Source organism: Salvelinus namaycush, chromosome 41, assembly GCF_016432855.1.
Source record: "Salvelinus namaycush isolate Seneca chromosome 41, SaNama_1.0, whole genome shotgun sequence".
Lineage (NCBI taxonomy): Eukaryota > Metazoa > Chordata > Actinopteri > Salmoniformes > Salmonidae > Salvelinus > Salvelinus namaycush.
In genome coordinates, this window is record NC_052347.1 from 5,608,664 (window position 1) to 5,680,752 (window position 72,089).

Consider the following 72,089-nt stretch of genomic DNA (forward strand, 5'->3'; position numbering starts at 1 on the left):
GTTCATCTTATTTAATAAATCCAAAACTGAACACTTCAAATACAAAACAACAAAGTGAAAACCGAAACAGTTCTGTCTGGTGCAGACACACAAAGACTGAAAATAACCACCCACCAAAACCCAACAGAAAACAGGCTACCTAAATATGGTTCCCAATCAGGGACAACGATTGACAGCTGCCTCTGATTGAGAACCATATCAGGCCAAACACAGAAATAGAAAATCATAGAAAAACTAACATAGACAACCCACCCAACTCACGCCCTGACCATACTAAAACAAAAGACAAAACAAAGGAACTAAGGTCAGAACGTGACAGGTATGAATACTTTCTGAAAGCACTGTATATATACAGTGCATTCGGAAAGTATTCATACATTGCCTTCGGAAAGTATTCAGACCCCTTGACTTTCTCCAAATTTTGTTACGTTACAGACGCATTCCGCAAAATGGATTTTTAAAAATTGTCCTCATTAATCTACACACAATACCCCATAATGACAAAGTGAAAACAGGTTTTTAGACAATTTTGCAAATGTATTACAAATAAAAAACAGAAATAACTTATTTACATGAAAATGAACCACATACTAAATTAAACCAAATTGATATTGACTGCTTGTTGATTCCCCACTGAGCCAGGTGTGAATGCTCTGGGGGCATAAAGGCGTCTTGCAGGCTTTCCATCCTAAATAGTTACAAATCATGCATGTATTATGATTATGATTATTATGATGGCATTTTGAGACGTTTTTTGTTCACTTTGGTCTTCAGCAAGGGTTTTGCTGGCTGTTCGTGCACACATTTTTTCTTGAGGCAAGCCGAAGTTGGTAGCCGAAGTCGGTAACCGAAGACTACGCCCCTTCACCGGTGATTGGACAACAATAGGGATTCTTCAATTAAATGTTTGTTGTCATTCAACGAGAGGCTAATCGTTGAGAAATGCTTAGATGTACAATAAGATATTCTATGCAAAATTGTCCAAATGAATGACAGATTTCTTGAGTTATCTTAGATTAATTCAGACATTTTTTTTTACGTGACTTGTTAACTGTGTCTCAAGATGGACAAAACAGTACTATTGCTGCTTTTTTTCTCATTTTTCAAGTGGTCTTTGAAGGGAGTATGCGAGCTCACCAAGTTCGGTTAGGTGCCAGCCGAACCGAATCATGCAGAAGGCTTAAGCCTCCCCTTAACCAGCTTGAATACAATAAGGACGCTATCAGCCATCAGCAGTCTCTCTCTCTCTCGTATGCTGTGCTTACTTCTTAAGGATAAAACTCCTATGAGGCCAATTGACTTTTATGGACTCATCAATCAGAATGAATTGTTTTCAGTATGCTTCAGTCAAGGAGCGTGCATTGCATTATTCATGTCTTTGCAAAGCACCACTAAGGCCCAAAGTCGCAGAACAAAATGTTAAAAAGTGTTGTCACTGCTGCAGCACTGTCTGTGCTCCTGAACAACTAGGTGCCCTGAGAGTTCAAATCAAATCAAATTTGATTAGTCACATGCACCAAATACAACAGGTATTTACCTTATAGTAAAAGGCTTACTTACGAGCCCCTAACCAGCAGTGCAGTTAAAAAAAATACAGATAAGAATAAGAGATAAAAGTAACATGTTATTAAAGAGCAGCAATTAAAAATATATATATATTCAGGGGGGTGCCGGTACAGAGTCAATGTGCTGGGGCACCAGTTAGTTGAGGTAGTATGTACATGTAGGTAGAGTTAATTAAAGTGACTATGCATAGATGACATCAGAGAGTGGCAGTGGTGTGGAGAGGGGAGGGGGCAATGTAAATAGTCTGGGTAGCCATTTTAGTAGATGTTCAGGAGTCTTATGGCTTGGGGGTAGAAGCTGTTTAGAAGCCTCTTGGACCTAGACTTGGTGCTCCCGTTCCTTGAAAGCGGCAGCTCTAGCCTTTAGCTCAGTGTGGATGCTGCCTGTAATCCATGGCTTCTGGTTGGAGTATGTACGTACGTACGGTCACTGTGGGGACGACGTCATCGATGTATTTATTGATGAAGCAAATGACAGATGTGGTGTACTCCTTAATGCTATGTTTTGTAGTAGGTTATTACTGAATGCGTTACGCTGTAAAGCAGAACTGGTATGTGGCTTGGATAAGGCAGGGAGCTCAGGGTTCAGACGTCTGGAAGTAGAAGCCTCATGTCCGTAGGGGGCACAAGGGCACGAGCCCCATCAGATTTGTCCTGTTTTTAGGCACTGGGTCACATAGTTGTGTTATTTTCTTTTGGTGCTGATGTAACGGATGTGAAATGGCTAGCTAGTTAGCGGTGGTGCGCGCTAATAGCGTTTCAATCGGTTACGTCACTCGCTTTGAGACCTTGACGTAGTGGTTCCCCTTCCTCTGCAAGGGCCGCGGCTTTTGTGGAGCGATGGGTAACGATGCTTTGTGGGTGACTGTTGTTGATGTGTGCAGAGGGTCCCTGGTTCGCGCCCGTGTCGGGGCGAGGGGACGGACGTGAAGTTATACTGTTACATTGATGCTGTTGACCCGGATCACTGGTTGCTGCGGAAAAGGAGGAGGTCGAAAGGGGGGTGAGTGTAACGGATGTGAAATGGTTAGCGGTGGTGCGCGCTAATAGCGTTTCAATCGGTTACGTCACTCGCTTTGAGACCTTGAAGTGGTGGTTCCCCTTGCTCTGCAAGGGCCGCGGCTTTTGTGGAGCGATGGGTAACGATGCTTCGTGGGTGACTGTTGTTGATGTGTGCAGAGGGTCCCTGGTTTGCGCCCGGGTCGGGGCGAGGGGACGGAAGTAAAGTTATACTGTTACACTGAGTTACTGAGATATGACCCAGTGGGTCAGATCAGAAGACTGGAGGTGTAGTTTTGTAGTTATTTTTAGCCATTCCTGTTAGTTTGTTTTGTTGTATAGTTATCACATGTTAAGGTTGAACATTTGCATTTTTGTATGTTAAATGAGACTTAATAAATAAAATAATCTTAATGTAATAATCTTAATGTAATGTAATAATCTTAATCTTAATGTAATAAATAATCTTAATATTCTCGAAGAATGTGTAAAATGCAAAACCTTTTAACGAACACTTTTATTTGCAGTATGTTAACTTTACACAATTAACAGGAATTACATTTGCTCTCAAGGGTGGCCAATAAGATCGATCTGAAGGCCACGCCTGCAATCAGCCATGCTTACTGAAAAACATATTTTTTTTACATTACCAGATGCTCTTATCCAGATCAATTTACAGAAGTGAGTGCATACATTTTTTGTACTGATCCCCCGTGGGAATCGAACCCACAACCCTGGCGTTGCAAGTGACATGCTCTACCAACTGAGCCACACAGGAGGATTAGCCATAAATTATAATCTACATAATAATTAACATTTCCTGTTGCTGCAGGATTATTTTCCTGCTGTAGCAAACTGGCTCAAATTAAGATCCCTGTATGATCTTCTGTTCTCTATCCAAGCAAATATTCCACTGTGCCACCAGGATAGAGCTAGCTATGTTTTTTTAAATTTAGGGATAGGGGGGAGTATTCGGAAGTTTGGATGACTGAGGTGCCCAAAGTAAACTGCCTGTTACTCAGGCCCAGAAGCTAGGATATGCATATGCATGATAGTATTGGATAGAAAACACGCTACAGTTTCTAAAACTGTTAAAATAATGTATGTGAGTATAACAGAACTGATTTGGCAGGCGAAACCCCGAGGACAATCCATCCAGGAATTTTTGTTGTTGTTGAGGTCATGGGGAAGCTGAATTGTTAGGACCCAGATTGCAGTTCCTATGGCTTCCACTAGATGTTAACAGTCTTTAGAGATTGTTTGATGTTTTTTTTTAATTAAGAAATAGTCGTATTCTTTCTAAGTGTCACTCAGGTGGACTCTAGTCTTTTGGTGTGCGTGAATGAGAGCGCACTCCGTGTTGTTTTTCTCCGGTATTGGAAACAGTTTATTCGTCTTAAATTTCATCGATTATTTACATTTTAGGGTACCTTAGGTTGGATTAGAAACATTGTTTGAAATGTTTGGACCAAGTTTACAGGTAACTTATTAGATGCTTTGTAGGCATGTTGGGCGATTTGGAACCTGTGTATTTCTGAATCAAACGCGCCAAATAAATGGACATTTTTGGGATATAAAGAAGCACTTTATCGAACAAAACAACCATTCATTGTGTAACTGAGACCTTTGGGATTGCAAAAAGATGAAGATCTTCAAAGGTAAGCAATTTATTTAATCGCTATTTCTGACTTTCGTGATGCATCTGTTTGGTTGGAAAATGTTTTTCATGCTTTTGTTTGCGGGGCGCTGTCCTTAGATAATCACATGGTATGCTTTTGCTGTAAAGCCTTTTTGAAATCTGACAAAGCGGCTGGATTAACAAGAAGTTAATCTTTAAGCCGATGTATAACACTTGTATTTTTTATGAATGTTTATTATGACTATTTCTGTATTTTGAATTTGGCGCTCTGCAATTTCACTGGATGTTGTCGAGATGGGTCGCTAGCGGAACGCCTGCGCCAGAAAGGTTAAAAAAAGCTTTTTGTCTTAGCACTCATTCAGATCAGGTGTGGCCAATTAGTGGGTGTGGCCAACACACCTGAGGCGAGTTCAACAATGCTTCTGTTTGCGGCGAACATGTTGCCGAAGTAACAATTTCAGTTGAACGATTTGAATGAACATTTCAAAATGTTAAGGTGAAACATCAAACAGCTACTTTTTGTAAGGATTACAGATGGCTTTTTAGCAAAGTATTCAAACTGAAAACGATTGAGCTATTTCTACTAAATATAGTAGAAAGTCTACATGGCCACATTATTATTTTTAGTGGCAGTTTAGACCCAAAACAGATACTTACGTTCGCCGCACATTATCTTCTCAGACTGTTCGCTAACATTAGCGAACGGTCGCGGCTAACATAAAACAAATGGAATATGTTAGGTAACGTTAGCCAATGTTCGCTAATTATTTCCCTTGTTGAATGCACCTCTGAACACACTTAACAAGATAGAGGATAGAGAGAATTTTGTTGACGATGAGAACAGGGTGTATATGTTTTTAAATAACAATAATAATCATTCTTAGAATGTTCTAATGTTTTTTAGTTTTTTAAGGAAAGTTTCCTTAATGTTCTAAGAACATGACTTCAAATAGAGCCATGATGAAACCTGTAGGAAAATCATGCTAAAGTATTGAAATTCCCACAGAAGAACATTGTTTGAGAACATTTCCAAATGTCAAACTAGATGGAGAACGTTCCTAGAACATTACCAACAATGTAATTAAATGTAACCATGGTTGAACTTTTAGGAAATGTTATGTTAAAGTAATGAAATACCAAGAAAATAACGTTATTTTGTCAAGTTCCTTAAATGTGCTGAGAATGTTCCAAAGCCAAGCAGCAATCCTGCACCATTCCCAGAGTGTTGTGGGAAGGTTGTATGCAAAATAGCCATATGACAACCATCCTCTCACCAAGCGCTAAGAAACATGGTTCTCAGAACATTATGTGCTAGCTGGGTAGCTTGTCTAACTATCCTAGCTGGCATGCAAAAATTGCTTTAATTATTGGGTTATGATACTACAGTATAGCTATACCAATGTGGCAGTTATACTAATCTCCTAAGGCATAAAAGTTCAATGGGCATAATGAATTAAAATGACAACTGAACATAGAATTGAAGGAAAAAGCTGTTTCGGGTGTTTGAAAATGTCTAAATTCTCAGACTTGCAAGCCAGCCTCTGGACCACCCCCCTCCATCATCACACACTTCGTGGCCCCTCTAAAATAAATGGGTGCATGAAGCCCCTTTCTGGAAGGCACATTGATGGAGTCTGTAGAGCGCTCAAAATTAACCAGGCCTTAAATATTTTCCCTGTGCAAGAACAAGCAATTACCGGTAAGTTTGCAAACATTTCTTGATATGGAAATAGAGACCTAATTATCAAAACGTGCAAAAGTCATGACTAGAAAGAATAGGCCTAAATAACAGAGCCACAAACAAAAGGTTTGCGCTCCAAACATACTGTAATTGAATTGCCTGCATCTGACTAGCTCTTGAGAACCCAAGACCATACCTGCCGGGTCGTTCAAGGTTAAAGTCGAAATTGGACATCTATCCATGTCCTGAGGACGTGGGAAATGTCCTTAAAAACCGGCCACTAAGCATAACAGTGAGCGCTATTTTTTTTTTTACCCTATCCCAAACTTTAATCCTTACCATAACCATTTGGAATGAGTGCCTAAACTTAACCCCTAACTTCTAAGTTTGATGTTTGGAGAAATGGAATGATACAAAGCAGTAGGAACAACAAAAACACTTTGAAATTTAACGTTTGGAGCAACTTCGAAATGAGAAATTGCAAGTTTGGAGAACGTGGATAAACGTCTAATTCTGCAGTGAAACTGTGAGAGCTTGTTGGCCATACAGCCATAGGGTTCTCATTTGAACAATTGACCAAGCCTAGGCCAATGTGTAGGCCTACAGCTGTCCTGACACTTGTCTATTTTTAGTAATCACTGCATGCAATACGGATTTGGAAACGTCAGAAACTCTATTTTCATATCTACCCCAAATCATTTTACAAATAGAAAAGATATACTTATTGTGCGCTGTTTTTAACACAGATTCTCACAGAGGCCTTTATGTTGCACTTCCTGAGATAATGGAAACTCAGGAAGGAACCCAAAAAAGAAAATGTAGGCTCGAAGCTGTGTTATACAAAAAACATCTGTGGAAATCTGAAGTAAAACAGCCTACAGTACCTGTATCTTTTTTTATTTGTAAAGTTATTTTTGTATGATAATTAAATGGATAGTGTAAGATTTTGGCAATTAAGCCCTTTTTCTACTTACCCAGAGTCAGATGAACTCACGGATAAAAAATAATAATAATCTGACTCTGGGTAGGTAGAAAAAAAGGACATAATTGCCAAAATCTCGCACAATCTTTTTAAGTTGAATCTTCAAGGTTTCCAAAACCATACATCAATCAATGATCATTCTGTTTCCAGATAGAGCGACCCACGCTTGACCAAACCACCTCAGCTAATCAAAAGGGACATGGAATGACCCCAATGTAGCACTGAGTCATGAGAAGGGCTATCATCCGACCAAACACCGACATGTGTTTCTCTGTCGTTTAGGCTACATGGGACCTAACTGTCCCCCCCGAAAAAGCGAATATTCTGTCAACTCAAAGGCCCACCCAGATAATGTTGTTGACTCGTCCTTTACTTGTATTTGTGGTCAAATCATAAAATAGAGAAAAAACATTGGGTAATAGGCCTCTCCCTCCATAAACTTGTCTGAAACAGACGTCTTCAAAAATGCTTTCCATTTCCTATGAGGTGACCTCACATGCTTGGCCGAGACGTCTCATTGGCTCAGTGACTGAGCTGGAAAATAAACTGTTTACTTGTCATGGATATTTATAATGATTGGTAGGCTGCAGTGCCTTCAGAAAGTATTCATACACCTTGACTTATTCCACATTTTGTTGTGTTACAGCCTGAATTCAAAATGTATTAAATATATTTTTTCCATCACCCATCTACACACAATACCCCATAATGAAAAAGTGAAAATATGTTTAGATTTTTCCCAAATGTATTGAAAATTAAATACAGAAATATCTAATTTACATAAGTATTCACACCCCTGAATCAATACATGTTAGAATAACCTTTGGCAGTGATTACAGCTGTAAGTCTTTCTGGGTTAGTCTCTAAGAGCTTTGCATACCTAGATTGTACATTCTTTGCCCATTATTATTTTTTAAATTCTTCAAACTGTCAAGTTGACTGTTGATCATTGCTAGACAGACATTTTCAAGCCTTGCCATAGACTTTCAAGCCGATTTAAGTGAAAACTGTAACTAGGCCACTCAGAAACATTCAATGTCATCTTGGTTAGCAACTCCAGGTTATTTTTGGCCTTGTGTTTTAGGTTATTGTCCTGTTGAAAGGTGAATTTGTCTCCCAGTGTCTGTTGGAAAGCAGACTGAAAAACCAGGTTTTTCTTCAGGATTTTGCCTGTGCTTAGCGCTATTCTGTTTCTTTTTATATATAAAAAAAACGTGTTGCCTAGTTGTTGCCGATGACAAGCATACTCATAACATTATCAGAACTCAGGATAAGATCCAGATGCAGACAGCTAGAGTCACAGATGACCCAAACAGGGGGCAGGCAAAAGATAGGTCAAAAGCGAACAGGAGACAAAGGGTCTTGAGACATAGGTTTAATCCTAGACACATGAAAAGTGGGATGAATATGGAGGGTACGGGGCAACAGAAGACGAGCAGCAGACGAGCTAATGATCTTGCAGATGTGGAAAGGGCCGATAAAGTGGGGGGAAAGTTTGCTGTACTCCACCCGGGGTGGCAGGTAAAGAGTGGACAGCCATACCCTCTGCCCGAGACGATGCCGGGGAGCCGGGGTACGGTGGTGGTCCGCTTGTCGTCGATACCTGAAGGGGGTCTTGAGAAGAGCCGACCGGGCTCTCTTTCAGGTACGGTGACAGCGGAGGACAAACATCTTCGCCGAGGGTATGCCGACCTCTTCCTCTTGCTCCGGGAAGAGCGTGGGCTGATAACCCAGGGAACACTCGAAAGGCGAGAGCCCAGTGGTAGAGCAGGGGAGGGTGTTGCGGGCGTATTCAACCCACACAAGTTGCTGGCTCCAGGTGGTGGGGTTGGCGGAGAAAAGGCAGCGAAGAGTCGTCTCCAGGTCTTGATTGGCTCACTCCAACTGACCATTGGACTAAGGGTGGAACCCGGAGGACAGGCTGGCCGACGACCCAATGAGTGCGTAGAATGCCTTCCAGAACCGGGACAAGAACTGAGGGCCCCGGTCGGAGACCATGTCCACCGGGAGTCCATGGATCCAGAAGACGTGCTGCACCATGAGCTGGGCCTTCTCTTTGGCAGAGGGTAGCTGAGGAATGAAATGTGCGGCTTTGGAAAACCGATCCACTACTGTCAGGATGGCGGTGTTGCCATCAGACGGGGGAAGACCCGTGACGAAGTCCAGGGATATGTGAGACCAGGACGGTGAGGGACAGGCAGTAGTTGAAGAAGACCAGCCAGAGCTTGCTAAGGAGTCTTGTTCTGAGCACAGACATGCAGGCGGCGACAAACAAGGAGATGTCCGGGACTATGGTAGGCCACCAAAAGCATTGTCGCACAAAGGCCAGGGTCCGATAGGAGCCTGGGTGGCAGGCAAGCCTGGAGGAGTGGGCCCACTCCAGGACCAAGGAGCGGACAGTGTCAGGTACAAATATCCGGTTATCTGGGCTACCCCCGGGGTTCGGCTGAGAATGCCGCGCCTCACAGACATGCTCCCCTATTCCCAAGCTGAGTGCCATCGTCAGACACGAGGTGGGAAGGATGGTCTCGGGGTCCGAGGGTGTAGCCGTGGGGCTATAGCGCCATGACAGCATATCCGGCTTGATGTTCTTGGATCCTGGTCGGTATGAGAGGGAGAAGTTAAACCGGGTGAAAAGCAGGGCCCACCTAGCTTGCCTGGAATTGAGATTGTTGGCAGTGCGGAGATATTCCAGGTTCTTGTGGTTCGTCCACACAATGAACAGATGTTCCGCCCCCTCCAACCAGTGTCTCCACTCCTCCAACGCCATCTTCACGTGAGAAGCTCACGATTCCCCACATCGTAGTTCCTCTCCGTGGCGTTGAGGCAATGGGAGAAGAAGTCGCATGGATGTAACTTGAGGTCCAGGGCAGAACGCTGGAACAGGACAGCCCCCACTCTGACATCCGAAGCATCAGCCTCCACCGTGAACTGACGAGACAGTCAGGATGAACCAATATGGGAGCAGTGGTGGAGCGGTGCTTGAGGTCCGGGAACGACCGGTCAGCAGCTAGGGACCATGTGAACGGAACCTTGGGAGAGGTGAGTGCAGACAGGGGGGAAGCCAGGGTGCTGTAAAGCCAGGGTGGCAGGGTGCCGGATAAAACGGCAATAGAAGTTGGCAAATCCCAGGAAACGTTGCTGCTGCACTCTGGACGTAGGCTGGGACCAATCCACCACTGCTCTCACGGTCGATGCACGGGCACAGGGTTTGTCCTTCTTCTCCACAAAGAAGAACCCTGCACCGGTCGGGGGAGGCAGAAGGACGGATATACCCTGCAGCTAGGGAGTCCTCAATGTAGGTCTCCATACCCTTGGTCTCCAGACCCGACAGAGAGTACAGTCGTCCCCAGGGTGGTGTGGTGCCTGGGAGAAGGTCGATCCCGCAGTCATAGGGTCGGTGAAGTGGCCCGGGACTTACTGAAACCAGAGGTCCTCGTACTCCGCGGGAATGGCGGAAAGGACCGGGGCAACTTCCGAGCCCACAGGAAGATGTCCCGGGGAAAGCTGCGCTGACTTCAGACAATGTGGGTGGCAGAACGGGCTCCAGCCCATAATGGCACCAGCAATCCAGTCTATGATGGGATTGTGTCGCTGGAGCCAAAATAAGCCCAATACCAAGGGAACCTGAGGAAATTTAATCAGCATAAATTGTATTGCCTCGCTCTGGTTCCCTGTCACTCGTAGGTTAATGGGAGTGGTATTGTAAGTGACCCGGCCTATAGAGCGCCCGTCCATAGCTCTAAGGTCCATGGAAATGGAGAGGGGCTGAGTGGGGATGCCCAGCTCGGACGCCAGGGTAGAGTCCAAAAAACTCTCATCGGCCCCAGAGTTGATGAGTACCCGAGATTTCGACTGGTTCCCCCACAGCTGGATGGCAATGGAAAGGGGTGTGAGTAAGGGGAGAGGAAAAGTTCTCCGTATGGCCCACCAGAGTACTCGCCCCTTCTTGATGAGCCTGGGTTTTTAATGGGCAGGTAGCTACGAAATGTCCCGTAGCTCCACAATAGAGTCAGCTCTGTGTGTGGAGTGGGTGTAAGCGCTCAGCTGGAGTCAATCTAGCCCTGCCCAGGCGCATGGACTCCGACAAAGGCGAGTTGGCAGCCCTAGGTGATTCCTGAGAGAACTAGGGTGACGTCGGGTTCACTCGGACATGTAGACTTCGGGGGTCCCCGGGATTCTTCGGAGGCGAGGTGGGAATCGAGGGCGAACGAGAGCGACAGGGCACAGATTCCCATCGATCCTGATGGTCAAGGCTATGAGGGAGTCAAGATTTATGGGAAGCTCCCAGGCTGCGAGCTCATCTTTGATCACTTCCGATAATCCGTGAGGGAACATGTCGGACAATGCTTCCGGGTTCCAGGCACTCTCAGCCGACAATGTGCAAAAATCCACTGCGTAGTCTGCCACACTATGGGAGTCTTGACGTAGCTGGAGCAGCTTACGAGCATCCTCTCTCCCGGACAATGGAGAGTCAAACACCTTACGAACTTCCTCCACGAACTCCTCCAGACTGAGGCAGACGGGGGACTGTTGCTCCCACACCCCCGTGGCCCAGGCGAGTGGCCTCCCGGACATCAGCGTTATGATGTACTCTATCCAGAATCTCCAGCGTAGGAGGTAAGCGGGGTTCTCGGGACACTGAGGTAGGCTGGGAGATTACGGGTGTGACCCGCTGCCCAGTGGGGAATCTGCGGAATTGCTTCAGCAATGTATCGAATGCCTGGTCATGGTTTCCTGCCAGGGTTTGGAGTCCCTCCATAAGACATTGCAGTAACTCCTTGTGTCTTCCAATGGTGGCTCCTTGCAGGGAGACAGCATTATGGCACTGGTCTGAGTCTGCTGGGTCAGTCATGACCAGTTTGTACTATCAGAACTCAGGATAAGACCCAGATGCAGACAGCTAGAGTCACAGATGTTTATTGACCCAAATAGGGGGCAGGCAAAAGACAGGTCAAAGGCAGGCAGAGGTCCGTAATCCAGGGCAGAGTCAATAAGGTACAGAACAGCAGGCTCGGGGTCAGGACAGGCAGAGGTTCGAAAACGGGTCAGAGTCAGGCAAGTACAGAACGGCAGGCAGGCTCGGGGTCAGGGCAGGCAGAATGGTCAGGAACCGGGAAAACTAGGAAACAGAACTTGAGAAAGCAGGGAGACGGGAAAATACCCTGGTAAGACCTAACAAGACAAGACGACACCGGCAACAGACAAACAGAGAACATAGGTATAAATACACAGAGGATAATGAGGAAGATGGGTGACACCTGGAGGGGGGTGGAGACAAGCACAAAGACAGGTGAAACAGATCAGGGTGTGAAAAACATGATGCAGCCATCACCATGTTAGAAAACTTAAAGAGTGTTACTCAGTGTTGTGTTGTGTTGTGTTGTGCTGTGTTGTGTTGAATTTTCCCCAAACATAACGCTTTGTATTCAGGAAATAAAGTTAATTTATTTGCCACGTTTTTTGCAGTTTTACTTTAGTGCCTTATTGCAAACAGGATGCATGTTTTGTAATAGTTTTATTGTGTACCAGGCTTCCTTCTTTTCACCCTGTCATTTAGGATAGTATTGTGGAGTAACTACAATGTTGTTGATCAATCCTCAGTTTTCTCCTATCATAGCCATTAAACTCTGTACGTCCTTTAAAGTAACCATTGGCCTCATGGCAAAATCGCTGAGCTGTTTCCTTCAGTATCAGTATCTTTGTAGCAGTGGTGTAAAGAACTTACAGTTGAAGTCGGAAGTTTACATACACCTTAGCCAAATACATTGAAACTCAGTTTTTCACAATTCTTGACATTTAATCCTAGTAAAAATTGCCTGTCTTAGGTCAGTTAGGATCACCACTTTATTTTAAGAATGTTAAATGTCAGAATAATAGCAGAGAGAATTATTTATTTCAGCTTTCATTTCTTTCATCACATTCCCAGTGGGTCAGAAGTTTACATACACTCAATTAGTATTTGGTAGCATTGCCTTTAAATTGTTTAACTTCGGTCAAACGTTTCGGGTAGCCTTCCACAGGTTTCCCACAATAAGTTGGGTGAATTTTGGCACATTCCTCCTGACAGAGCTGGTGTAACTGAGTCAGGTTTGTAGGCCTCCTTGCTAGCACATGCACAAATTTTATATAGGATGGGGGCAGGGCTTTGTGATGGCCACTCCAATACCTTGACTTTGTTGTCCTTAAGCCATTTTGCCACAATTTTGGAAGTATGCTTGGGGTCATTGTCCCTTTGGAAGACCCATTTGAGACCAAGTTTTAACATCTTGAGATGTTGCTTCAATATATCCACATAATGTTCCATCCTCATGATGCCATCTATTTTGTGAAGTGCACCAGTCCCTCCTGCAGCAAAGCACCCCCACAACATGATGCTGCCACCCCCGTGCTTCACGGTTGGGATGGTGTTCTTCGGCTTGCAAGTCTCCCCCTTTTTCCTCCAAACATAACGATGGCCATTATGGCCAAACAGTTCTATTTTTGTTTCATCAGACCAGAGGACATTTCTCCAAAAAAGTACAATCTTTGTCCCCATATGCAGTTGCAAACCTTAGTCTGGCTTTTTTATGGCGGTTTTGGAGCCGCGGCTTCTTCCTTGCTGAGCGGCCTTTCAGGTTATGTCGATATAGGACTCGTTTTACTGTGGATATAGATACTTTTGTACCTGTTTCCTCCAGCATCTTCACAAGGTCCTTTGCTGTTGTTCTGGGCTTGATTTGCACTTTTCGCACCAAAGTACGTTAATCTCTAGGAGACAGAACACGTCTTTTCCTTCCTGAGCGGTATGACGGCTGCGTGGTCCCATGGTGTTTATGCTTGCGCACTATTGTTTGTACAGATGAACGTGGTACCTTCAGGCGTTAGGAAATTGCTCCCAATGATGAACCAGACTTGTGGAGGTCTACAATTCTTTTTCTGAGGTCTTGGCTGATTTCTTTTGATTTTCCCATGATGTCAAGCAAAGAGGCACTGAGTTTGAAGGTAGGCCTTGAAATACATCCACAGGTACACCTCCAATTGACTCAAATGATGTCAATTAGCCTATCAGAAACTTCTAAAGCCATGACATAATTTTCTGGAATTTTCCAAGCTGTTTAAAGGCAAAGCCAGCTTAGTGTATGTAAACTTCTGACCCACTGGAATTGTCTTACAGTGAAATATAAGTGAAATAATCTGTCTGTAAACAATTGTTACTTGTGTCATGCAGAAAGTAGATGTTCTAACCGACTTGCCAAAACTAGTTTGTGGAGTGGTTGAAAAACGAGTTTTAATGACTCCAACCTAAGTATATGTAAACTTCCGACTTCAAGTGTAAGTAAAAATACTCGAAATTACTACTTAAGTTAGTTTTTTAAGTATCTGTACTTAAATATTTATATTAACTTTATTATTTATATTTTGGACAACTTTTACTTTTACTTCACTACATTCCTAAAGAAAATTATGTTCTTCTTACTCCATACATTTTCCCTGACACCCAAAAGTACTTATCAAAAGAACGTCCCACTGCTTTGTAGTGACTGGTTTTAAGTGTAATTAATAACTTCGCCATGCTCAAAGGGATATGCAATGTCTGCTTTTATAAAAGTTTACCCATCTACCAATAGGTAGCCTTCTTTGCGAGGCATTGGAAAACCTCTCTGGTCTTTGTGGTTGAATCTGTGTTTGAAATTCACTGCTCGACTGAGGGACCTTACAGATAATTGTAAGTGTGGGCTACAGATATAAGGTAGTCATTCAAAAATCATGTTAAACACTATTACTGCACACAGAATTAGTCCATTCAACTTATTATGTGACTTGTTAAGCATATTTTTACTCCTGAACTTATTTAGACTCGCCCTGACAAAAGGGTTGAAGACTTATTGACTCAAGACATTTCACATTTTAATTTTTAATTAATGTGTAAAAATGTCTAAAATCACAATTTCACTTTGACATGATGGGGTGTGTAGGCCAGTGATACAAAATCTAAATGTAATAAATTTTAAATTCAGGCTGTAACACAACAAAATGTGGAAAAAGTCAAGAAGGTGAATACTTTCTGAAGGCACTGGATATTCCCACACCATTCTGTTGTTGTGACCAGTCCAAGCAAGGGTAGAAAAGCTGTTTTTAACATACTTAATTACAATTTTGGGGAAGGAAAGCTATTTCACTCATATTGTTTTTAATTTTTCGTCATATTTCATACAACTATGGAACACTGGAAAAGTTACTTTCATACATTGCCACAACTGGACCAGAGAGAGACTGTGCTCTGTGTCCACCTCCTGCTCAGAAGAAGCACTGCACAGCTCATTGCGTTTAACTCTGGTTAAAATATACGACTGTATCAGAGAGTGGAGTTAGTCATAGACAGAAGGGGAGGGGAGCTCACACAGCCATGTCATGGTGCTCTCTGTACCTCATGTCTGACAGACTGTTAAATGTAGTCTGTATCATACAAAGTGAAACACTATTACTGCAATTATATTATATATTACTTATGAATAATTTAGGCCCATTGAAACCCCCCAAAACAGTATATTCTTGGTTCAGTAATCTTTCGGGAAGATTCACACGCTGGTGGTACAGTGGGCTACTGCTGGTGGCTCAGCGTGAGTTTCTTTTCCTATAATTAAAATACCACTCCTCACCAAAGGGAGGCAGTAAAAGCCTGTAGAAAAAAAGTAAGTAACAACCAGTATGTGACCTCACTGAATTGTAAGCGGGTCTGCCTAAGGGAGCATTTATATCTCACTTGAAACAACAAAGTTACCAGAAATATGGACGTTTCAGTCGAAGAGCTTCCTAATGAGGCAATTCGAGTTTTGGATAGGGAAGTGATCCATTGATATGCATACAGGCAGGGTTGGGCTGAGTGGGTTAAGACTTTCAACTTCTCCAACATGATGCTTCAAGATACAGTTATAACCTTATCCTTTTACTTATTACCAGTGGCTTTGTTCGCTGTCCTTTAGCTATCTACTTAAACCCCGGTCCCCACCCTGACATGATCCATCACACCATACACGCTTCATCCCCCATAGTTGTAGCCTACCTACTTGATTTATTTCACCTTTATTTAACCAGGTAGGCCAGTTGAGAACAAGTTCTCATTTACAACTGCGACCTGGCCAAGATAAAGCAAAGCAGTGTGACAAAAACAACAACACAAAGTTACACGTGGGATAAACAAACGTACAGTCAATAACACAATAGAAAAAGATATGTACAGTGTGTGCAAATCTAGAAGAGTAGGGAGGTAGGGCAATAAATAGGCCATAGAGGCGGAATAATTACAATTTAGCATTAACACTGGAGTGATACAGTTGAAGTCGAGTCATTAAAACTCGTTTTTCAACCACTCCACAAATTTCTTGTTAACAAACTACTGTTTTGGCAAGTTGGTTAGGACATCTACTTTGTGCATGACACAAGTCATTTGTTTACAGACAGATTACAGACAGACAGTTTACAGACAGATTATTTCACTGTATCACAATTCCAGTGGGTCAGAAGTTTACATACACTAAGTTGACTGTGCCTTTAAACAGCTTGGAAAATTCCATAAAATGATGTCATGGCTTTAAAAGCTTCTGATAGGCTAATTGACATCATTTGAGTCAATTAGAGGTGTACTGTGGATGTATTTCAAGGCCTACCTTCAAACTCAGTGCCTCTGCTTGACATCATGGGAAAATCAAAAGAAATCAGCCAAGACCTCAGAAAAAAAATTGTAGACCTCCACAAGTCTGGTTCATCATTGGGAGCAATTTCCTCACGCCTGAAGGTACCACGTTCATCTGGACAAACAATAGTGCGCAAGCATAAACACCATGGGACCACGCAGCCGTCATTCCGCTCAGGAAGGAGAAGACGCGTTCTGTCTCCTAGAGATGAAAGTACTTTGGTGTGAAAAGTGCAAATCAATCCCAGAACAACAGCAAATGATCTTGTGAAGATGCTGGAGGAAACGGGTACAAAAGTATCTATATCCACAGTAAAACGAGTCCTATATCGACATAACCTGAAAGGCCGCTCAGCAAGGAAGAAGCCACTGCTCCAAAACCGCCATAAAAAAGCCAGACTAAGGTTTGCAACTGCACATGGGGACGAAGATAGCACTTTTTGGAGAAATGTCCTCTGGTCTGATTAAACAAAAATAGAACTGTTTGGCCATAATGGCCATTGTTATGTTTGGAGGAAAAAGGGGGAGGCTTGCAAGCCGAAGAACACCATCCCAACCGGTGGCAGAATCATGTTGTGGGGGTGCTTTGCTGCAGGAGGGACTGGTGCACTTCACAAAATAGATGGCATCATGAGGACGGAAAATTATTATGTGGATATATTGAAGCAACATCTCACAACATCCGTCAGGAAGTTAAAGCTGTGTCGCAAATGGGTCTTCCAAATGGACAATGACCCCAAGCATACTTCCAAAGTTGTGTCAAAATGGCTTAAGGACAACAAAGTCAAGGTATTGGAGTGGCCATCACAAAGCCCTGACCTAAATCCTATATAAAATTTGTGGGCAGAACTGAAAAAGCGTGTGTGAGCAAGGAGGCCTACAAACCTGACTCAGTTACACCAGCTCTGTCAGGAGGAATGGGCCAAAATTCACCCACCTTATTGTGGAAAGCTTGTTGAAGGCTACCCGAAACGTTTGACCCAATTTAAACAATTTAAAGGCAATGCTACCAAATACTAATTGAGTGTATGTAAACTTCTGACCCACTGGGAATGTGATGAAAGAAATAAAATCTGAAATAAATCATTTTCTCAACTATTATTCTGACATTTCACATTCTTAAAATAAAGTGGTGATCCTAACTGACCTAAAACAGGGAATTTTTACTAGGATTAAATGTCAAGAATTGTGAGAAACGGAGTTTAAATGTATTTGGCTAAAGTGTATGTAAACTTCCGACTTCAATTATAGATGTGCAGATGATGATGTGGAAGTAGAGATACTGGGGCGCAAAATAGCAACAAAAAAAACAATATAGGGATGAGGTAGTTGGGTGTGCTATTTACAGATGGGCTGTATACAGGTACAGTGATCTGTAAGCTGCTCTGACAGCTGATGCTTAAAGTTAGAGGGGGAGATATAAGTCTCCAGCTTCAGTGATTTTTGCAATTCGTTCCAGTCATTGGCAGCAGAGAACTGGAAGGAAAGGCGCCCGTGCTACGGGTAGGTGTTGCTATGGTGACCAGTGAGCTGAGATAAGGCGGGGCTTTACCTAGCAAGGACTTATAGATGACCTGGAGCCAGTTGGTTTGGCGACAAATATGTAGCGAGGGCCAGCCAACGAGAGCATACAGGTCGCAGTGGTGGGTAGTATATGGGGCTTTGGTGACAAAACGGATGGCACTGTGATATACTGCATCCAATTTGCTGAGTAGAGTGTTGGAGGCTATTCTATAAATGACATCGCCGAAGTCGAGGATCGGTAGGATGGTCCGTTTTTCGAGGGTATGTTTGGCAGCATGAGTGAAGGAGGCTTTGTTGCAAAATAGGAAGCCGATTCTAGATTTCATTTTGGATTGGAGATGCTTAATGTGAGTCCGGAAGGAGAGTTTACAGTCTAACCAGACACCTAGGTATTTGTAGTTGTCCACATATTCTAAGTCAGAACGGTCCAGGGTGGTGATGCCAGTCGGGTGGGCAGCAATCGGTTAAAGAGCATGCACTTAGTTTTACTAGCTTTTAAAAGCAGTTGGTGCCACGGAAGGAGTGATGTATGGCAATGCATAATACAAAAATACTTTCCTTTTAATTTGTTTTTTGAGAATATATAAGACACTCCCAGTTAACATTAAGATATACTTTAGACCTATACATCATTTATAAAGAGTTTACAAGCCGTTTAGCAACTGTTAGGCTAATTATTCATATCGTTTTACAGTTTATAACTATGTAATAAACAGTCAGTACATTCGTTGAAAAATGTATCTCAACACAATCCTCAAAGCTAGAAATAAAGGTCATAATATGAATCATTTTCCGACAACAAATAATGAAGACGTGTGTCACTGAAAGACAAGTAAAGAGACAAGCTACCAAACAAGTAAATGAACACAGAGGCACGAGGACCAACTCGCTCTTGTCCGGGCGCGTGTACGGGCAAGGCGTGGCCAATTAAAAAGTCGAGTTTGAAGGGAGGGACCCGCGTGCAGCTGCTGAGTGCGGAGGCGAGCAAGGCGGGTGTAAACAGGCACAGAGAGGATAGCTAGTGTAACCGTGGGAACCGAGGGCTGCACGGGGTGGACAGGGGAGGACAACCGGGGAGGACACATAGTAGGGCGCGCCACAACCGGGGCATGTACCTGCTGGTTTTTCCTTGAGTTCCTTATATCCACATCGGTTGGTGAATGAAACCGATCCGCGTCCAGAACAGACACACTGACAGACAAAGATGGAAAGTCAAGGCAGCCGCTGTAAGATCGTGGTGGTCGGAGATACGCAATGTGGTAAAACTGCGCTCCTACATGTTTTTGCGAAGGACTGCTATCCGGAGGTAAGTGTCCTGATATATATAGGCTTGTTTAGTCTTGCGTTATGAACACGACTGTCAACACTTGAAAACAGGCACCTGGATCATTTAAGAGTGGTAGGTGTACTGTAGGTCATCGCAGTTTGTGAATGAAGCAAAAATGAATGTCAAGACAGACACCAAACCAAATAGAACGACAGGAGCTTTTTTATTCTAATCATTTAACCCCAAATGTCTTGATTTAAATTATGAGCCAGAGGTGTGCACGCACCTGCGTTAGGCATTTCTCTAGAGAGAGAGAGAGACGGAAACTGAAAGACAGGGAAATAATGAGTACCTTTAAATAAAAAATGGCCATTATTATTAGTGATTAAACAATATAGACTCATATAATGTATTTCGGAGTGTATTCAATTTCCTCTTTTGATTAATATTGTATCTTGGTGTTATTGGCAACTAGACCTATATATACTGTTTTAATATAGTCTATATATTTGTATGATTCACTACATGTACGTAGTTGAACGTCTAACCTACGTTACGGCTAGGCTATTAGTGCTTTACTAATCAAGATGCACCTCTTTTTTCAGAACTATGTCCCCACCGTTTTTGAAAACTACACGGCCAGTTTTGAAATCGACAAACAGAGGATTGAGTTGAACATGTGGGACACGTCAGGTAGGACTATTTCTGCTCTCTGCATCTATCTCCTAAAGGCTGATGACAAATCATTCCCGCTGGCTGCTCAGCTTGGCAGTGACGACAGTCCATGTCTGCAACCGGTGGGAGGGCTGCTTCAATCATTTCTGGGGGGTTTTCAAGCAGCCATCTCTCTGACGAATTGCTTTGACCATGCCAACTTACGACTGACTGACTGGCGTACTTTTGCTTGAGGCATCTGCTATTTAGGATTGTTGTCTCTGCTGAAAATCTCCCGTGCCCGTCTTTTCTCTCAGCGCTGCACTCTGTTTGCATTCCTCTCTCTGCGGAGCGCAGCGTGTGGCTGGGCTGTTCCCATGCCCTGTCCAGGGGCCAGAAGACTGCTAGGGGGGTCGGGGAGGGGCGGGGGCTCAAGCAGAATGGCCGACTGACTGACTGGTCCACAGAAATGATCTCAACCCATCTACACTGTTTCTGTTGTTCTGTTGTTTGACTGTGGTTACAGTTGCGCTGGCTCTCAATTCGCTCCTATCAGTGCCAAATGGCTGCAGATAGTGTTTCTCTGGACGTTAACTGACTTATTTATGCCTCCTTTGTCTATAATGGGTCAGTCAGTGTTTGGTTCCAGGTATGGACCCTCTATCTGAGGGGTTTAGAATACGGATGCCCTCCATGGTGGGAAAGCAATTTGGGGTTGCCCCCTTGAAACCACATCTCCAGACTCGAGAGGAGATGATTGTGGCCCGTCTGTGTGGAATGCCATTCTCTAGTTTCAGCTCACAGCCCAGGCTGAAGCTGTAAGTGCAGCTCAGAGATCCACTGACCGGTCAAAACAGTATCTGAAACATCTCTGACTGAGTGACTGAGAAGCCTGGGTATGTAATTGAACCCCCACGGGAATCCCTGTCTATTGCCATAAACATTCCTAAACCTAAAAACATCCTCACCGCGGATGATGATGATGATGGAGGTATGGCCGTTTTACACGGTCATATAGCTGAGAGTGTTTTCTTTTGAGGGGATTTTCTATGTGTGGGAGGGACCTGGTGTTGACCCTGAGAGTAAATCTACTTGAGTCTGTCAGTGAGGGCTGAAGAGGTCTCTGTGGCTGAGAGGCAGGACTGAGTGGGTCAGAAGTCCTCCTTATCTCCTCAATAGCTTTGGACGGACGGACGGACGGACGGACGGACGGGGGGGGGGGGTGTCTTCTGTAATGATAGCAGGGTTGTGCTTCTGTCTGTCCATATCCAACCCCTTTGATGATCACTGACGATGGTTGATTCGCCTTTTATCTCCTTTAAAGAGACCATAACCCCCCTCCCTTTACTACCAACATGATATCACCCACCCAGCCTACCAGCCTCAAGCAAGTTACACTCAAGAGTGTGTGCTCACATGCATGCCTATTTACTCTTTGGTTCGTACCAAACACAGATGCTCATGTTTTCACTCCAGATGTAAATTAGTTAATGGATGTTCTCCCATGGTAAAAACACTCAAACATTTAAATAAAGAGAGAAAGGTCAGGTTTCTGCCTCGGACTTCCTGCCCTTCTTTTTTCCCCATACTTTTAATTCCACCTTTCTCGTAACCCCCTCTTCTGCCCTCTCACTCTGCGTTCCCCCTCTCATGTGCGCTGGCAGCAGCATTGTATTGCCAGGGACCATGTGTCTTTTCCACTCCATTTGTCTGGCTGCATGGCCACTATCTGGACCCACTATGTAATTACTGCGAAGAAGCATTTACATATGTAGTAGACCCCCTGCTGGCCTTCATAAACTACAGTCAGTATGGCCACTATACCACTTACTATACCACTTACTATACCACTTACCCATGTGTAGCACAGGACCAGGGTCTATAGAAAGCCTATTGTGATCTATAACCAGTGGTAGAAAAAGTACCCAATTGTCATTCTTCAGTAAATGTAAAGATACCTTCATAGAAAATGACTCAAGTAAAAGTGAAAGTCACCCAGTAAAATACTACTTGTGTAAAAGTCTACAAGTATTTCTTTTTAAATATACCTAAGTATCAAAAGTAAATGTAATTGCTAAAATATACTTCAGTTCAATAGTAAAAGTATAAATAATATTCTGAACATTAAGCAAAGCAGACAGCATGGTGTTCTTGTTTTTTAAATGTACGGATAGCCATGGGCACACTCAGACATCATTTACAAATGAAGCATGTGTGTTTAGTGAGTCCGTCCGATCAGAGGCAGTAGGGATGTCCAGGGTTGTTCTCGTAATATATGTGTGAATCGGACCATTTTCCTGTCCTGCTAAGCAGTCAAAATGTAACGAGTACTTTTGGGTGTCAGGGAAAATGTATGGAGTAAAAAGTACATTCTTTTCTTTAGGAATGTAGTGGAGTAAAAGTTGTCCCAAAAAATATAAATAGTAAAGCAAAGTACAGATACTCCAAAAAAATACTTAAGTAGTACTTTCAAGTATTTTTACTTAAGTACTTTACACCACTGGTATATAGCCAAGTTATCATTGTCTATAACCACCTAGCTCTGTATAACAGGATCAGCTCAGTTGGTTTCACGCCATCTGCCATCCGCCTAGTTAGTGGTGGGTAATAAGATGGAGAGGGCATATTAGTAATAACATATCAGTTGAACAGAAGAGACTCCCCGTGGTCTCTGAATATCACCGATTCAATCATTATTGATGAGTCCTTGAGGTGTGTTCTGTTTTAGGAGCTGGAGTCTAGCCTCCTCATTTACACGTTTACAGCCTCTGTGGTCTGATAGGTCTCAGGGGGTTTGGTAGGACGTGTATTGCCATTAACAAGGTCAAGGTGCCTATTGTTTTAGTGTGGCAGTAGACCATTGATTAGTTTAGCCTCGGTGATCTGTTGTTCTCCAGGCCGGCAGGGTTTCCAGTATTCACAGGATGGAAGAAAACAAAGGTGAGGTGTTGATGTAATTAGGGCCATGACTGTGTCTAGGTACTGTGTGTGTGTGTGTGTGCGTGTGTGCGTGCGTGCGTGCATGCGTGCGTGCGTGCGTGTGTGTGTGTGTACCGGTGTCTTAGTGAATAGGATGTTTATTTTAAATTGGCATCAACAGAAACAGGGCCATTATGGCTGTCCAGAATCAGAGGGAAACTGGCAGCTGCTATGTATTCCCCCTGCATTACGCCACGGACCATCTGGTGGATTAAGTCAATTAGAAACTGATTGAGTGGAATGCAAATTATAATGTTTGTCTGTGTGTGTGTGTGTGTGTGTGTGTGTGTGTGTGTGTGTGTGTGTGTGTGTGTGCGTGTGTATATTGTGGGAGAGGGCATAGAATGTGTATGCATGTCTGTTTATCTGTGTTTGGCATCTGTGTATTTGTGTATTTGTGTATCTAAATAGCAGTAGCGAGGACCGGTATATAAAAAGCCAGCGATGACTGACAAGCCGTTGCTCCTTGAGTTCAAATGTCACCATTCCTAACCCCATTCCAAGCTGTGATTGGCCAAGCTAACTGACACTGGGTCACAATAGGTCTGTGCACCAATCAGTGACCAGTACTGGGTGCTCACTGTCACGGGTTCTAATGCTCGTCAGCCAAACTGTCATGCCCCCTGTACTGTGTCTCGTCCCAGTGTGGTGGTGCTGCACCATGGGATCTCATCCAAGTCAGGCCTGGAACATTCTCCCACTCACAGCACAGCAAGGACTGTCCCAGGGAATATCTTAAGTAACTCATGACAGTCAGTCAGGCTTCTCCCACAGTCCCACACCGCAGTCACGTCTCTGTTTATGCTCTCTGATTGACTACGTATGATTCCTATCTTAAAACAGTTGAAAGACTTGTCTGTTGCGGGTCAGAGAATGTTCTTAGTCATTCTCTAGCTTCACACATATTTTGAATGATTCCTAATTTCGTTAGAGGTGTTAGGCAATGCCAAAGGCATTAGGCAATGTCAAATACCTCTCAATGTCAAATACCTCTCAATGTCAAATACCTCTCAATGTCAAATACCTCTCAATGTCAAATATCTCTCTACTTGACCCGCCACGTGTTTTATAATGATTATTTTATAACACTTTTACTCACAACAGGTGTTTCTGTAATTAGTGGTGTGATATATTTTTATATATTTTGGATTTGAGAGATAATGCCAAATAGCTTCAAACACCCACACAACCACTACACACACGCACACAACCACTATGCACACGCACACAACCACTACACACACGCACACAACCACTACACACACGCACACAACCACTACACACACGCACACAACCACTACACACACGCACACAACCACTACACACACGCACACAACCACTACACACACGCACACAACCACTACACACACGCACACAACCACTACACACACGCACACAACCACTACACACACGCACACAACCACTACACACACGCACACAACCACTACACACACGCACACAACCACTACGCACACGCACACAACCACTACACACACGCACACAACCACTACACACACGCACACAACCACTACACACACGCACACAACCACTACACACACGCACACAACCACTACACACACGCACACAACCACTACACACACGCACACAACCACTACACACACGCACACAACCACTACGCACACGCACACGCACACGCACACACACACACACACACACACACACACACACACACACACACACACACACACACACACACACACACGCACACACACCCACACAACCACTACGCACACGCACACGCACAAACACGCACACACACACACACACACACGCACGCAGTGACTTTTCAACATTTCTGGTGAGTATGTTTTGAACTACAAGCCACATTCTCAGTGCAGAGGACCATTAGGGCATCAAGAGCCCTGTATAAACAAGCTTAGCTCGCAGGGCCTTCCTGTCCCTAGCCTTTTCCACTTGATTCATCTTTAATAGCATCTGCAAGAGCCACAAACCGAAACAGAGATGAAATAAAACCAACACCCCCCCCTCTACTCTATTGTGGCTGGCTGTAGCTGGAGGTCCTTCAGGAAGCAGAAACATGACACGAGCAGCTCGGCCCGGATTGCCATGTTGATTTACAGTTCTAGACAGAGATGACTGGGGAAGATGCCCTCAGTGAGGTGCTGCATCAGTCGGCCTTCGGTTTGCCCTTCCTCGTCGTGCTGTGATGCTCCTCATCCTCATACGTTTTCATCTTCTGCTACCTGCACTTGTCTTTTAGGGGTTTGCGAGTACACACTTATTGTGCAAAGCTTTTGTTCGTTTTGCGTGACGTTTAAATCGATCACAACCCTTGGATCGTGGTAAAAATGTCCCCCCCCCCCCAAAGTTAAATCTTTATTGTCCGTATCCTGAAAATAGATGAGCGTATGTTCCTCTTAGCTGCTGTTGACTAACCCACACAGCTGCACTAGCCTGACCTGCCTGGGGTTAGAACTGCCAAAACGCAAACCTGTTTGTATGATGATTAGCACATAGCAGGCACACCCGCCGGTTAGGTACAGCCGGTGAGTGTACTGTGCACCTGTGTGTCTGTGTGTGTGTTTGTGTATGGAAATGAGTGGTAATGAAGGGTTGTTGTGCCTTCAAAATGACCCTTGTTGACCCCCCCCCAGAGGAATTATTTTATGAGAAAAGTGTTAGGATCACGCATGGAATCACATTTCAGATGAACTACCCACCCCTCCTCTCGCCCAATTTATCTGTTTGAAAAGGCTCTATGATCATTTCCTCTGCCATTATTTTGCCATTGGAATGTCAAACGCTGCATTTTGTCAGTTTTAGAATGATTGTTTCAGTGAAGCACCATTATGGAGAATAGCTGTATTCCTAATATCATAGGGAAGGTGTTGCCCGATACCCAGACTATATTTAGGACATGAAATGGTACGTCAGGACTACTTAACCCAAACATGTCATCAGAGCACTTAAACGGAAGTAGTTAGGAGAACCCGTTGTAAAAGATTCACCCTATCCACCTACGCTTAGTTCCGCTGCCTGAAGAACAGTGCCGATACTCTTATACATATCCAATTCAACACATCGTAAAAGGGTATGTTTCTTTATGTTTCCACGTTCATAAAACAACCCCTAAACACCAAAGACCATCACTAATAGTGTTGTATAACGCAAACTACCAAATGAACATGGACGGGGCATTTGAGCAGGAGCCGGACGTAAACGCGTGCTACTGCCAGGTTTGCGCTTACAGACAGACAGACAGACAGACAGACAGACAGACAGACAGACAGACAGACAGACAGACAGACAGACAGACAGACAGACAGACAGACAGCGTTGGAATGCATGTGGAACTATTTTTGGACAGGGGGTGGGGATCTGGCTCTCTGTTGAGCCTCTGGCGGGCGTCGGCCCTGTGGGGGGGAGGGGGGTTTAATCCGGCACCTCCCTGGCCTCCCTTGCGGCTCCCCGTCCCTGGCCTCCCGTTTTGGGGCACCTCATACCCACTGGAGAAGAGCCTCCACAGTTGCTGCGTCTCTCTTTTACATGTAGATCACAAGTAATAGCTGTATATGTGGTACCGCTGCAAAAATTCTGGAAACCAAAATACAGATTTTTCAGATATCCCGGTTGGAGGATTGATAGATTTCCTGCTTATTCCGTACTGATTCCAGGAATAATCCAACCGGGATTTCGGGAACACCTGTGCATTTTGGGAACGTTACTGAAATCTTGCACTCTAACATGTGGTGACTGTGGATGTACAGCATGTGGACATGTACAGTAGATATCTTATTCATAGATACTGTAGCCACCTCACCGCACACTGTTCCACTGAGTGTCTGTGACAGTGTAGCCACCCAGAGGTCCAGGCTGCAGGGCTTGATGTTTACCCAGTCAGAGTGGCCCCTGGCTGGGTACACGTCTCTGACTCTCCCCCTGGGAGTTCTCTTGGTCTGAGTCACTAACACTAACTGTTATGCTACCGTCACGGTGTTGGAGGAGACCTGGGTGCCTGTATGCTTAAGCCAGAGAGACAACAGGACCCTGGACAATTGAAAGAGGGAAAAGAGAAGAAAACGTGAAGGAACGAAGAGAAAGACAATAGTCTGACATGGCTAGTTTCACGGCCAAATGAGGGTGTTTTAAAATGAACCGTGTCCCTTCTCTCTCTGTTTCAGCTTTTTCTCCACCACCATCATTCTCTCTCTCTCTCTCTCTCTCTCTCTCTCTCTCTCTCTCTCTCTCTCTCTCTCTCTCTCTCTCTCTCTTCTCTCTGTCTCTCTCTCTCTCTCTGTCTCTCTCTCTCTCTCATCCTCTTTCTCCTTCCCATGTTCTCCCTCTCTGTGATGGCTCATTAGTTTGCATAACTCTGTTCTGACCTGGCGTCAGCGACAGTGTGTAGGAGAGGAGGAGAGGAAAGGAGGAGAGGAGCAAAGGGAGGGTAGGAGTTGTGAGAGGGCCAGTCAGCCTCACTGACAGGAACACACAGCCTATAATTAAACACACAGAATATCCCATTTAAGTCTAACACACTCGCTCAGACAAACGCACAGATGCGACTATGCAGGCACGCATGCAAACACACACACACGCCCGCGTACATACTTTTTTTGAATAACCTAACAACTCAAAGGAAACATGCATACGGTACACCCAAGGTCATGATCCTCGCTGGGCTTATTATGTGCTGTGCTCTTTCGAGTGGTATACTACACAGCCCCATGGTGAGCCCACTGCCCACCTGCCCCGGTTCCTCTCCCTGTTCCTCTGCCCTCTCACTGCCTCCCAGCTCCTAATCTAGTCACATGGCGGCTTTTGGGGGATTCCATCTCTCATGACATCCTCCCCTCTGATCCCTCTGCTATCTGATGATCTCTGTGATCTCCGTATGACCGGCTGACCTTGGTCACAGACAGACAAAGGCCCTATGATACGTCTCTGTCTGTACCGCCTCTCTTAAATATAACTGTAGACTCACTGGGAGGTGCTCGACACTGGGGCTTAACATACAATCTGCTTAACATATTCACATCAGGACACATAGTGATGATTGGTGCACATATGGCTCTTATATACTTAGGTGAATACTACTTATTGTTGTATTTTTTGATTGAACTTTTATTTTGACAGGGACTCATGCTGAGACCAAGGTATTTTTTACAGCCTTGCATTGATAAATCAATACACCATCAAAAGCACATCAATATACACTATACACATCAATATCCTGTACACATTAATATACACTATACACATCAATATCCTGTACCCATCAATATACACTATACACATCAATATCCTGTACACATTAATATACACTATACACATCAATATCCTGTACACATTAATATACACTATACACATCAATATCCTGTACACATCAATATACACTATACACATCAATATCCTGTACACATTAATATACACTATACACATCAATATCCTGTACACATTAATATACACTATACACATCAATATCCTGTACACATCAATATACACTATACACATCAATATCCTGTACCCATCAATATACACTATACACATCAATATCCTGTACACATCAATATACACTATACACATCAATATCCTGTACACATTAATATACACTATACACATCAATATCCTGTACACATCAATATACACTATACACATCAATATCCTGTACACATTAATATACACTATACACATCAATATCCTGTACACATCAATATACACTATACACATCAATATCCTGTACACATTAATATACACTATACACATCAATATCCTGTACACATCAATATACACTATACACATCAATATACACTATACACATCAATATACTGTACACATCAATATACACTATACACATCAATGTACACCATACACATCAATATCCTGTACACATTAATATACACTATACACATCAATATACACTATACTCATCAATATCCTGTACACATCAATGTACACCATACACATCAATATACGCTATACACATCAATATCCTGTACACATCAATGTACACCATACACATCAATGTACACCATACACATCCATATACTGTACACATCAATATACGCTATACACATCAATATCCTGTACACATTAATATACACTATACACATCAATATCATGTACACATCAATGTACACCATACACATCAATATCCTGTACACATTAATATACACTATACACATCAATATCATGTACACATCAATGTACACCATACACATCAATATCATGTACACATCAATGTACACCATACACATCAATATCCTGTACACATTAATATACACTATACACATCCATATACACTATACACATCAATATACACTATACACATCAATATCCTGTACACATCAATGTACACCATACACATCAATATACTGTACACATCAATATACGCTATACACATCAATATCCTGTACACATTAATATACACTATACACATCAATATCCTGTACACATCAATGTACACCATACACATCAATATACTGTACCTATCAATATACACTATACACATAAATATCATGTACACATCAATATACACTATACACATCAATATACACTATACACATCAATATACACTATACACAACAATATACACTATACACAACAATATACAATATACACATCAATATCCTGTACTCGTCAATATCCTGTACACATTAATATACACTATACACATCAATATACACTATACACATCAATATACACTATACACAACAATATACAATATACACATCAATATCCTGTACTCGTCAATATCCTGTACACATCAATATACACTATACACATCAATATACACTATACACATCAATATACACTATACACATCAATATACACTATACACAACAATATACAATATACACATCAATATCCTGTACTCGTCAATATCCTGTACACATCAATATACACTATACACATCAATATACACTATACACATTAATATACACTATACACATCAATATACACTATACACATCAATATCCTGTACACATCAATAATACTCATAATTATACTGTACACATCAATAATGCACATCAATATACTGTATACATCAATAATACACATCATTAAACTGTATACATCAATAATACACATCAATATACACATCAATATCCTGTACACATCAATAATACACATAATTATACTGTACACATCAATAATGCACATCAACAACACTCATCAATAATACACATCAATATACACTATACACACATCAATATCCTGTACACATCAATATACACTATACACATCAATATCCTGTACCCATCAATATCCTGTACACATCAATAATACATATCATTATACTGTACACATCAATAATACACATCAATATACTGTATACATCAATAATACACATCAATATACTGTACACATCAATAATACACATCAATATACTGTACACATCAATAATACACATCAATATACTGTACACATCAATAATACACATCAATAATTGACATCAATAATAAGCAAAACACAATCATAGAAAACAACCCCTTTTTCCAGTAAAAAAATACCTCAATCAGCCTTTTGAATTGTCCTAGAGCCTCCGATTCATCCAATTTTAGAGACCCTTCAAAAAAACTGAAAGCAGACTTACTTAACTCAGTGGAGATCAAAGGGATACCCAGAGATAGCCCTCCCTGAGACCCGGCCTGCTATCTCTTACGTCTGTCTATACGTTAACGATGAAGTAAGGCACAGCGGAAGTTTATGCAGGAGGGATTCATAAATGAAAAAGAGTGCAATGCATCGGTCTACGGGATTTCAACGAGGGCCAGCCTACTTTCTGATACAGAATGCAGTGATGTGCACTGAACCTATCGACCTTATGGAAAATACATGCTAATGATCAGTACATCCTGCTAGATATCTCCAGTACCAGTGGTTTGTACACACGCTAGCCTATTTACATTGTAGTCATTTAGCAGACGCTCTTCTCCAGAGCGACATACTTGAGCAATTAGGGGTAAGTGCCTTGCTCAAGGTCATATCGACAGATTTATTTCCCACCTAGTCTGCTCGGGGATTGGAACCAGTGACCTTCTGGTTACTAGCCCAACCCTCTTAACTGCTAGGCTATCTGTCAACCCTATCAACTGCTGGGGACCGCTAGGCTATCTGTCGACCCTATCAACTGCTGGGGACCGCTAGGCTATCTGTCGACCCTATCAACTGCTGGGGACCGCTAGGCTATCTGTCGACCCTATCAACTGCTGGGGACCGCTAGGCTATCTGTCGACCCTATCAACTGCTGGGGACCGCTAGGCTATCTGTCGACCCTATCAACTGCTGGGGACCGCTAGGCTATCTGTCGACCCTATCAACTGCTGGGGGCCGCTAGACTATCTGTCGACCCTATCAACTGCTGGGGACCGCTAGGCTATCTGTCGTCTTTATCAACTGCTGGGGACCGCTAGACTATCTGTCGACCCTATCAACTGCTGGGGACCGCTAGGCTATCTGTCGACCCTATCAACTGCTGGGGACCGCTAGGCTATCTGTCGACTCTATCAACTGCTGGGGACCGCTAGGCTATCTTTCGACCCTATCAACTGCTGGGGACCGCTAGGCTATCTGTCGACCCTATCAACTGCTGGGGACCGCTAGGATATCTGTCGACCCTATCAACTGCTGGGGACCGCTAGGCTACCTGTCGACCCTATCAACTGCTGGGGACCGCTAGGCTATCTGTCGACCCTATCAACTGTTGGGGACTATCCAGAAGCAAAATGTCAAAGTGAAATGTAAAAAGATAGAGAGGGAGTGAATCGGAGAGGGCAGGATGGAGAAAATGCTCTCAGAGCTAAGAACGGATCGTGTTTCATGCCAGTGAATAGTGGGAGAAGGGACAGAAGGAGGAGAGGTATACACCCGGATCAGGGACCACCCCTGGGACCACCCCTCTGGGCCCATCCCTCTGGGACCACCCCTCTGGGACCATCCCTCTGGGACCACCCCTCTGGGACCACCCCTCTAGCCCTCTGGGCTTTGTGATGTGTTATGGGACAGGCTTGTTTTTAGCCCTGAGGGAAGGATTTCCAATCCCGTGGGAGACGTTCACTTACTCACACATACACAGACTGTTTACAAACTGTACTTCACACACGCACTCCATCTCTTTCCCAGATACTCACAAGTACTCACACACATTATTTACACAGGAAGTTGATTCTAAGCATGCCTCTATAACTCATTGGTCTTCAGTGACCCTCTGTATGATCCTATGACTCCAGTGCCACACTGGAGCATTAGTGATCCCAAATATAGTCAACTAAAGGGCAAGCAGTAACAGTATGGGCTGAAACTGTTAATAGTCAGTTGGTTACTTTGGAGTTTCTGAGTGTCATCCATTTTCTCAGACTTTCCTGAAGCACTTGTTCGTTATCCTCCGCCAGCAGTGAATGAGTGTTGATCTCCCAGGCTGGCAGGATGCAGCTCGCACGGGGAAATCTGGGACATGGAGTTTCCGGGCCTGTCCCTCCGGGCGGCAGGCGTGGCGCGGCAGCATAACTCGCCGTGGCGACAGCTTTGATGACGGCACTTTGAACAGCACGGTGACTGGCCCTCGCCCTCACCGCCGCTTGGCTACCACCACCTCCACTGAGACCCTCTCTCAGCGTAAGGGGATATGGACTGTCCCTTACCCCTGTGGTCCCCTAACCCACTTCCCTTCCACAGCTCCCATCATTTATGGATTGCTTTATTTAAAAACAGGATCAGATGCTCTCTCTCTTGCGCTCTCGCTCTCGCTCTCTCTCTCTCTCTCTCTCCCTTTCTATCACTCTCTTTCTCTGCTGTCTTCAGGGGGAGTGGAAGTGCACTCAAAGGAGAGAGGGAAATTGTGCCCATCATCTCCACTCGAGCCCTCCCTAGGGACCCTGCAGAGTGGGCCAAAGATGGATAGGGCTATGATAGGGATGCGCTTGGATGGGTGGGTGGGGGGGGGGGGGGGGGGGGGGGGGGGGGGGGGGGGGGGGGGGGGGGTGGGGGGGGCATAGAAGTGGAGAGGATGTCCATTTCCTCCCACAAGCTGTCTTTTATGTGACCGTGATAGATGTCTGAACAATCCTATTTCAATTCCTATTTAATATCCAACAGACAGCCTTGGACGGAAATAATCCCACTCTTAGAAGTATTCCAGCACTAATGAATTTCCCTCAGCCAAGGACAGAGAGAGATAGAAAAGAGATGGAAAAGAGATGACTATAAAAGGATGTGATGCATGGCGTTTTACAGGTGAAAGGGAATCTAAGGAGGGGGATTTTTGATTGTGTGTGAGAGAGAAGAGAGATGAATCCATTAGGCCATGGTAATCACGGAATTAAAGGCCGGCTGTCTGTGAAGCAACCGAACACTGGCCACCACCATGCCTGCAGTCTGCAGTAAACCTCCCTCCTCCATCCCTCCGTGCCTTAGCCGTGTCTCAGCTGTGGACTGTTCTGAGGTGCTGTGAAGGACCAGGGAGGGGGCGGCCTGCCTTACAACCTGTCTCCACTGGCCCTTTATCTAATCGGATCAACAGATCATCTCTTCAGGGAGTGAAATCGGATATTCCCAGGTCTTCTCAATTATAAAATACCCTCTTTCCCTCTCCTCCTTTCCCTGTGGACCCTACTCTGCTTTCACGTGCCCAGAGCAACGACAGAGAAGTTATCTCAAGACGTGACGTGAAGCTGGGTGTCGGAAAGGGGACGTTAGAATCTGCGCGGTTGGCGTTATGACGTCTAAGTGGTGGAAGGTGGGGAAACACAAAGCCTTTTGTTCTCCCGGCTGTCTTTAAATGCCCCTTGTCACCTTGAATGGTGTTATTTGGTGTGACTTGTCTAACCAGCTCGTACCGCTTCGTAGTGACTCATCGCTCCTCGTCATTCCTGGTGTGAGGGAGGCTATGCTTGATCAAACCCAGACAAAGCGTGTGCTTGTATTGTGCATAGACGATCAATCATGGATACATATTCTGTCTAAACAAAGGCCTGGACATAATGCAGTCTTAAGTACTGTGTAGCAAACAGAACTCAAAGAATTGGTTACATGATAAACAGGGAATAAACAGTAGTTCATTGGGAAACATTGGTTCCCCGGTTGGACACTAACTGGGCAGGAAAGACAGAGAGAGAGATGGGAGAGAAAAACAGCAATAGAAGGAAGAAGATGGAAGGTTTCCGCCAGGGAGAATCATGTCATATACAGAGAGCCATAGTGAGACAAAGACAGTGGGAGAGAGTGATTAGAAAGCAACACAGCATGACTTTGTCTAAACAAAAATATTGAGAGAGAGAGAGAGAGAGAGAGAGAGAGAGAGAGAGAGAGAGAGAGAGAGAGAGAGAGAGAGAGAGATCAAATGCAGAGAGGAGTCCATCACCATATCCCCAGAGGCCCAGAGAAGACAGACAGTAATCCAGCTCTCGGCTGGCGGCCACGTCCCCCTCTGTCCCCAAGCTGCTCTGTTAGCGGACAGCCCTGCTTTTGAACCTGCGAGTGGGAGAGACACAGGCATTAACTCCACTACAGTAGGGCTTTGAGTCAGATCCTTGCACTGGGGCTTAGCCATCGCCCTTCAAAGGCTCTATTTCCCCTAGAGAGAGAAAGAGGGAGAGCGAGAGGAAGCCAGTATAGCTTTGATCAATATCCTTGGCAGGGGGCCACAGACCGGGGAGGTTAATGGACCATTTAACCCACTGTCACCTCCACTGTCATTTCCACTGTCATCTCCACTGTCACCACCTCCACTGTCACCTCCACTGTCACCAACTCCACTGTCACCTCCACTGTCACCTCCAATGTCACCTCCACTGTCACCACCTCCACTGTCACCTCCACTGTCATTTCCACTGTCACCTCCACTGTCACCTCCACTGTCCCACCTGCACTTTAAAGCCTTTGACAACCTGACGTTGCACACTGTATTTCAGACCACCAGATTCTTTATGTGTGTGTGTGTGTGTGTGTGTGTGTGTGTGTGTGTGTGTGTGTGTGTGTGTGTGTGTGTGTGTGTGTGTGTGTGTGTGTGTGTGTGTGTGTGTGTGTGTGTGTGTGTGTGTGTGTGTCAGAACTGGGAAAAGTGCAACACCTACAGTGCTCAAACCTTAGAACTAATGGAGGGGAAACAGACCAACCCAGCAGAATGCTTTGTAGGACATGATGAAAGGATACTGTTTCTAGATGCACTATATAATGTCCTGGGTTGGCATCTAGTAGCCTGCAGTACAATCCCTCTCTAAAGGTGTCCGGTCTGGCAAGACATAATGCTTTTCGAGCATGATCTTTGCTTGAGTGGAAGGCTAGAAGCCAACCCCCCTCCCATTCCTAAAGACTCTGGGCATCTGCAGTGAAAGCTCTAATGTTCTCTCAGCCACTTATAGGACCAAGAGCCCCAATCCCCCTCGCTTGCCTCTCTTCTTCCCCCCTCCCCTTCTCCTCTTGGCTACCTCTTTGCCATCAATGCATCAGCTCCTTGTGGATACGCTCCGTCCTCGCTCTCTTTTTCCCGTCTCCGTCGTTCCCCTGCTCTCTCGCTCGCTCCGTCTCTTACCTCCTTTCAGGGCAGCACAAAGAAGCCATTTGCATCGCTGCAGGTTGCTATGATACTCAGTCAGCACAACTTGAAATGTTTTGCTGCACTTTGAAGGTGGCATTACAGGGGAAAACAGCTGCGGGTGTTAGAGAGAAATAGAGAAATAGAGAAATAGAGAGTGGTATGTGTGAGCACATTTGTATATTTGAGTGTTTGTGTGTATGGGTTGTGGCTGGTTTGATAACACTGTTTCTATGGACCCAGCACAGTATGCACCAGTCACTGTATTTGAGAAAGTGGGCGTGTGTGTGTGTGTGTGTGTGTGTGTGTGTGTGTGTGTGTGTGTGTGTGTGTGTGTGTGTGTGTGTGTGTGTGTGTGTGTGTGTGTGTGTGTGTGTGTGTGTGTGTGTGTGGTCTAATCAGCCAGTGTTTGTTGCTGTGGACTCCCTGCCCTATGCTCATTAGATGACTTCTGGGCAAAGGCTGCTCTTTCCCCGTCTCTTTGCTGGAAGCCATTACAATGGCCTCTTTCTCTGCACCCAGCAAAAACCCTTTAACCATGAGCCATGTCTCCACAAGGAACCAGACATGTCCAGTTCAAAGAGGCGTAATCGTCCTGGTGATGGTACAATATAATTCTTCAACACGCAAATTCAATTCTATACAATTCTGTTTTGATACTTTTACCCAAAACAGGCATTATACTTCATGAAGTAGTTTTCTCTCAAAAACTGGTAAGAAAATTGGACAATGTCGCCCCTACTCACAGCAACAACAATCAAGGCTTGTAAATCAGATTTCATTTTTCCAGCACAGACTGACTTATCAAACTCATTTCCTAAAAACATGAACAATATAACGGCAGTATCTCATCACAATACGGTCTGATCAGGAAGTCATGTCACACATCTTTTAGTGGCAGCAGTCCCTTGCTCACAGTTATATCCAGGGACTTAACAGTCCCTCAAGGCGTAAATGAAGTCATAGCAGAGGCCATTAGGCCTGGATAGTGTGTGTTAGCGCTCCAGTGAATCCGTGCCTGTGTCCTACTACTATATCGTAAGTCCCTTGGGATGTTAATGGGCTTTGAGAAGGCTGGCCTCTTGGCTTCTCTGTACCCTCCATTCAGACAGAGGCCTTTCCCTTCTGCCTTCTGCCTCTTCTTCTCTCTAATTAGTACAGTGGACATAAAGACAGCCATCCTTACTTCCTGTCGGAGGTGGCTAGTGCTAAATCAGGCTAATGCTAACGCTAGGCGTTTTGTTTAGGGTGTTTTATGCCCGTCCTTGGTATCGAGGGGCATGTTTGCTTTGGCAGTGCCAGTCCCGAGTGGGCTGGGCCAGGTTCTGCCTGTACCCCTCCCCTCTCCTGGCCCATCCGTCTTGTCCCTCCTCCCATCCCTGGCTGGAATTCACTTGACCTTTTGTTCTATCTCACAGCCAACGGCGTGAGCCCCCACCTTCTCGCCTCTCGTAACAGTCCAATACCTCTTTTTTAGTCCTGTCCCGTCCAACACTTTCATTACCCATCTGCACAGCACCCCCCCCTTCTCTGCGCCATCGCACCCCCCATCCCCACCGTATCTCTCGCGCCTATCAAACTGGCTTTTGGCAAGAGGCACGGAGGAATTTTGTGAATGGCGAAACCGGCATCTCTCCTGCTACGGATGATGATGGTTATGGTGATTGGCTTTTATTTGTGTCTGCTCGGGTTGTTTTACACACAGTACATTTCCTCCTTCCTCGTTTTCTCCCTCCCTCCCCGTCTCTCTCTCAGAGGACTTTTCTGACTTTGTCAAAGTGCTGAGGAGGCCTCTCTGTTGCTCTGAGGTTCTGTGACTAGGGCTGCCGTGCCCGTCGCCTGTCAATCATGTTGATCTGTAGGATTGACTGAGTCCTGCTCAGTTTATCAAGGCCGCAATGACTTTAAAAGTCAAACAAGCACCTTTGTTTCAACATCCGTCTACATTTTACATCCGTCTACATCTAGTCTCCATCTTTATCCTCCCGTTTTATATTCTCTCTCTTTCTCTCTCTCTCATCCCTCTGTTCTTTGCCCTAGCTTCAGCCCAGTGTGAAAGTCATTAAATATTTTTGTTGCCCTCTCCTGCTCTCTCCTCTCCCCTCACACATTCCTCCCTCCCTCTCTCCTCTCCCCTCACACACTCCTTCCCTCTCTCCTCTCCCCTCACACATTCCTTCCCTCTCTCCTCTCCCCTCACACACTCCTTCCCTCTCTCCTCTCCCCTCACACACTCTTCCCTCCCTCTCTCCTCTCCCCTCACACACTCCCTCCCTCTCTCCTCTCCCCTCACACATTCCTCCCTCCCTCTCTCCTCTCCCCTCACACATTCCTCCCTCCCTCTCTCCTCACCCCTCACACACTCCCTCCCTCTCTCCTCTCCCCACACACACTCCTTCCCTCTCTCCTCTCCCCTCACACATTCCTTCCCTCTCTCCTCTCCCCTCACACACTCCCCTCTCTCCTCTCCCCTCACACATTCCTCCCTCCCTCTCTCCTCTCCCCTCACACATTCCTCCCTCCCTCTCTCCTCTCCCCTCACACACTCCCTCCCTCTCTCCTCTCCCCTCACACACTCCTTCCCTCTCTCCTCTCCCCTCACACATTCCTTCCCTCTCTCCTCTCCCCTCACATATTCCTTCCCTCTCTTCTCTCCCCTCACACATTCCTTCCCTCCCTCTCCTCTCTCCTCTCCCCTCACACACTCCTTCCCTCTCTCCTCTCCCCTCACACATTCCTTCCCTCTCTCCTCTCCCCTCACACATTCATCCCTCCCTCTCTCCTCTCCCCTCACACACTCCCTCCCTCTCTCCTCTCCCCTCACACACTCCCCTCTCTCCTCTCCCTCACACATTCCTTCCCTCTCTCCTCTCCCCTCACACACTCCCCTCTCTCCTCTCCCCTCACACATTCCTTCCCTCTCTCCTCTCCCCTCACACACTCCCCTCTCTCCTCTCCCCTCACATATTCCTCCCTCCCCCTCTCCTCTCCCCTCACACACTCCCTCCCTCTCTCCTCTCCCCTCACACACTCCTTCCCTCTCTCCTCTCCCCTCACACACTCCCTCCCTCTCCTCTCTCCTCTCCCCTCACACATTCCTTCCCTCTCTCCTCTCCCCTCACACACTCCCTCCCTCTCTCCTCTCCTCTCCCCTCACACACTCCCTCCCTCTCTCCTCTCCCCTCACACACTCCCTCCCTCTCCTCTCCTCTCCCCTCACACACTCCCTCCCTCTCTCCTCTCCCCTCACACACTCCCTCCCTCTCTCCTCTCCTCTCCCCTCACACACTCCCTCCCTCTCTCCTCTCCCCTCACACACTTCTTCCCTCTCTCCTCTCCCCTCACACACTCCCTCCCTCTCTCCTCTCCCCTCACACACTTCTTCCCTCTCTCCTCTCCCCTCACACACTCCCTCCCTCTCTCCTCTCCCCTCACACACTCCCTCCCTCTCTCCTCTCCCCTCACACACTTCTTCCCTCTCTCCTCTCCCCTCACACACTTCTTCCCTCTCTCCTCTCCCCTCACACACTCCCTCCCTCTCTCCTCTCCCCTCACACACTCCCTCCCTCCCTCTCTCCTCTCCCCTCACACACTCCCTCCCTCCCTCTCTCCTCTCCCCTCACACACTCCCTCCCTCCCTCTTTCCTCTCCCCTCACACACTCCCTCCCTCTCTCCTCTCCCCTCACACACTCCCTCCCTCCCTCTCTCCTCTCCCCTCACACACTCCCTCCCTCCCTCTCTCCTCTCCCCTCACACACTCCCTCCCTCTCTCCTCTCCCCTCACACACTCCCTCCCTCTCTCCTCTCCCCTCACACACTCCCTCCCTCTCCTCTCCCCTCACACACTCCCTCCCTCTCTCCTCTCCCCACTGCAGGCCTGTTGTGGTGTGATACATACTAAAGATCACCTTTGGCATCACAGCACCTTGTGACCAATCAGGGCCCTGCATTGTTTGATACCCTGCTGAGTGATGGACCTGCTGTCCGTGTGATAGGGCTGGTGGGGAGTTAGTTTGTGTGTGTGTGAGCGTGTGTACGTGTGTGCGAGCGTGTGTGCGCGCACGGTAATGTGCACATGTGTGTGAATGCGTGCATATGTGTGTGCGAGTGTGTGTGTCTGAGCACAGCTCTCTCAGCAGTAAACAGCAGTGATCTTGTGACTGTGTTACGACGTCTCTAGCAGGGTGTAACAGTGTTTCCTAATGACTGACTTCCTGCTGCTGTGAGGACTGCTTCTTCTCTGAGGTACGCTCCCTGGCTCTGTCTGGGACCCCGCTGTTTGTATATGAGATGTCACTCTGTTCTGTGTTACTCTGTTGCTCTGTTGAACAGCAGGACGGGAGAAACAGGAAGCTAAACGAATGACCGTCTAACAAACTTTTCAATGGTTATATGAAAAAGAGGACATTTGTAAAAGCTTCCTTCCTGTGCACTCGTAATCTGAAGCGTACAGAGGCCGTCGCTCGCACAGGCACATTCTCTCTCACTGTAGTGTGACAGCCTTTGACCCTTAGGACAGTAGGCCTGTTGCATTGTCCTGTGAGAGGATGGCTCCGGTCAGGGCAGGGCGGCTAGCTGAATGGGTAGGGCTATGGACCGCGTGCAGCCATTGTGCAGGCCTCAGTCCACCACAAACAAAGAGAACATAGCACTGCTAAAACAGGCACAACTACCGTTGTGTCCAGCCCAATTCACTGACACAGAAAGCCTGTGCTGCTTCAACAGCCTGCCATGGCATTATGTGAGGCCATGTACAGTAACAATGTCTACATCACTCTACTCTACGTGCCAGACATCAGTTACAGGCTGTTTGTATAGGCTTCTACTGCTCTGACTTGGTGGCATTTCAGCTGACAGTTCGGTTTAAAATCTTGTCTACATCTTTATCCTCCCCTGTTTTATTCTCTCTCTCTCTCTCTCTCTCTCTCTCTCTCTCTCTCTCTCGCTCTCTCTCATTCTCTCTCTCTCATTCTCTCTCTCTCTCATTCTCTCATTCTCTCTCTCTCTCTCGCTCTGCTCTCTCTCTCTCTCTCTCACCAGTTTGTCTCCTAACAAAAGCAATAGCAGAGTCAGATTCCTTGTGTCCATTCCAACAAGTTTCTGTTCCCATGCTCTAGAGGGATGTAGGCTTGTGTTGCCTATATCTCAGGGGAGGCAGGAAGGAACCCACAGCCACATCCCCAGCCAGGATCCCTCGGAGCCCAGGGAGTTTTACAAGCCTCCTAATGAGAGCATTAGGGGAATGGAGAGAGGAGAGAGGGAATGGAGAGTTGAGAGAGGGAATGGAGAGAGGAGAGAGGGTGAATGGGGAGAGGAGAGAGGGAATGGAGAGATGGGGAATTGAGAGAGGAGAGAGGGGGAATGGAGAGAGGAGAGAGGGGAAATGGAGAGAGTGAATGGAGAGAGGAGAGAGGGAATGGAGAGAGGGGGATTGAGATGGGGAATGGAGAGAGGGGGAATGGAGAGAGGAGAGGGGGAATTGAGAGAGGGAATGGAGAGAGGGGGAATGGAGAGATGGGATGGGGAGAGGAGAGAGGGGGAAAGGAGAGAGGGAAAGAGAGAGGGGGAATGGAGAGAGGGAATGGGAGAGAAGGGAGAGGGGGAATTGAGAGAGGGAATGGGAGAGAAGGGAGAGGGGGAATGGGCCACTCTGCCTCCAAAATGGATGAAGGTACAGAAAATAAAGAGAGAGAGTGAAGACGAGTGAGATGTGTATATGGACAGGATTGAGTTCCAAGAGGAGAACGTGTGTGTGTGTGTGTGTGTGTGTGTGTGTGTGTGTGTGTGTGTGTGTGTGTGTGTGTGTGTGTGTGTGTGTGTGTGTGTGTGTGTGTGTGTGTGTGTGTGTGTGTGTGTGTGTGTGCGAGAGAGAGAACTCTCAAGAGCGGCAGAGAAAGTGAGAGCGAGAAAGCGCTTTGTCCTTTGTACCGGCGTCCATTGTCATTTGGGATGGGGATGTAGTATGTGCAAAGGGACCTAGCTCCTCTGACAACTACAGTTCATGCATGTGTGTGTGCTTATCACAATGCCCCTCCCTACCCCCTACCGCCTCTTAAACTGGGGGAGGGGTCACAGATTAAGAACACCCTCCCATCTGCACACAGCTGTTCATATCAATAGGTGTTTGCGTCAGCAGAGAGTGTGTGTGTGCTGTGAAGCTGTGATACTCCCTGCTGGAATGGTTAAGTGTACAGTATGTTAATGCCCATTTGTTAAACAGCTTCGTCCTCCAGGTTGTACAGGGACTGCCAAGCGTTCCCATTCTATTAGTCATCTGGGTTGAATGAGGTCAAGGGACCTTATATAAAGTGTCTAGTGTACTGACGGGGACTAACTGTGTATCCGTGTGTCCGCAGGTTCCTCGTATTATGACAACGTGCGGCCGTTGGCCTATCCTGACTCAGACGCCGTGCTCATCTGCTTTGACATCAGTCGCCCAGAGACTCTGGACAGTGTCCTGAAGAAGGTCAGTCTCTTCCTCTTCCTCACCTTCCAACTGCCCCTCTTCCTCCCCCCCAGTCAGTCACGACCAGGGTATATAACTGCCTTCAGAGAACATGGTTCATGACTGCTGTTTGCGATTGCTTACACACTTGTTGCGGAATTTGGCTCACTGTGTCAAAACTCTACACACAAGTGAAATAAGAGATGAACATGTCACTTCTATGTCTAAATGAAACTCTGCCAGCAAAACCTAACAATGCTTTTTCAAAATGGCATTTTTGCTACAAAATGATACACACCTGCACCATTTGAATTACTCTTTCAAAGCAGCAGCAACACACTGATGGACTTTATACAAAACACTGCTGTCTTTAGTACTTTGTAAACCTTTTTCATTTTTCTCATACAGGCTTCTGTGAAAGATTGTTCCAGCACAGTACATCTACTCACATTTCAATGAACACAACAAATAGAAAGGCTTCAGAGAGAAATATATACAGCTTATTTTTTTGTTTTTGTTGTTGTTGTAAAAACCTGCAAAGAAAAGTAGAATTACAGTACAGTAATCAATACAATATGTTACTGTAAACTCACGAAAACAAAAATATTTACAGTAAAATTACAGTGCGATGGTGAACAAAAAGTATTGTAAGGGATTGTAAGAGATGGGGTGGATGGTTTATGGATCCCGCCTTCTGTTAAGGGTCTGGCACATCACCTCATCCACATCACAAGCAATGTCATCCCTGGCTGGGCAACAGAGAGAATATTGCCTTGTATCTAACCCTGGACTGATCCCACCTCAGTGTCTCCGCATGCCTCTTCCATTGCTTGCAGAAGAGGCAGGTGGTCATGTGGTTGGCGGTCATACACTTTCCAACGCCAAGCCGAAAGTAATTCCTCAATCGGATTGAGAAATATGGAGTCAGGGGGCAAGTATACAACTGTGAAGTTATTGTGGTTGGTGAACCAGTCCCTGACCAGAGCAGCCCGGTGGAAACTAACATTATCCCAGATGACAACAAACCGGGGCTGCTCTGGACCGTCCTGTACAGCTGCATTATGTAGTGCATCCAGAAATATGATTATGTGTGCAGTATTGTAGGGACCCAGGTTGCCATGGTGATGGAGAACTCCTTGCAGACTAATGGTGGCACACAAGGTGATATTTCCCCCACGCTGCCCAGGGACATTCACAATGGCTCTTTGTCCTGTAACATTTCGGCCCCGACGCCTGGTTTTTAGCTAGATTGAATCCAGCTTCATCAATGTAAATTAACTCATGAGGCTGTGCAGCTGCATCAAAGTCCAAGACTCTCTGTAACAGAAAATGCAAACACTGTACTGTGAATATGGTGTAACTCAAAACACAGGACTACAATGTCTATGGGGGTGGGGGGTGGGGTGGGTTGGGTCAGACACATTCAGTCAAAACTACAAGCAAGGCAGGTGCCCCCATAGGAACCCTGGACATCGAACGCTGTTCCTCTCAAATGGAACCCTGGATATCGAACGCTGTTCCTCTCAAATGGAACCCTGGACATCGAACGCTGTTCCTCTCAAATGGAACCCTGGACATCAAACGCTGTTCCTCTCAAATGGAACCCTGGACATCGAACGCTGTTCCTCTCAAATGGAACCCTGGACATCGAACGCTGTTCCTCTCAAATGGAACCCTGGACATCGAACGCTGCTCCTCTCAAATGGAACCCTGGACATCGAACGCTGTTCCTCTCAAATAGAACCCTGGATATCGAACGCTGTTCCTCTCAAATAGAACCCTGGACATCGAACGCTGTTCCTCTCAAATGGAACCCTGGACATCGAACGCTGTTCCTCTCAAATAGAACCCTGGACATCGAACGCTGCTCCTCTCAAATAGAACCCTGGACATCGAACGCTGCTCCTCTCAAATGAAACCCTGGACATCGAACGCTGTTCCTCTCAAATAGAACCCTGGACATTGAACGCTGCTCCTCTCAAATGGAACCCTGGACATCGAACGCTGTTCTTCTCAAATGAACCCTGGACATCGAATGCTGTTCCTCTCAAATAGAACCCTGGACATCGAACGCTGTTCCTCTCAAATGGAACCCTGGACATCGAACGCTGCTCCTCTCAAATGGAACCCTGGACATCGAACGCTGTTCCTCTCAAATGGAACCCTGGACATCGAACGCTGTTCCTCTCAAATAGAACCCTGGACATCGAACGCTGTTCCTCTCAAATGGAACCCTGGACATCGAACGCTGTTCCTCTCATATGAACCCTGGACATCGAACGCTGCTCCTCTCAAATGGAACCCTGGACATCGAACGCTGTTCCTCTCAAATAGAACCCTGGACATCGAACGCTGTTCCTCTCAAATAGAACCCTGGACATCGAACGCTGTTCCTCTCAAATAGAACCCTGGACATCGAACGCTGCTCCTCTCAAATAGAACCCTGGACATCGAACGCTGCTCCTCTCAAATAGAACCCTGGACATCGAACGCTGTTCCTCTCAAATAGAACCCTGGACATCGAACGCTGCTCCTCTCAAATGGAACCCTGGACATCGAACGCTGTTCCTCTCAAATGGAACCCTGGACATCGAACGCTGTTCCTCTCAAATGGAACCCTGGACATCGAACGCTGTTCCTCTCAAATGGAACCCTGGACATCGAACGCTGCTCCTCTCAAATGGAACCCTGGACATCGAACGCTGTTCCTCTCAAATGGAACCCTGGACATCGAACGCTGTTCCTCTCAAATAGAACCCTGGACATCGAACGCTGCTCCTCTCAAATAGAACCCTGGACATCAAACGCTGCTCCTCTCAAATGGAACCCTGGACATCGAACGCTGTTCCTCTCAAATGGAACCCTGGACATCGAACGCTGTTCCTCTCAAATGGAACCCTGGACATCGAACGCTGTTCCTCTCAAATGGAACCCTGGACATCGAACGCTGCTCCTCTCAAATGGAACCCTGGACATCGAACGCTGTTCCTCTCAAATGGAACCCTGGACATCGAACGCTGTTCCTCTCAAATAGAACCCTGGACATCGAACGCTGTTCCTCTCAAATAGAACCCTGGACATCGAACGCTGCTCCTCTCAAATGGAACCCTGGACATCGAACGCTGTTCCTCTCAAATAGAAGACTGGACATCGAACGCTGCTCCTCTCAAATGGAACCCTGGACATCGAACGCTGTTCCTCTCAAATAGAACCCTGGACAGCTGCTTCATCGTAGGTTGGTGTTGAAGCAAGATGCGGCGGAGTGTCGACATACTGACACGGTTGATACTATGGAATGTTGTGTGATCCGAGATGATTTGCTCTGGTAGTTGATGTAGGTGGATGGTGTTGTTTGCCCACACTAGATTGACAACGGCCAGTTCCTGTTCATGGGGAACAGACGTGGCCTTCCACCCTCAGGAGGTCGTCTGGCAGTTCTGTAGAAAATTCCAGAATATTATGTCATTGGTTAGGTTCTGCTTTACATACTGTACTGTCATACTGTACACAGTAACATCAAAACTGTATTACATGTACTTCACAGTACTATACCTATTTTTTGGTTCATTGAGGAGCATAGACCTAATATTGTAGGACTACGTTGTATTGTACTGTGATGCAGAATGATGTGCAACAATTACATAGGTACAGTCTAGTGTAGAAAGTAGAAGACATACCTGTTCTCCAGTCTAAATGTCCGTATTCTGGATTCTACCGTGTAGCGACTCAGGTTGGGCTGGACTCTCTGCCCAGCCTCCCTCATCGTCAGGCCATGAGTTATGACATGGTCCACCAAAGTGTCCCTAATGTCGTCGGAAATACGTCTCCGTCTATTGCCTGGTCCCCTTCTTTGTTCTTGTCCTCGTCCTCCTCCCACTCCTCTCTCTCCTCCTCTTCCTCTCGCTCTCACTGCCTCCATGTTTGCAAAGTTCTCACCAAAGAGGTGATGTTACCTGAGGTCTATATGTAACGCTGTAGCTCAGACTAATTGGTGTTTAATTACTGTAGAAGTGTTTTCATGTGTGTGTGGGTGTTGCCAATTTCAGGTATGTTTTGCATTTTGAATAAAAGTGTTTTCCCGATGATTGCAAGAGATTTCCTTCTTCAATGAAGTGTCTAATGTAAGAAACAGTGTAGTGTTTTGCAGAATTGCAAACAAAGTGCAAAGTGTGTTGCAGAATTGCAAACAAAGTGCAAAGTGTGTTGCAGAATTGCAAACAAAGTGCAAACAAAGTGCAAAGTGTGTTGCAGAATTGCAAACAAAGTGCAAAGGAGTAAATGTGTTTGTACTTTTGGTGCCTTTGTTTAAGGCATGGTTACAAAAGGTTTGATGCTTTTGTCTAAGCATTCCCTTTCAGTGTGGAAGCAATCGGCAAAAACTGTCACATTCTCATCCAAAGTGTTCTGACTTCACTTCTCATATAGAGTTCCCATGCTGTCTATAGCCAGCACACATTCTGACCCATCAACAATAGAAGAAATCACGATGGGGGGTAAGAGCCACCCCCCTTTATCGCCATGAAACAAGCAGGGCTACTTGACCCCTGACCCCTATAGGAATGGGAGGTCAGACTGGAGAATGAGAGGAGGCCTTGGAGCCCGGCTGGGGTGGGATTTGGAGTGGAGCTCCAGCAATGGCAGATTAGCTATGCAACAACCAATCAGAGAACAGCTGTTTAAGGGGACTGAGTATTTATGTGAATCTGGGCATTCATGGGACTTTCATACTAGATGAGAAGCCAGGACAGATGCTGGTAGTTAACGTTTTTATGGTGGCTTTTGGGGCGTGATATTTTGATACTGGGCTTGGGAAGGGAACCAGCCAGAGTGTGGTAAGGTGGTGACGTGGTCATGGGAATGTTTTACAGCTATTCTCATGAGAGAGTTTGTGTGTGTCAGTAAATTTGTTATATGACTGTTTTATGTGTGTAATGTGTGTGTGTGTGTTTGTGTCATGTAAACCAGTCTCGCTGGCCCTCGGCGGTCTCTCAGTAGTCCTCCATCTTGAGGCCATGTGTGGCGCGTCTCTTTGAAGGTCTCCTCCTGTGAGCTCAGGACATTGTAAAATGCATTCCCACGGCGGCTCTGTTGACATGTTTAGTGGTCTGAGGGGAGCTGGTAAAACACGCCCCAGCCACAGGCTCTGTAGAGCTGACCCACACGACACCTTGGTTCTACCCTCCCGTCTCAGTCTCAGGGCTCAGTGCACCCATCTGTCGACTTAGCTTCTGGTTTTCCCATGAATCCCCTGCTAGGGGGTTTGCCATGACCCCCTGACCCCTACTGTCCCCGGTAATTTAAAAAACCTGCGGCGAATGGAAACCTGTTGCCCAATCACCGTTCCAAATTGGACTCTTGACCTCTGTGACCTTGCCTGTCACCAAGGTCATCAGATGACAGGAGCGGGAGGGGATAGAGAATGGGGGTGCAAAGTTATTGGATGGTATAGAAGAGATGGGGGTGGAGCATGCGGGGGGGGGGGGGGGGGGTCAAAGGTTGTTTAACTCTTGACGGATGGCTGAACACCCCTGCATTCTGCATGTGGCCCCTGGATGAAGTCAGACATGCACAATGTTTTGGGGGGTGTTATTTGGTATTTGTGTGGCAGGAGGGAAGCAGAATGTTTTTTTTCCCAGCTGAAGTCTGAACGATGACATTTCATCTCACAGGGTGTGTTGTTTCAACTGGACTGCACAGGGTTTTCTGTTCTGTGCTCTACCTAAAATAGCTCTATTGACTCAAGCCAGAGAGTGGAAAGAAATGAAATGAATCTCATACCGTTGTATTATATCACACATAAATCTCTCTCCTCCATTTCTAGTGGATTAGGAAGTCTTATCCAAACCACTCAATTGGCAAAGAGAATTTAGAGCACCGATTTAATGGGGGAGCTCATTGAAACAGTTTCCCAATTATTGTGAAATGATAGATTCCTCTGAGATCTAATCATAGATCTGCGTATTCATCTAACTGCGTGAAGCTATATTGGGAGACTCACACAAGTACACAGGGAACAGCACAGAAGTCTCACAGGGAGACCACGGAAGCAAAGTCATTCATTTACATTCGTTTAGACTAATGACTAACCTAATGTCTATTACAGAGAGATTTGGGTGAGACAAAGAAACGGTTCATCCTCTTTGGTTATCAGGGGCCAGGGTCAACCCTCCTCCTCTATGAGCTGCGTGGCCAGGGTAGAGTCCTGGGGGTCGCAGGTCAGGGTAGTTTGGGCCAGAGAATGTAAAGGTCCTCTGTGTGGAGTCATTCCACTGTTTTCATAGGAATGTCCTGCTGGTGAGGTGACCTGACTGATGAGCGCTGCTGGCTATTTACTGATGCGCTGTCTGTCTGTCTGTCTGTCTGTCTGTCTGTCTGTCTGTCTGTCTGTCTGTCTGTCTGTCTGTCTGTCTGTCTGTCTGTCTGTCTGTCTGTCTGTCTGTCTGTCTGTCCCAGATCTGGATCAAATACTGACCTCGGTCCAATTGAGGTGTGCTTGAGTTGGCTTGGAATTTGCACTTTTGGAACTATTCCATTGGTTCCATAATCACAACGGGGGGAAACGAAATCAACTAGACCTCTAGTATTTGACATGTACAGTATTTTTACTAGGTTTGATCTGTCCGTCTACCTCTCTCTTTCTGTTTCTTCATTAACCTCTGCCTGCCTGTATGTCTGCCTGTCTGCCTGTCTCTTTATGCGTTCCTTGTTAACATGCTCCTGCCTGTGTGTCCATCCCACAGTGGCAGGGGGAAACCCAGGAGTTCTGTCCCAATGCCAAGGTGGTTCTGGTGGGTTGTAAGCTGGACATGAGGACAGACGTGGGCACCCTGAGAGAGCTGTCCAAGCAACGCCTCATCCCCATCACACACGAACAGGTGAGCAGAGGAAGAGCGGCGGGGAAAGGATGGAGGGAGGAAGAAATGAAAGAGTGAGAGAAAAACATAGCAGGAAGGAGACGGATCTTTCAAAAAAAGAGAAAGAGGAAACCAATCGAGTTATAATGAGACACGCACGGGAGAAGAGAGAGACAGAGCCGACCCATTGTCAAACTAGCTTTTAACCCTTAACCCAGCATTGATGTTGCCACCCACAGTTGCTATATCAACACCCACACATACATTATGTACATATTACCCTATACATAGAAACACACTGAAGCAGACATTTTGCAGAGGTTGGCGTTCTGACTCTAATATGCTGACAGCGATGTGGAGGTTGGTTATTGTAAAGGGGGTTTAGGGGGTGCCAGGGTGGGGGGTGGGTATGTAGAGGATTTATGTCTCAGGAGTCGAGACACATTTTACCCTGAGATTAAATATTCATGCAGATTTAGGGATTTTGAAAAGGCGGAATAAATAGAAAAACAGACTTTGATAAACAAGGCCTTTTATCGCACGCTACCACATCCTCTTAGCCAGGGGCATGGTAATGATGGAGGGAACGAGGGACGGGTGATAAACAGGTCAGTAAATCTTTGAAATAATCCTCTTTTTGCGTGTTTTGATGCTCTCCCGTGTCTGACATACACAGAGTGGAGGGGCTGTGGGGCTGTTTCACCCCCCCATATACACACAAAAGCTCAGGGAACCGAGGACCGTTTCCACTGTGAGCTGTCTGTGGGCTGGCTGTGTGCTGGCTGTGTGCTGGCTGTGAGCTGGCTGTGTGCCGGCTGTGTGCTGGCTGTGTGCTGGCTGTGAGCTGGCTGTGGGCCGGCTGTGTGCTGGCTGTGTGCTGGCTGTGAGCTGGCTGTGAGCTGGCTGTGGGCCGGCTGTGAGCTGGCTGTGGGCTGGCTGTGGGCCGGCTGTGAGCTGGCTGTGGGCCGGCTGTGGGCCGGCTGTGTGCTGGCCACTGGGGAAAAAACAGATAGAGTCCCCCAAAAAAGCAACGGGAAAAAAACAAAGCATGTAAATAAAATAGACAAACAAAAGATAGAGTGGGATACCATTAAGCTCATGGGCAATGTTTCAGAGGCTCATGTTAGGGCTGTTGTGTTTTTGTTCTACGTCATACTCTATTTCTGTCTGAGGCAGGTACTGTACTGTTCTGACCTGTCTATAATTGCCAGGGAATCTGTGTCACATACAGTACAAGCGCCTGGCAGGCTCCCAACAACCAAGTTTTGCTGATCTAATCCAATATCCCCCAGCTTGTTATCCTGTTGTTGATCTCAAATGGAATTCCGGTAGCAGAGTTGAGGAGTCACAGGCGAGGTGACCACAGGGTGAACCCTACACATTACACGCTCATCTGGCCACGGTCTGATAAAGCTTTGCTGCTTGTCAGGCCCATCTCTCCCTCTCACTTCGTTTCTATCAACCTTCCTCACCCCCTCTCTCGCTCTCTCTCTCTCCCTCCCTTAATCTCTCTCCCTCCCTTAATCTCTCTCGCCAATCGCTCAGTCTCCCTCCCTCTCAATCTCTCTCTTTCTCTCTCTCTTTCCTCCCTCGCTATCTCCCTCCCTCCCACCCTTCCTTCATCTCCCTCCCTCTCAATCTCTCTCTCCTCCCTCCCTCCCTCTCAACCTCTCTCTTTCTCTCTCTCCTCCCTCCCTCCCACCCTCCTTCTCTAAATCGGTGTTTCCACCTAATAGAGACGTTTCCTGTGACTGTGTGACTGGAAGGAAGGAGCCTTGATACGATCACACCAGGCCTGTGGTTCTGAAAGGCCCCATCTGTGTGTGAGTGCATGTGATCCCAAGAGAGGGCCATTGGAGGTGTAAAGACAAACCAATGTAAAACAGGGAAACCGGACTAGGCATAATCCAATGCAGAATAAGGAAAGATAGCCAGAGAGGAGAGGGCAAATAAAATACCATAGATTCTAAACTGAAACTTCATCCGTTCGATGTATCCTTTCAGTCAGTGAGCTTTGATAACACTGGACCTGGGGGGAAGCAGGCAGCACACAATGCCAGGCAGGCTTTGGACAGCGAGTTAGTTTCTCCTCTCTAGTCTCCCATACATATACATGTACCAAACAATGGGAGGAAAACTCTAGCCCACTGGGCTCTCTGTGGTGGGCTTTCTGCTCAGTTTAAACAGCAACAAACAGAACGTGGCAGGAGAAAGCGGAGAGACAGAGAGAGACAGAGTGAGATGGAGAGAGGGAGTGTCATGGATTAGTCATTAGATGTAGGGCAGGTTCAACTGTCTGCACTATAGACATGATGTTTAGACCAGCATCATCTCTGTGGCTCCTGCTTGTCTCTCACTACAGTAACGTGAGCTCATTGGTGCTAGGTTATGGCGAATGAACTGTCATGGTACCTCAAGAAGAACAGTAGATACTATTCACAACAGCAGGATGTTGTTGACGATGATGTTCTTGATGTTGTTGTTGACGAGGATGTTCTTGATGTTGTTGATGTTGATGATGATGTTCTTTATGTTGTTGTTGATGATGATGTTCTTGATGTTGTTGTTGATGATGATGTTCTTGATGTTGTTGTTGATGATGTTCTTGATGTTGTTGATGATGATGTTCTTGATGTTGTTGTTGATGATGATTTTGATGTTCATGATGTTGTTGATGATGTTGTTGATGATGATGTTCTTTATGTTGTTGTTGATGATGATGTTCTTGTTGTTGTTGTTGATGATGATGATGTTCTTGTTGTTGTTGATGATGATGTTCTTGATGTTGTTGATGATGATGTTCTTGATGTTGTTGATGTTGTTGTTGATGTTGATGATGATGTTCTTGATTTCTTGTTGTTGATGATGATGTTCTTGATGTTGTTGTTGAGGATGATGTTCTTGATGTTGTTGATGATGATGTTCTTGATGTTGTTGATGTTGTTCTTGATGTTGTTGATGATGATGTTCTTGATGTTGTTGATGTTGTTCTTGATGTTCTGATGTTGTTGATGATGGTGATGTTCTTGATGTTGTTGTTGATGATGATGTTCTTGATGTTGTTGATGATGACGATGTTCTTGATGTTGTTGTTGTTGATGATGATGTTCTTGATGTTTTTGATGTTGATGATGATCTTGATGTTGTTGATAATGATGTTCTTGATGTTGTTGTTGATGATGTTCTTGATGTTGTTGTTGATGATGTTCTTGATGTTGTTGTTGTTGATGATGTTCTTGATGTGTTTGATGTTGATGATGATCTTGATGTTGTTGATGATGTTCTTGATGTTGTTGTTGATGTTGTTGATGATGGTGTTCTTGATGTTGTTGTTGATGATGATGTTTTTGATGTTGTTGTTGTTGATTATGATGTTCTTGATGTTGTTGTTGTTGATGATGATGTTCTTGATGATGTTCTTAATGTTCTTGATGTTGTTGATGATGATAATGGTCTCTAACCCCCTCCCTCCTCTCCTCCCTCCCCTCAGGGTAGTGGGTTGGCACGTCAGATAGGTGCGGTAGCCTACGTGGAGTGCACCTCCAAGGTGTCGGAGAACAGCGTACGGGACGTGTTCCACATCACCACGCTGGCGTCTGTGCGGCGGCCACACAAGCCTCAGCTGAAACGCAGCAGCTCCCGCCGGGGCCTCAAAAGGGTGTCCCAGCTGCCCCTGCCCCCCCTGCCCGGTCGGACTGATACCCTGGATCCTGCCCCTGCCATGCAGAAGGACCGGGCCAAGAGCTGTGTGCTCATGTAGAGACCCACCAAGACAAATATATATATATATATATATATACAGTACAGTATGATACACAGAAATATATGACAGACAGAGGAACTCTATTTATTGGTTTTGTTTTGTTCAATTTTATTTAATAAAAAAAAAAGAAATCCTCTATTATTCTCGTTTTGCACTGCTGAGGAACAAGGACAAAAAAAGAAAGAATATGCTTTTGTGTGTGTTTGCGAATCTTTTTGGAGCTGTTTACGTTATATTTTTTGGGACTGATGGACGGTGAAGTGGACTGGTTCTGCCGAGACGAAGTCTCAGGGTGGAGAGAGGAGAGGAGGGGAATAGGAAGTGCTGCATGGTCCTGGGGTAGGGTTTGTGGAGTGCACTGACTGGGGGATCAATCCTTAACACAAGGACGGCACAGCAGCCATCTTTACTGGATGGGTGGAGGAGAAGACTTTCATTCTGCGGAGAAGGTAGTGGAGGAGTCGGATCAGGAAGATGGAACAGGAAACTTCTCAGTGGACAATGGACATGGTTGCTGTTGCTATGCTATATTGTGATGATACTTCCTGTTGCCATGTGTGAATAGAAACGTGTATAAAAAAAAAATGCTGAAAAGGGACTATTGAGTGGGTAAATGATGGGAGTAGGTCAGACAGACAGAACTACAGTAGTCAGTTTGACATTGCTTTTGTAACCAGACAGAGTTAACAACATGAAGAATGTGTGGAGTTTTCCTCAGATTATTCGAACCACAAGTGCTTTCTAGAAAAAAGTCACTTTACATATCTGTTTTTGTAATAATTTAACACTGTTCAATGCGTCAACTCAGATCATGTCAACTTGATTCACTGAAACTATTGCTGTTGTCGTTATGTTAAGATGTTCATTTGTGGGAAATATAGCGGTAAAATGTTAGGGCTATTTTACTGTATTTTCACATACTCTAAAAGTCTCAAATAAAGCAACAGCTTGACTGTAGGGAGAAGAGACTTCCTCTCTGAACCCATGTCTCTTCATTGTGTTTGAGAAGACATCAGTGCTGTCAGTCACTAACAGTGCTAACGGTGCTGCTGTAAAGTATGTGAACCCCTTGCGCATTTACAGATTTTTTTTGTTTTTACCATGAAATCTTAATTTAATCAGAACCAGTCTTTTTGATCTGACATATAGTTGAAGTCGGAAGTTTACATACACTTAGGTTGGAGTCAATAAAACTTGTTTTTCAACCACTCCACAAATTTCTTGTTAACAAACTATAGTTTTGGCAAGTCGGTTAGGACATCTACTTTGTGCATGACACAAGTAATTTTTCCAACAATTGTTTACAGACAGATTATTTCACTTATAATTCACTGTATCATAATTCCAGTGGGTCAGAAGTTTACATACACTAAGCTGACTGTGCCTTTAAACAGCTTGGAAAATTCCAGAAAATGATTTCATGGCTTTAGAAGCTAATTTAGAAGCTAACTGACATCATTTGAGTCAATAGGAGGTGTACCTGTGGATGTATTTCAAGGCCTACCTTCAAACTCAGTGCCTCTTTGCTTGACATCATGGGAAAATCAAAAGAAATCAGCCAAGACCTCAGAAAAAAAATTGTAGACGTCCACAAGTCTGGTTCATTCTTGGGCACAATTTCCAAACGCCTGAAGGTACCACGTTCATCTGTACAAACAATAGTGCGCAAGTATAAACACTATGGGACTACGCAGCCGTCATACCGCTCAGGAAGGAGACGCGTTCTGTCTCCTAGAGATGAACGTACTTTGGTGCGAAAGGTGCAGATCAATCCCAGAACAACAGCAAAGGACCTTGTGAAGATGCTGGAGGAAACAGGTACAACAGTATCTATATCCACAGTAAAACGAGTCCTATATTGACCGCTCAGCAAGGAAGAAGACACTGCTCCAAAACTGCCATAAAAAAAGCCAGACTACGGTTTGCAACTGCACATGGGGACAAAGATTGTACTTTTTGGAGAAATGTCGTCTGGTCTGATGAAACAAAAATAGAACTGTTTGGCCATAATGACCATCATTATGTTTGCAGGAAAAAGGGAGAGGCTTGCAAGCCGAAGAACACCATCCCAACCGTGAAGCACGGGGGTGGCAGCATCCTCACGTGGGAGTGCTTTGCTGCAGGAGGGACTGGTGCACTTCACAAAATAGATGGCATCATGAGGACGGAAAATTATTATGTGGCTATATTGAAGCAACATCTCAAGACATCAGTCAGGAAGTTAAAGCTTGGTCACAAATGGGTCTTCCAAATGGACAATGACCCCAAGCATACTTCCAAAGTTGTGGCAAAATGGCTTAAGGACAACAAATTCAAGGTATTGGATTGGCCATCACAAAGCCCTGATATCAATGCTATAGAACATTTGTGGGCAGAACTGAAAAAGCGTGTGCGAGCAAGGAGGCCTAAAATCCTGACTCGGTTACACCAGCTCTGTCAGGAGTAATAGGCCAAAATTCACCCACCTTATTGTGGAAAGCTTGTTGAAGGCTACCCAAAACGTTTGACCCAAGTTAAACAATTTAAAGGCAATGCTACCAAATACTAATTGAGTGTATGTAAACATCTGACCCACTGGTAATGTGATGAAAGAAATACAATCTGAAATAAATCATTCTCTCTGCTATTATTCTGACATTTCACATTCTTAAAATAAAGAAGTGATCCTAACTGACCTAAAACAGGGAATTTTTACTAGGATTAAATGTCAGGAATTATGAAAAACTGAGTTGAAATGTATTGGGCTAAGGTGCATGTCAACTTCCGACTTCAGCTGTATGTTGGTGTAGAGAAAATCATACGTGTAGTAGAAGAACAAAATTAAAAAGTAATTACTGCAGGTGCAAAAATAAGTGAACCCCAAGTTGCATTGGTTAAATCAAGTAGGTAAGTACAATCAGGTGGGTTAACAATTGGGTACCAAATGAACCAATCAAAGGAGAGATCGTTAGGAAAGAGTTTGGGCGGGATTCTGATCAATAGAGATAAGAAACCTGGTCAGTTTGGTGTTACCCATCCAGGTGAATACAAAGCACACCATGCCGAGAGGAAAGGAGATCTCAGAGGACATCAGGACGAGGGTAGTGAGAGCACATCAGTCTAGGGAAGGCTATAAAATCATCTCAAAAAGATTTGAGCTCCGTCAGTCCATTGTTCGGCAAATAATTTACAAATGGAGAGCATTTAAAATGACATCAACTCGGCCTAGAAGTGGACGCCCTTCCAAAATATCCCCAAGAGCAATAATAAATCAGGTAAAAGCCAACCCAAACATAACATCTAGAGATTTGCAGACCTCCCTTGCTGCATCTCAGGTAACTTGCTTCAACAATAAGATGAACACTGAATCAAAATGCTATTGATGGGAGGGTTGCTAGGAAGAAGCCTTTTCTGTCAAAGAACCAAACTGCCCGTCTTAACTTTGCCAGAGACCACCTGGACAAACCTGAATGTTTCTGGAAGTCCATTCTCTGGACCGATGAGTTCAAAATGGACCTTTTTGGACACAATCAACACCGCTATGTTCCCCGAAAACCCAACACTGCCTACCACCAAAATAACTATCCCAACAGTCAAGCATGGTGGTGGGAATGTCAAGATCTGGGGTTGCTTTTCCTCATCTGGACCTGGATGACTCCACATCATTAAGGGAACCATGAATTCTGAGGTATGCCAGGAGATTCTTGAACAGAACGTCGGGCCATCAGTCAAGGAGCTAAAGCTGGGCCAAAAATGGGGCTTCCAACAAGACAACGACCCAAAGCGTTCAATCAAATTTACCAAAGAATGGCTCAGCAGAAAGATTTTTGTTTTGGATTGGCAACGTCAAAGTCCTGACCTAAATCCAATTGAGATGCTGTGGTAAGACCTGAAGTGGGCAGTTCATGTCAGACACCCCTCAAACCTCACTGAATTGGCGGAGTTCTGTAAGGAGGAGTGGGCAAAAATCCCTCAAAACAGATGTCAGAGACTGATTACTGGCTATAGGGGACGTTTACTCCCAAGTTATCGCTGCTAGTGGAGGTGCCACAAGCTATTGACTAAAGTGGTTCACATATTTTTGCACACATCAAATCTGAGTTTCTGTTCAATAAAACACTTTTGTTAAATAAACAATGTAAATCTATTTTTGTTTCTGTAATTTACTTGGAATGTCTTTATTATGAATTGGGGTTTAGATTTGAATTTTATGTTTATTTTATACAAAAATAATGACCAGCTCTGTAGGGTTCACATACTTTCAAGCAGCACTACAGTGTCCCACTAGGCACAGACGTCAATTCAGTGTCTATTCCACATTGGTTCAACGTCATTTCGTTAATGTTGTGGACGTTGATTCAACCAGTGTGTGCGCAGTGGGGTGCGACCATCTTCTTGTTATTACTCAGCCCAAACAGATGAATGTTAGCTGGGGGTCCAGCCTAATCTAACTTCCCTATACAGCTCCATTAATTATTCACACTGTTTAAATTAAGTGCTTTGTAACGTCAAAACTAGTAGCAACTGAGCTGCCACCAACGAGAAGGAGACGAAAACTTAACTTTACTGGAGTTTTGAAACCCCATTTTTCTCCCCAATTTCGTGATATCCAATTACGATCTTGTCTCATCGTTGCAACTCCCCAACAGGCTCAGGAGAGGTGAAGGTCGAGTCATGCGTCCTCCGAAACACTCGGGAGGCCCCGTTGTAACACCTTTTAATCAAGTGTTGTGCAACAGCTTGCTAGGGACTGGGAGCATACCGGAAAAGGTTGAAAACACAATTTTTTGTGTTTCGAGTTCTGTTTAGTGCAGAATTCAGGAGTCAGTACAGCGTGATGGGAGAAGGAAATCCCAGCCGGCCAACCCCTCCCCTAACCCGGACAACGCTAGGCCAATTGTGCGCCGCCTCATGGGTCTCCTGGTCATGGCCGGCTGTGACGCAGCCTGTGATCAAACCCGGGTCTGTAGTGACGCCTTAAGCACTGTGACGCAGTGCCTTAGACCGCTGCACCGCTCGGGAGGCCCCGTTTCCTCTCTTTAAAGCTTCTTAACACTATAATAGTGTTTCAAATCCTGTCTAGTGCAGAATTAGATAACTTTTTCTGGAGTATTTTAAACACTGATTTATGTATCTGATCATTTGCCAGTTTAACCCATTTTGGTCGGCATTGTTGAGCACAGTGCTCAATCCACTAGCAGTAACTAGAGGTTTTACAACAAGCATTGCAGGAAACGGTATTTGCCTCTACCATCAAAAGTAGATCGAACGTAATTTTGCCTTATGCTTTTGATATCCGTTCATCATGATCCATTACACCTCATAGTGCAACAAAATGCTTAATATTAATACATAAGTACACTGTTATTTCTTCAAACACGCATACAACATTGTGTAAAAGATGTGGAATTACCCATAAACCTCTAAAAACAGAGCCACGTGGCAAGATAGGAAGGAGATAAAAATAAAAATAAATACTTCCAATGAATTCAATCACTAAATATTCTCTATCTTTGGTTATCCTCATAAAATTCTTACATTTTGAACAACATATCTATCTAATGTTGGTTTTATTCTCAACATTTTGGGTAAAATGAAATGAACAAATCACTGAAACGACTTGCATTCATTTTTATTAAGTATATGGTTATTATTTTTTGGAGGGGTTCAATTCGCCCCAGAAGCCGGGTGTTCAATTCCCACTTCCGCCTGTCCCACTTTCACTCCTCTGTCTCCTGTTTCTATAACGTCTCAATAAAGCATTGAAAAAATGTAGGTGGAATTCCAGAAAAAACATTCTCCACAGGCCCTTATCATCAATCAATATTTAGGCTATAGCGTATTTGCATTTCTTAACCATATGACTGAGAGACAGTCCGAGAGACAATCTGCAAAACAAATATTTGTTGTATGTTTTGCTGCTGTCTTTTTTACATGCACTGGTTGTGTTTTCACAACACTCTCTTAAAAACACCAATATTCAGATTGAAGAATCACTTTGGGTGTTTCAGAGTACTTCTATTCTGTTTTAAAAACCCCTTCTGTGTATCAGAACATTGCGTTTACATTCAAACACCCTCCAAACACACAATCTAAGTTTAAGGGTGCTGCCTTTCGTGGTTTCATTACGCATTCATGGTGTTTTGAGTCTTTCTATTTTTACAGTGCACAATAAACCATTTATCTAACCTCACCAGGTGTTAATCATAAGAGAGTCCAGGCAGATCCCTCTGGTTACTTGTTAGCGCTATGCCTATAAGCATCTATTGTACGTTGTCAAGGTTACCACCACCATCATTGCACTATTTTCTCATCAAAAAGTCAAACAGTCGTGCTGCCTTCGAGGTGAGTCAGACTGACAAGGCAACACACAGCTCACTGAATTAACTAAAGCGAAACAACTGCATCATCAACACAACAAAGACAACACAATGTTTTGTTCATATTTAAATGAGTGTCCACGTGCTGCTTCTTAAGCCGGGGTGAGAGGAGCTTCGACTGCACTCAAAGCGACAGCTGACATCACGTGCATGATGTACTAGTCTCTGAGGAAAACATTCTGTCAACAGTTTGACCCTTCACGTCTGTGGTTGGCGGAGTTCTTTTTCCCTGCATGCACCTGTAAACCAAGCTGTAGGCCAGGGCAGTCATGGCCTCCCTGTCTGTCTGCTGGTCTGTGTGACATTACAGACGTGAGGGGGTGTTGGGGAGCAGGCAGACTGCTGTTGTCCTGACAGTGTGTGGCTGGAGGTCAGAGTGGACACTCAGTCTCTGTCACCACATTGTGGCCCTGTCCTGGCCTGACTGAATACATTTCCTCCATGTGTGTCTGTCACCGCTGCTGTCACACACTGTAAAAAACTCAAACAAAAAGTTGAATCAACTTACATTTGTAACGCATCCAGATGCAATAGGATTGTGAGTTTGCTCCTTTTATACCCTGGGTCTTCCACAAAAAAATCTCTCGCATCAAAAATGTTGGGTGTGAATTGTTATTGAGCAACCTCACAATCCTATTGCAGCTGGTTGCATTACAATTGTACGTCGAATCAACATGTTTTATTATTATTATTATTATTATTTACAAGCCCCAGAGAACCAGGCAACCTCCAAAGCTACAAATTACACTTAGTCCTCCTCTGAGAGAGCGATGGTGTGCAAGGAAGAGGGCAAAGAATCGCAAAAGAGCAAATTAGGTGGAGTGCATTTATGGAGGACCAAAAATGTTAGGGAAGTCTGTAGGGTGGGGGACTGTCTGTAGAAATGATGCAGAAGAGGGAGTCAATGGAAAATAATAAATACGAAGAGAGAAGAGGAAAGAGGAATTTAACAATATACAGTGGAGAAAAACAGAGAGGGACTGAGGGGTTGTCGGGTTGGATGGACACAGGGGACAGAGGAAGTCTGGGAGGTTGGACGGTCAGTCGGTCACAGGGCAGAGAGAAGGCAGAGCGGGCCTGGGAGGGGGTAACTTAGGGCAGGAAATGAGCAAGGGAAATGAGGTTGGCACCAGCAGCAGCATGGTGGGCTCTGGACCTGCTGTTCCCCTGCAGTTCAGTCTGACACTAAGAAGGATTAGTCCTGTGGTCTCTCTCTCTCTCTCTCTCTCTTTCTCTCTCTGTCTCTCTCTGTCTCTGTGTGTGTGTGTGTGTGTGTGTGTGTGTGTGTGTGTGTGTGTGTGTGTGTGTGTGTGTGTGTGTGTGTGTGTGTGCTCCACAACTGGGGAGTAGGGGGGGGGATTATATCTCTGGTTGTGGCATTGGCCTGCATTTCCCCCTCAGCTTGTGGACAAATCAAATCAAGCCTTCATCCATGCACAGACAGTCAGACACAGACAGCAACATCTCCAAAACAGAGCACCATAAAGTAGCTTCTCCGTGGTATTTCAACAAAAACTTTGCCCTGGGTTTTTCTGTGCTCCACACACTTCCCAGGCTTGTCATGTGAAAGAGAGGCTTATTGCAGCCGAATATCTCGCATCTATTTCAGCAACCTGATCAGTCGTTTGGCCTTTACAGAGGAGAAGTCAGGGGAATTAGAAGTACCTTTGCTAGTTCTCCCTCTCCAATCTACATACTTCACTTACTCCCCTCCCATGCTGTTCATAGCAACCACTGTGAGACATACACGAGGTCCAGTGTTATCTGAATTGCCATCTGCCATCATTCATACAGACAACTCACTGTGTGTACATTGTATATATTCATGCCCAATTACTACTAGATGGTATCCATACAGGAGGTCCAGTCATACACATGTTCAGAGGTATGTGGACACCTGCTCGTCGAAACATCTCATTCCAAAATCATGGGCATTAATATGGAGTTGGTCCCCACTTTGCTACTATAATAGCCTACACTCTTCTGGGAAGGCTTTCCACTAGATGTTGGAACATTGCTGTGGGGACTTCCATTCAGCCACAAGAGCATTATTGAGGTCGAGCACTGATGTTAGGCGATTAGGCCGGGCTCGCAGTCAGCCTTCCAATTCATCCCAAAGGCGTTCAGTGGGGTTGAGGTCAGGGCTCTGTGCAGGCCAGTCAAGTTCTTCCACACCGATCTCGACAAACCATTTCTGTATGGACCTAGCTTTGTGCATGGGGGCATTGTCATGCTGAAACAGGAAGGGCCTTCCCCAAACTGTTGCCTCAAAGTTGGAAGCACAGAATCGTCTAGAATGTCTTTGTATGCTATATCATTAAGATTTCCCTTCAGTGGAACTAAGGGGCCTAGCCCGAACCATGAAAATAGCCCCAGACCAGCCAAAAACTTTACAGTTGGCACTATGCATTTGGGCAGGTAGCGTTCTCCTGGCATCCCTCAAACCAAGATTTGTCCGTCTGGCTGCCAGATGATGAAGCATGATTCACAGAACTCATTTCCACTGCTCAGTCCAATTACGGCCAGCTTTACACCACTCCAGCCGACCCTTAGAAGTGCTGATAGTGATCTTAGACTTGTGTGTGGCTGCTTGCCCATGGAAACCCATTTCATGATTTTTACATCTGAGCGTTTCCACGTCACAATAACAGCACTTACAGTTGACCGGGACAGCTCTAGCAGGGCAGACATTTTACGAACTGACTTGTTGGAAAGGTGGCATTTTATGACGGTGCTACGTTGAAAGTCACTGAGCTCTTCAGTAAGCCCATTCTACTACCAATGTTTGTCTATGGAGATTGCATGGTGGTATGTTCGATTTTATACACTTGTCAGCAACGGGTGTGGCTGAAATAGCCGAATCCAGTCATTTAAAAGGGTGTCCACATCCTTTTGGCCATGTAGTGTATCTGAATGGCCATTCATACTGACAACTTACTGTCTACATCCATGCCCAATTTGCCTGCGGATATTATCAGTAAGCTACAGTACACTGGCCAGTGTCCTGAGTGAAACCTGGACTCCTTGAAGGAGTCAATAGAGGTTAACACACAACATATGAGTGCACAGGGTTTGCAGATGCACATACAGATGTAGGATCTTAATTGGGTCACCCTGTTGTTGGAGAACATTCTTACTAGGCAGGCCTTTTAAAACTTGTAGTGCATTTGAGATTTACAAAAGGTTCTGAAGTTAGATTTTCCCTTACGACAAATGTATCAACCCCAACAAAAATGTCCATTAAATATAATCCACATAATAATTCGCATTTCCTGTCACCGCAGGATTATTTTCCTGCTGTAGCAAACTGGCTCAAATTCAGATCCTACATCTGTACACTGAACTTGGACGAATACGTAGTACCACACAGCCAGATTGCACATCTGGAGATGAAAAGCCTCCACCCGAATATGAATCTAGAGAACTTTCCCTTGTTGCCTCTTACATGTTCCAGCCCTGAACTAGATTGTTTCCTAACAGATGAACACCACAAAGTGGAGGCAGACCTGTGCTGGTCCCTGAGGTGGTTGAGTAATGAAAACACAGACTGTGGAGATTAATTAGCCCGTGCTTTAGTGCCTAGCTCTTCTTTCCACCACCGAATACGCTAATTAAAACGAGGCTTGTGTATATGTATGTGTGTGTGTGTGTGTGTGTGTGTGTGTGTGTGTGTGTGTGTGTGTGTGTGTGTGTGTGTGTGTGTGTGTGTGTGTGTGTGTGTGTGTGTGTGTGTGTGTGTGTGTGTGTGTGTGTGTGTGTGTGTGTGTTTGTGTGTGTGTCTGAATTAGTCAGGATATCCACCCCTGTCAAGCCTATCATCACCCCAGAAAGATCTCTCTCTAATCACTTTTATCATTAAAAGGAGATTGACCGATACGAGTATTGATATTCTGCCTGCATATTCATTATTCTTCCATCTGTTTTCCGGGGCTGTACACACAGACACGCACGCACGCACACACACACACACGCGCGCGCAAACACCAATTCTCAGAGGTATAAAACTGAATATTAATCCTGTCTGTGATTGAGATGTGAAGATGGGGAGGGGGGGGGGGGTAGTTTCTCCTCAGGCGAGAATGGGGATGAAGTGGAGGTTGGGGGGTGGTGGTTAGGGGGGGATGTTGTGAGAATATTAAAAATCTAATCTGTCATAGTGTCACACGCCAGGGAGCCATTCACTCAAGCTTATAATGAAAGACACGTTTCTATTTCATCATTAAGGTACACAACAAATCAGTGTTTGGGCTTGTTTTTAATTGTCTGAGACATCATTGAGGGGGAACAGATCTATTGGATTAACAGCCATATGTGTTAGATGGAGAAAGAATACCTGAACATCCATAACAGCAGATAAAGAACAGACATTTACTGGACACAACCGAAAACATAATGGATGTCTCATCATGCCCCCTAAGGGGAGTTCGTCTGCATCCCAAATTGCACCCTATTCTGTTTATAGGGCCATGGGGCCCCTATGAGCTCTAGTCAAAAGTAGTGCACTATATAGGGAATAGGGTGCCATTTAGGAAGCACCCTTATGTAGTACCTTTGTTTTGTTTTTCATACCTACAGACTTCAGCATACACCCTGGACCTCTATGGAGAGAGAGAAAGAGTCGCCCAGGTGTTTGACAGTGTTGTCGGGACTAATTATGGCGTAATTAAAACCATGTCTGCTCTTGTGTGACATTAATATGCAGGACAGGTTTGTCTGCCTAATCTGCTAAGAGTAGGACGCCCTGCTCTTCCTCACTGGGAGGGGAAGAGGGTTAGTGTACTGCCTTGTATTTCACCCTGCACAGATCCATGGTAAAGGCTTCTGACTGCTTCTGACATACGTCCAATTGAATGAGTATGGTGGAGAACCAATCACACGCAGACATAAGCAGGCTGAAGCACACCTAGTGTGACTACATGAGGTTGGAGAATGAATCTCAGGGCATAGTGACAACAAGTCAGGTTTTTATCAACAACCTCTTCTTACATGGATATTGCTTTTGATCACATCAACGATGGGAAGAAAAATGTATTATGCTAGATTTCATGTACAGTGTAAGTGCTTTCTGGTGCTATAACTTTGGACTGTACTGTATTGTAAGGTTCCCCATCTGCCGAATTTGGCCCGCAAGTCATTTTATTTTCAAAGCAAAAACAGTCATTCATTTTTTTTGGGGGGGGGGGGGGGGGTAAAATAAAAGACTGTAAAAACCCCAGAAAACCTTCTCAAAGTGATTTTCATTTACAACATTTGTTTCAAAGTATTCCCGTGCATAATAGCGAGATATATACTGAACACAAATATAAACACAACATGCTACATTTTCAAAGATTTTACTGAGTTACAGTTCATATAAGGAAATCAGTCAATTGAAATAAATTATTTAGGCCCTAATCCACACATTTCACATGACTGGGAATACAGATATGCATCTGTTGGTCTCAAATACCTTAAAAAAAGGTAGGGGCACGGATCAGAAAACCAGTCAGTATCTGGTGTGACCACCATTTGCCTCACGCGACACATCTCCTTTGTATAGAGTTGATCAGGATGTTGATTGTGGCGTGTGGAATGTTGTCCTACTCCACTTCAATGTCTGTGCGAAGTTGCTGGATATTGGCGGGAACTGGAACACGCTGTCATACCTGTTGATCCAGAGCATCCCAAACATGCTCAATTGGTGACTTGTCTGGTGAATATGCAGGCCATGGAAGAACTGGGACATTTTCAGCATCCAGGAATTGTGTACAGATTCTTGTGACATGGGCCGTGAATTATCATGCTAAAACATGAGGTGATGGCGGCAGATGAATGGCACGACAATGGGCCTCAGGATTAAATCGATCATACAAGAGGTTTCGCAATGATTTCTATGTTGAAAAAAATATTTGTTGATCGGATGTGTAAAAGGAGGAGCATCCTGACGCTGCACTTGAAGCATTTATGAAGTAGCTTCTTCCGGTTACTGAAAGGCACACGCCCAGAAGGAAATTGACTGTTAAAACTGCCAAATCCCCATGGATAGATGATGAATTGAAAAACTGTATGGCTGAGAGGGATAAGGCTAAGGGAATGGCAAATAAGTCTGGCAACACAGCAGATTGGCAAACATACAGTGAATTGAAAAATCGCGTAACTAAACTAAACAAAAAGAAGAAGAAACTATACTATGGAACAAAGATAAACAATATAAAAAATGATAGTATAAAGCTCTGGAGTACTTTAAATCAAATTCTAGGCAGAAAAGCTACCACAGCTCCATCCTTCATTGAGGCTGATGGCTCATTCATAACGAAACCCTTTGATTTTGTCAACCACTTTAATACATTCTTTGTTGACAGACAAATGGTGAGCCTTCATATTCATGCATAACAGACCAAATAGTGAAAGACATGCACTGTAGCATTGAACTCCGCAAAGTTAGTGTGGAAGAGGTGGAAAAACGTATTGCCACCTATAAATAAGGACAAGCTACCTGGAAGCGACAACCTGGATGGTAAATTACTGAGGTTGGTAATGGAATACATTGCCACTCCTATTTGCCACATCTTCAATCTAAGCCTAGAAGACGGAGTGTGCCCTCAGGCCTGGAAGGAGGTAAAGGTCATTCCACTGCCCAAAAATAGCAAAGCACCCTTATATGGTTCAAACACCAGAACGATTAGCCTGTTACCAGTGCTTAGCAATGTTTTTTTAATAAATGATGTTCCACCAACATTCTTTTACAGAAAACAGCATGCTTATAGGGAAGGGCACTCAACATGCTCGGCACTGACACAAATGACTGATGATTGGCTGAAAGAAATTGATAATAAGAAGATTGTGGGAGCTGTTTTGATAGACTTCAGTGCAGACTTTGGTACCGTTGGGGCAGCAGGTAGCCTAGTGGTTAGAGCGTTGGGCCAGTAACTGAAAGGTTGCTCGACCGAATCCCCAAGCTGACAAGGTAAAAATCTCTCGTTCTGCCCCTGAACAAGGCAGTTAACCCACTGTTACCCAGTAGGGTGTCATTGTAAATAAGAATGTGTTCTTAACTGACTTGCCTAGTTAAATAAAGGTTACATAAAAAATCATAAAATATTGCTGAAAAAATTTAGGTGTTATGAATGAACTGATAATCATGGATAGATGGTTACCTATCCAATAGAACACAAAGGGTTTTCTTTCATGCAAATCCGGTTGAGTGTGGTGTACTGCAGGGCAGCCGGCTTGGACCATTATTGTTTTCTGTGTTTACTAATGACCTTCCACTGACCTTGAGTAAAGTCTGTGTGTCCATGTACGCTGACGACTCAACAGTATACACGTCGACTGCAACAGTAAAATATATAATTGACACCCTTAACATAGAGCCCCAGTCCATTTTAGAATGGGTAACTAGCAATAGGCTGGTGCTAAATATCCCCCAAAAATAAAGCATACTTTTTGGTACAAATCACTCGCTCATCCCTAAACCTCAACTAGATCTATTATTGAATAAAGTGGCTATTGAGCAAGTTGAAGAGACTAAACTGCTGGGTGATAGCAAACTATCATGGTCAAACTATCATGGTCAAACATATAGACTCAATGGTTACTAAAATGGGAAGAGGTCTGTCCATGATAAGGTGATATCTCTGTCAACCAGACAGGTCCTACAGGCCCTAGTTTTGTCGCACCTGGACTACTGTCTAGTTGTGTGGGTCAGGTGCGGCAAAGAAGGACATGGGCAAATTGCACTTGGTCAAGAACAGAGCAGCACGTATTGCACTTAGATGTACATGGAGGGCGAATGTCAATGACATGTATGTCAATCTCTCTCCTGGTTCAAAGTTGAAGAGAGATTGACTTCTTCAGTAGTGGTCTTGGTGCGAGGCATTGATGTGTTGAAGGTACCGAACTGTCTGTTCAAGCAGTGGGCACACAGTTCGGTCACTCATCGGTACAACACAAGACATGCAACCAGAGGTCTCTTCACGGCCCCCAGGTCCAGAACAGAGGCTGGGAAACACACAGTATTAAATAGAGTCATGACTAAATGGAACTCTCTGCCACCCCAGGTAACTCAAGCTAGCAGTAAAACCAGATGTTTTACATGTAATTATGTTCCGTCCCTCTGACCATCCGCTAAAGAAGAAAAAAATGGCCTGTAGATGAATCTAGTTGATCCCTGCTGTATAGTATGAAGCTACTGTCAGCTACTGTCACTGTTGGCTGGTGTGCTGGTATGAGCTGGTGTTGGAGTCTGAGCTGGTCCTGGGTGTAATTTCTGAAGACATCTTGAGGTTCAATCCAGATGGTTAACCACACAGCCGTGTGAACTTTTCTAAGTCAGACATCAACATCATCATGAAGCAACAACAATGAGAAAGCATTACTCTAAAAGACACAAACCCAGACTAAACAAACCGCACTCTAAACAGGGATTAGGAATACACTGAAAAGACAAAAGAGGAGCTAGGTAATGCTTTGGTTCCAACCATTCTCCCACCATGGTGAGGCGGTGAACGACCATGGTGAAGTCCAGAACGAGCGTCTGTCAGTCCCTGAACCCAATCTGTTCCCACAGACATGCTGACGTCACGGTAAGCAACGAGCTGATGTTCCAGAATATTAATGAACCCAGACGAACTTGGCATGGTGAGACCTGCTGTCAATTACCGTACAGAGGCAGAGGTATGACACACACACACACACACACACACACACACACACACACACACACACACACACACACACACACACACACACACACACACACACACACACACACACACACACACACACACACACACACACACACACACACACACACACACATATGCACACGCACACCCACAGTTAGAAAAATGCTATTGTAGTTGAAGAGAAAATGCAGCAGCAGAGGGAGAGAGAGAGACAGGGAGAGATAACTAGAGAGAGAGAGAGAGAGACAGGGAGAGATAACTAGAGAGCGAGAGAGAGAGACAGGGAGAGATAACTAGAGAGAGAGAGAGAGAGACAGGGAGAGATAACTAGAGAGAGAGAGAGAGAGAGAGAGAGAGAGAGAGAGAGAGAGAGAGAGAGAGAGAGAGAGAGAGAGAGAGGGAGAGATAACTAGAGAGAGAGATAGACAGGGAGAGATAACTAGAGAGAGAGAGAGAGAGAGAGAGAGAGAGAGAGAGACAGGGAGAGATAACTAGAGAGAGAGAGAGAGACAGGGAGAGATAACTAGAGAGAGAGAGAGACAGGGAGAGACAGGGAGAGATAACTAGAGAGAGAGAGAGACAGGGAGAGATAATTAGAGAGAGAGAGAGACAGGGAGAGATAACTAGAGAGAGAGAGAGAGAGAGAGACAGGGAGAGATAACTAGAGAGAGAGAGAGCGAGAGAGAGAGAGAGAGACAGGGAGAGATAACTAGAGAGAGAGAGAGAGAGAGAGAGAGAGAGGGAGAGATAACTAGAGAGAGAGATGTGGAGGAAACAGGGAGAAACAGGGAGAGGGGTAGTTAAGTGTGTACGGAAGGAAGAAGCCACTGTACTGTCCCTAATCAGGCCAATGATGTCACGTTCCTGACCTGTTTTCTGTTGTTTGGTATGTGTTTAATTGGTCAGGGCGTGAGTTTTGGGTGGGTAGTCTATGTTATGTGTTTTCTATGTTGGGTTAATGGGTTGCCTGGTATGGCTCTCAATTAGAGGCAGGTGTTTGGCGTTTCCTCTGATTGAGAGTCATATTAAGGTAGGTTGTTTCACATTGTTTGTTGTGGGTGGTTGTCTTCCGTGTCAGTACATGTTACCACACGGGACTGTTTCGGTTTGTCTGTTCCTGTTCGTGTGTTCTTCGTTTCATGTAAGTTCGTAAGTTTAGGTCTGTTTAGTTCTTTTGTTATTTTGTATTTCTAAAGTGTTATTTCGTGTTTCGTCGTTTTTGTCTAATAAATCATTATGTCCACATACCTCGCTGCGTGTTGGTCTGATCCATGCTCCTCCTCATCCGAGGAGGAGGAATATGACGACGAACGTTACAGAACCACCCACCAAACCCAGATCAAGCAGCGGGTTAACGGACAGCAACGACAGCAGCAGTGGGTCAAGGAGGATTGGACATGGGAAGAGATTCTGGACGGAGAAGGACCCTGGGCAGAGCCAGAGGAGTGTCGCCGTCCCAAGGCGGAGCTGGAGGCATCTAAAGCGGAGAGGCGACGATATGAGGAGGCAGCACGGAAGCAAGGCTGGAAGCCCGCAAGTACAACCCAAAAATTTCTTGGGGGGGGGGTAAAGGGTAGTGTGGCGAAGTCAGGTAGGAGACCTGCGCCAACTTCCCGGGCTTACCGTGGAGAGCGAGAGTACGGGCAGACACCGTGTTACGCAGTAGAGCGCATGGTGTCTCCTGTACGTGTTCATAGCCCGGTGCGGGTTATTCCACCTCCCCGCACTAGCCGGGCTAGAGTGAGCATTGAGCCAAGTGCCATGAAGCCGGCTCAACATATCTGGTCTCCAGTACGTCTCCTCGGGCCGGTGTACATGGCACCAGCCTTACGCATGGTGTCCCCGGTTCGCCAACACAGCCCAGTGCGGGTTATTCCACCTCCCCGCACTGGACGGGCTACGGGGAGCATGCAACCAGGTAAGGTTGGGCAGGCTCAGTGCTCAAAGGAGCCAGTACGCCTGCACGGTCCGGTATATCCGGCGCCACCTTCCCGCCCCAGCTCAGTACCACCAGTGCCTACACCACGCACCAGGCTTCCAGTGCGTCTCCAGAGCCCTGTTCCTCCTCCACGCACTCTCCCTGTGGTGCGTGTCTCAAGCTCAGTGCCTCCAGTTTCGGCACCACGCATCAAGCCTCCTGTGCGTCTCCAGAGCCCTGTACGCACTGTTCCTTCTCCCCGCACTCGCCCTGAGGTGCGTGCCCTCAGCCCGGTACCTCCAGTTCCGGTACCACGCACCAGTCCTATAGTGCGCATCGAGAGTCCAGTGTGCCCTGTTCCTGCTCCCCGCACTAGCCTTGAGGTGCGTGTCTCCAGTCCGGTACCACCAGTTCCGGCACCACGCACCAGGCCTACTGTGCGCCTCAGCAGGTCAGAGTCGGCTGTCTGCCCAACGCCGCCTGCACTGCTCGTCTGCCCAGCACCGTCTGAGCCATCTGTCTGCCCAGCACCGTCTGAGCCATCTGTCTGCCCAGCACCGTCTGAGCCATCTGTCTGCCCAGCGCCGTCTGAGCCATCTGTCTGCCCAGCGCCGTCTGAGCCATCCGTCTGCCCAGCGCCTTCTGAGCCATCCGTCTGCCACGAGCCATTAGAGCCGCCCGTCTGTCCCGAGCCATTAGAGCCGTCCGTCAGTCAGGAGCCGCTAGAGCCGTCCGTCAGTCAGGAGCTGCCAGAGCCGCCAGCCAGTCAGGAGCTGCCAGAGCCGCCATCCAGTCAGAAGCTGCCAGAGCCGCCAGCCAGTCAGGAGCTGCCAGAGCCGCCAGCCAGTCAGGAGCTGCCAGAGCCGCCAGCCAGTCAGGAGCTGCCAGAACCGCCAGCCAGTCAGGAGCTGCCAGAGCTGCCCTACAGTCATGAGCTGCCCTACAGTCATGAGCTGCCCTACAGTCATGAGCTGCCCTACAGTCATGAGCTGCCCTACAGTCATGAGCTGCCCTTCAGTCATGAGCTGCCCTTCAGTCATGAGCTGCCCTCCAGTCATGAGCTGCCCTCCAGTCATGAGCTGCCCTCCAGTCATGAGCTGCCCTACAGTCATGAGCTGCCCTACAGTCATGAGCTGCCACTCAGTCATGAGCTGCCACTCAGTCCGGAGCTGCCACTCAGTCCGGAGCTGCCACCCAGTCCGGAGCTGCCACCCAGTCCGGAGCTGCCACTCAGTCCGGAGCTGCCATTAGTACAGAGTTGTCCCTCTGTCCTAAGCTACCTCTCTGTCCGGAGCTACCTCTCTGTCCTGAGCTACCTCTCTGTCCTGAGCTACCTCTCTGTCCTGAGCTACCTCTCTGTCCTGAGCTACCTCTCTGTCCTGAGCTGTCTCCTCTATGTAGGAGGGGCCTTAGTGAAGGTTCCTGGACCATGGTCGGGGGCGAGGGTCGCCACTCAAAGGACGCGAAGGAGAGGGACAAAGACAGTGGTGGAGTGGTGTCCTCGTCCACCGCCGGAGCCGCCACCGCGGACAGATGCCCACCCAGACCCTCCCCTTGAGTTGTAGGGGTGCGCCCGGAGTTCGCACCTTGAGGGGGGGGGGGGGGGGGGGTTCTGTCACGTTCCTGACCTGTTTTCTGTTGTTTGGTATGTGTTTAATTGGTCAGGGCGTGAGTTTTGGGTGGGTAGTCTATGTTATGTGTTTTCTATGTTGGGTTAATGGGTTGCCTGGTATGGCTCTCAATTAGAGGCAGGTGTTTGGCGTTTCCTCTGATTGAGAGTCATATTAAGGTAGGTTGTTTCACATTGTTTGTTGTGGGTGGTTGTCTTCCGTGTCAGTACATGTTACCACACGGGACTGTTTCGGTTTGTCTGTTCCTGTTCGTGTGTTCTTCGTTTCATGTAAGTTCGTAAGTTTAGGTCTGTTTAGTTTGTTTTGTTATTTTGTATTTCTAAAGTGTTATTTCGTGTTTCGTCGTTTTTGTCTAATAAATCATTATGTCCACATACCTCGCTGCGTGTTGGTCTGATCCATGCTCCTCCTCATCCGAGGAGGAGGAATATGACGACGAACGTTACAAATGAAGACGTGAGCACACACTCAGGCTGGATGCTGCTGAAACAGGAGTGTGTCTGCCTCCCGCCCACCTCGTCTCGTCTGGTCCCGGCATCGTGAAATGTCTCTCCTGTTGTCCTCATCTCCTGTTGGCATTCACAGCAACTCCAGGAAAGTCTTCAAACTCAGAGGAGAAAGAAGCACCTCTACTTCAACTTCACCCCAGACAGACACCCTGGCTAAATCCCCAAGTCTGCCATGTTCTCTCTATGGAGATATGAGTGTCTGCAAATATGTGTGTGTGTGCGTGCGTGCATGTTTGTAATTCTGTGTGTGACAGAGGGCTTTATATGTCAACACGTTCTCTCTGCGTGCTTGCATGTCATACAACACAACAGTGTGTATGTCTGCCAGTATGTGTGTAGATAGATAGAGAGTAGGGGGATGTGTTGGCAGAGAGCCACGTCTAGCTGAGCCATTCTTGCCAGTGTTGGATGGCATTTTGCAGCTTTAGCAGCCCTTCCCTTTGTGGTCCAGAGGCCTGAACAA

The 72,089-nt window shown here is 45.6% G+C and overlaps 1 protein-coding gene across 1 annotated transcript; it reads left to right on the forward strand.

Annotated features, from left to right (window-relative positions):
• Positions 1-19,108: 19,108 nt before the first annotated feature.
• On the forward strand, positions 19,109-53,495 carry LOC120034408 (rho-related GTP-binding protein RhoN-like). The gene is made up of 5 exons (XM_038980947.1): positions 19,109-19,372; positions 19,939-20,026; positions 41,838-41,947; positions 48,667-48,801; positions 52,271-53,495. Exons 1-5 carry the CDS (start codon positions 19,271-19,273, stop codon positions 52,538-52,540), a joined length of 705 nt encoding a protein of 234 aa, XP_038836875.1. The 5' UTR covers positions 19,109-19,270; the 3' UTR covers positions 52,541-53,495.
• The last annotated feature ends 18,594 nt before the right edge of the window (positions 53,496-72,089 follow it).

Coding starts and splice junctions, on each gene's coding strand:
- LOC120034408 (XM_038980947.1), top strand. CDS start 19,271: ATGGAAAGTCAAGGCAGCCGCTGTAAGATCGTGGTGGTCGGAGATACG. Junction 41,948..48,666: donor TGGACAGTGTCCTGAAGAAG/GTCAGTCTCTTC, acceptor TCCATCCCACAG/TGGCAGGGGGAAACCCAGGA. Junction 48,802..52,270: donor TCCCCATCACACACGAACAG/GTGAGCAGAGGA, acceptor CCCTCCCCTCAG/GGTAGTGGGTTGGCACGTCA.